Source organism: Nymphaea colorata, chromosome 1, assembly GCF_008831285.2.
Source record: "Nymphaea colorata isolate Beijing-Zhang1983 chromosome 1, ASM883128v2, whole genome shotgun sequence".
Lineage (NCBI taxonomy): Eukaryota > Viridiplantae > Streptophyta > Magnoliopsida > Nymphaeales > Nymphaeaceae > Nymphaea > Nymphaea colorata.
In genome coordinates this window covers 21,584,886-21,656,974 of record NC_045138.2, presented here as the reverse complement: position 1 = coordinate 21,656,974, position 72,089 = coordinate 21,584,886, and the positions used below count along the sequence as shown (strand labels likewise).

Genomic DNA, 72,089 nt, shown 5'->3' with positions numbered 1-72,089 from the left:
ATAAAATATGATTTGAATAAAAGCATACAAAGAATACCACGTTTGGAAATCAAATGTGTCCTTAATTTTAAGGAGACTGGAAATTAAGTTATGAAATCAAAAACCAAACCTGTATTTTCAAGCAACTGAAACACCCATCATGAGATCTCTTACCTTATATATAAAATCTAGATCGGGCCGTCAGTGCCAGATGTTTTTTTGGAAATCTAATCCTACAAATGAAGTTGGTTGAATTATTAAAACCAATATGCATGAAAAAAAAAAAGTAGCTCAATGATAATGTTGGAAGGTGATTTTATGACCTTATTTTTTAAGTACATACGCTATAGATTTTGATTGCTTGAAAATTTTAATATGTACACACCTCTCTTCAAATTTTTTATTTAATTAAAAACTCAACATTTGTGTCTCTGTGTGTATGATGAGGGGAGAGAGAGAAACAGAGAGAGAGAGAGAGATCCTTACCAGCTAAGCAAGTGTTAAAAGGAAATGTGAACATAAAAGAAGGGGAACATGATTCATTGGAATTGGACCCACCTTAGTTGGTCAATCAATCTGTGAAAAGAAAAAGTCTGCCCCTTCCATGGGAACATCCCTTTCCATTGCCTTCTTCCTCAATACACCCTCTCCCTCATCAACTATACAACCCCACTCCCCAATTCTGAATTCTTTCATACTTGTGTTTTATCAAATATTTTATCAATCCTCGACTCGGACCCGGATTCAGACTTGAATTTCTCAATCCGAATCCGCATCATATCGTATGAATTCGGATTCAGATTCGGATTTGGTCACCTAGCAAGTCTGAATCCGACTAGGATCTGGACCCACTTTTCCCTTGCCAGATCCAGTCAAGCGGATCCGGATTTGGGTCGATAGTTGGATGTTACCAACCCGTTGACATTCCTAGTCCATTATTTTGCGTGTATCAATACGTATCATGATGATACATTGTTTTTTAGCTTGACCATGCCACATGAAATCTGACTTTGTCAGGTCCAAGCATTGTATTTAGCCTTAATATCAGTTCATTGGTTTTTAATCTTGTCGTTATTCAAAAGCACAATTCTTCATTTAATAACAATAATCAAACCATGTTCTTAGTCAATGACTCATTTTTGCAAAGTCTACCTTCTTGCGCAGAGATTCGCTTCCAAGAGGAATTTTTAAACTTGTTGTGTCAAATTCGTTTTAAATTTGTAGTTATGTATCTTTCTAGTGTACCAATGTACATGCATTCGTGTCTTCTTGTGTACGTATCCGCGTATAACTACGAACTAATTTGAACTCAATTTCGTCGTGATTCGTAATCATGTGATTAACTGAAACATCTTGATCTAGCGATCCTTCTAATCACTGCGATTAGGCAATATCTGATCTTTGTGGTCTACATTGTCATCATCCTCTAATGCAAGTTGCGAGACCCATCGCAAAGGCACGTAAACAACCTCGAAAGTTGCTTAGGAGCCCGGTTGATAGCAGTAACAATTTGTTACTTTCTCATGAATTTGTCTCAAAGATCAGATAATTTATGATTAACTGCGTACAATGGTCTGTGAATTTACCTCAATCTTTTAACACGAATTCATGGAATAACAATAAATTGTTCTCATTATCAAACGACCCGTTAAGACACGCCACAGACTTAGATTTATGGCTCTTCTTTATTATTTTTTGAGCAAATGATAACATATAAAGTGCAACCTACTTGTTTTTCTCGCAACAATTTGATTAGCTTTCCGGCCAGTGAAGAAACGGCGGCACTCCGTGTTCTACACCCAATTTTTTTTTTTTTTTGGCACTAGAAGATGGATGGCGACGATTCCAAATCACCCAAATTCCGTGATTTGGCAGATCTTCTGATTTTAATGGGGCTCCTTCTCCCACACATCCTTGCCTTTAGGTCTGAAGCCCTAATTCAGAGCATCCAATTGCCTCTTGTGTGTGCATGTGCACATTGAAGGTGGATAGCTGCAGCTGACACCTTCAAGATCACAGATGAATGGCATTGGCTGGTTGGATACCACTTTGCCAGCACCATATCCCCTTAACTCTTGTCAGAGATACATCTCAGTTCCTTTTCAAAATTATGGGTGCACATGGGTTGGATCTTAATCAGATGCCCGGCCGAGCTCCGGACCGTACTCAAACATGATTCATAAACACAAACAAGTTCTAAACTTAGTCCAGTACTAGTTTTACTTATACAAACGAGTGAGAACGAGCAGAAGTTGAAAAATGACATAAGATCACTAGCGGAGCTACAAATTTTGACTGGTGAGAGCACTAATTCAATACTTTTTATGCTTTTAGGGGCACCTATATATATCAAATTGCTGATGTAAAAACAAATAAACTTTGTGAAGCTGGTGTGGGCAGTTGCCCACACGAGTCACCATGTATCTCCGCCACTGCTTAAGATTGAGCCGAGCTAAGTCCCTAGTGATTTGGTTTGACAAAGCAAGAGAAAGAGGATTTGAACTTAGAACCTCTCTTAGTTGGGAAGGGAGAATGTGCTTACTCTCGATTAAGAACCTTACTATTTGAATTCTTACGGTTCCATTCGAGCTCTATCAAATGCAAAGGAAGCTATGTAATGTAAGCTTGGGCTGTTTACATATTTGAGCTTGGGGTAGTTCTCAAGCTGAATTTTAAACCAATATTACGAAAGCTCTACCCAAATCAAAATCAATACAACCAAGAAATAGACGGATCTTCAGCGTGTGTTTGTTTCATCGCGGATTTGAGATCGGTCGACCTTAAATTTAAATCTATGGGTTTTTTTTTTTATTTATGTAGTTTGAATCTAAGATCCCCACTACTAAAACATGAGAAACTTACTATGCACTCGTCTCAAATCCAAGTTATCAAACACCACCGCGAAAGAATTTAATCTTGAAATCCAAGTTATCAAACACCACCTCGGAAGAATTTAACTTCACCTATTCATAGCCTTGATTGTGTCCTAGCTCTGTTCTCGAGAAACATAATGTAAAGGTGCGTGCACATAAATATAATATATAATATAATGTTCGACAATGCATTTATTGGCTCTGGCGTAGGACGGTCAGTGGGCAGAAGGCACAGTTGGAAGATGCCGCTGCCAACCCGAGAAGAGTGGGAGGATGTGCTGTTCCCACCTTCAATCATATCTGCCACTTGTTTCTACTTTTTTCTCCATTTTCTCATTTCACCAATCAATGGTTTAAAAAGTTGTTTTTTCATGTAGATGCTCATCTTTTGCTCATAATTTCAAAAGCAAGCTTTTCAAACTTTGCTCATAAGGGCCAACTTGGAACTAACAATAACTGGGTTTGGATTTGGATTTGAAATGCAATTCTATAATTTGAACTCAAGATCTGATAAAAGATCGATTCCATAAAAAGTTCAAATCCAAATTAGATTAAAGGAGATCACTGCATCCCCCAGTGCCAAACAAGAGGCATCAAGCGAAATCTTATCTCCTCGGAACATGTGCAGATTTATAAAACTTATACCATTCTTTAAAAAGTTGAATCCTTTTTCTTTTTCCTTTTCATTTCCACTGAAAAGAGTTTTGGAGGTGCAAAAAGAACAGCTGCCCTTTTGCGAGAACATGAAGGAAGGCCCGCGTGATGAAAAGAGAAAAAAACGAGGCCTCTTTTCTGGGATTAAGTCTAAACGATGGGAGGCGAGAAGAAATTTTTCGTCAATGTTTCTCATTAATCCTGCTTTTAATTTGGCCGTGTGATTAGACGAAGGGCTCTGGACGGTTGGATTAATTAACGGATGCCTCGATGGTGGGTCATTCATTCCTTCATTCATTCCTCGTCGCCTCTCTTAACATAAAACGCGAACAATCATTGCTGCAACTACCAGATGCGGCCCTTTTATTTTTATCTTTTTTTCATGGAAACCTCCAACGGTAAAATATTAAATGAAATGAATAAATGCGCCAAGCAACATGCAATAATTGAATAAAATACAAAGCGGGTGACGAATGTTTTACGTCGACAGAAACTGGTCGTGAACGGTGAACTTTTGCGAGTGATTTGTCGGATTTGCAAGTGCGTGCAAAGTTAGGGGTAAACAACGAGTAGAGTTATTGATCTCGACACGTTAAAGATAGATTCATGAACAAGTTCTAACTAAGTCGTTTGTTTAATGAGTTGAGCTCGAGCCTTGATTAAGTTGATATATTCAAACGAGTTTACGAGTTTGTCGAACCTTAATCGAGTCGAGCTCGAGCTCAACATGTAACAATGAATATCATTTGTATTCAAACGAGTTTGTCAAGCCTTAATCGAAACGAGCACGAGCTCAACACGTAACGATGAATATCATTTCTATTCAAAAGAGTTTGTCGAGCCTTAATTAAGTCGAGCTCAAGCTCAACGCGTAACTGCCTTGTCGAGATCGAGCTGCTTCTGTCAAGCTATTCTTGAGCATGAGCCGAGTCGAGCTTGAGGTTTCATTACTCAAGCCGAGCTCGAGCTGATTAAACTGGGGCTTAATCGAACTTGTGTTCACCCCTAGCAGCAGTACACCCATTTATTAAATTTTCGAGTTTGTCGAGCCTTAATCGAGTCGAACTCAAGCTCAACACGTGCTTCCATTGAGCTATTCTTGAGCTCGAGCCGAGTCGAGCTTGAGGTTTCATTACTCAAGCCGAGCTCGAGCTTACTAATCTGGCGCTTAACCCGGCTCGTGTTCACCCCTAGCAGCATTACACTCATTTATTAAATTTTCGAGTTTGTCGAGCCTTAATCGAGTCGAACTCGAGCTCAACACGTAACTGTCGGAGCTCGCGCTGCTTCCATTGAGCTATTCTTGAGCTCGAGCCGAGTCGAGCTTGAGGTTTCATTTCTCAAGCCGAGCTCGAGCTGACTAATCTGGCGCTTGACCCGGCTCGTGTTCACCCCTAGCAGCAGTACACTCATTTATTAATTTTTTTTTAAATTACGTTTAAATTACCAAGAAAAAGTTTTTTATGATAACTCCAATTTGAGATCCTTGGGATTTGAAAACGTTGATTTAAAATAAGTCCCTCTCTCCTCCAATCTTACTTTTTCCAATTTTATCGTCAATGCAAAGTAAAATAAGAATCTTAAGTATGGATCTTGGGTCTCTCCAAAGAATATTAGTTTGATAAACCATGGAGTTTATTATAAATCTTTTGTTACGTTAGTGAAAGCATGCCACACCAGATTCATGGATTTAAACTCTCGAGTAATCAAACACCCCCTAAAATTCATAAAAGAATGTGATTAAGCTTTTTTTATAATTAGTAGAGAATAAAGAATTTTACAAGTGACTTCTCTATTTTTTGATATATTTGCAAGTAAATGTGTAATAGTCAAATAGACAACTTAATGGATACATGTTTGTGTTAAAATGGCATGCTTAAGTTTATTTCAATACTTTTCATTCATGAAGCATCTATTTGTGAATTAGTTTACAAATTCAGGTGGTAACTTGTAATTTCATAAATACTAGGCTGCTACTTATAAATACATGGAATGTTAAAAATATAAATGCACCCCCCCTATTGGGTCAATGTCCATACTTATCAAGAAAAAAAAATTGTTTTTAGTACGATTCAGTAGTGACATGGAATAGTTGATGATCAATCTAGTTGTTCTTGAAAAACTACACTTGTGGAAATGAAAAATAAGAATATAAAATTTAAGGATTCTATTTCATTTTCCACTTAAGGAAAGCCGGTTCATTTTTGTTTATTTTTCTTTTATATTTTGTTAATATATATAAGCACACACATGCTTCAAGGGGCATAGCATGTTTTTGTGTCTTAAGGTAGTAGGGCGCAACATCCAAGTTGAAGGTGCACCGTTCTATCGTTAACACTGACGCTACTTAGGACCCCAGATGCAAAGGGAATGAGAGGTCCTTCAGGCCTTGCTTCGGGTCATGGGATGATCCTCTCGCTCACCCAAATATAAGAGCACACAAACAAACGTGCGACAACGTTTCCTGCCTTACGACAAGCTAATGTGATGAACTACATAAATACTTTATTAACAAATAAACCAAAATCAATATGTAACAAGGAAAATAAAGGGCATATATATTCAATGGCTCAAAATGCATCAAAAGTTTTTATGGGTTAGAATGCCTAGATTTTATTTGCCCAAAGTTATGAACTAACAGATGATTCTTAACACAAAGTTTATACTGAACTTACCTATATATACCATCGGATTAGGTAAAACTATGAACCAGTGTATATGCATATAGCCGTTGTTTCTTTGTTTTCATGTCTCGTTTTTCACTTCGCATCATTTCCATGTCTTGTTAAGTACAGCCATTATCATGATATGCATGGAAGCTGGGGACAAAAATGAAGGGAGCCACCACCTTGTTACTTTCTTAACATGAGTATGAGTGACATAGAAAGGATAAACTCAGAAAAAGGTCATAAATTTAACATATATTGGACCAAAAGTAGGAATCTAAATATATCCGATTTGAATTGGATATTCAACTGAACTATTTCAAAAAAAGAAAGGATATGACAAAAAAATTAATATTTGATAAAGAAATCAGAATATCTGATTCGATTTGGATCCATATTTGGATCGGATTTATTTTTAAATAAATATCATAAGATCAATGCTCTTAAATTTTGAAAATTGATCGAATCCAATTCAAAATTTGGATTTAGAAATGCATGTAAAAATCATATTTTGATCGGATTCAAATTGTGAAATTGGATTTCAGATTCAGATATGACTTTTCTTTGTTCTTATTTCAATTTGAATATGTGAATATCCAAAAAAAATAGATACAATTAAGGGTATATCTGTTGACATCCCAAATCAAAAGAGATTGACTTAGTGGGTTGTGCCTTGGATGAAATCTCAGGATATATATATATATATATATATATAAAGAGAGAGAGAGAGAGAGAGAGAAACTGGTAGATCCTAGAATATTAGGTCAAGGACAAAAAGCAGACTCCTCAAAATCGATTGTTGCACCATCTTTTTGAACAATCTAACCATACAATATCATCTTAAGAATGTTTTGATGAGAAACATATATTAAGTTAATCATTTCTTGAGTCCAATAACATTTTTATAATAATAGAAAAACAAACAACTCTTGTAACACCAAAATTTTACTAGTAAAACATCAGTATTGTTTATACAAACAACTTGAATCAAGGTCTTCTTAATGTTAAATTAGTGTGTATAAGCATTTTAGAATGTCCATATTTTGCTCAAATTTTAACAAGAAATTAAGAGGTCTGGTTTTTATCTCTGACCTAAATGGTCTGGATTATACCAAATTTCCTCTACATAAACAGGCGCAGTATGCAATTAGTGAGCTACTTTGGAAAGCATTTATCACTACTTAGAGTATTCAGCGTAAGTTTACCTTCAAACTTAATTAAGCATTTGGCATGAATCATCATTTGCCGCGCACTTGCTTGTCAAAATTAATATCCCGAGCATGTTATTGCTGTTTGGTACATTTTGTATGATTACTGAATATGTCAATTTCAAGGATCTTTCTTTTAAAAATTGAATCTACGAATCAAATGTTGGATCTCTTTATCCGGACAAACAAATGGGATCAGATAAAGAATGAAGGGTCGTCGATTAAAGCTTTTTAAATTATAAATGATGAACATCCAAATAAAATAATTTTAACCAAAGTTTGAGGTTGTTGATGATGATGTTCTTTCATTAGAAAATTATGTGTAACAACACTATTCTGCTTGTTATCATACTCGTTTTCAGGCTCTCTAACAAGTATATATTAGAGTTTTCCTTCTTTCATTTTTTTCCGTTTTCAAAGACGGAGCCAAAAAAATTTTATGAGGAGGGCCAAACTAAAGTTCCTAAATTTTAACATGGGCAGAAATATTAGTTTTAAAATTTTTTATATAAGACAAGTAAATTTACATGTAAGTTTTAATTTTTTTTTTAAGGTAGGGCAAGGGGCCCTACTCTGGCTCCGCCCTTGCACATATATATTCTTCTTCTTCTTTTCAAAATAAATTAACTCTGAAAATCCTATGTTCGAAATGTACAAAAGACCTTAAGAGTAGCGCATAACTTTCATTGTCCAAAACAGTATGATGAGATATAACAAGATTCCATGACTCTGCAGTTCCCCTTACATGATTTTATATGGTAGATAGTCCTTACAAACAATGAAGCTCCTCCGTATCTTTTATACGACCATTTGCTATATATATATATATATATATGAGAAACTTGCAAGGGATTAGATCTGTCCCTCAAATTGAGTATGAAATAACTCATATTTCATCTCGGCATGATTTTTCGAATTTCTCCAAATTGACAACAGGATCGACGATAATCTTGGCTAATGTTCTCCACTCTCAGTGTAGATAAGATGTTTGTCTTTGGTCACAAAACATATTTTCTTTATTTGTATGTCATCCTTGTGGAGAAGCTATGCCGATCTTCTCCCTATTATTCTAATTTTATGGGATGTTGTGCCACATTTATTTGATTATTAAATTAATTTATACACATTTACGTGATCTTGATAAAAAAAATCGGTTCACCTTCTTAACCATTTTCTGATGTACATCCAAGTCCAATATTTAGCGAAGATCGAACCTAACTACCTGTAAATGTGTACAGCAGATGAGTTTATCTTCAACTTTCTCACAAGCTCAACTCAATTTTAATAAAAAACATTAACAATATATAAATTTAAATATATACACACATATTTATTATTTATAATGAAAAATATACATATAGCAAAGTTAGTTTTTATGTATCTTGTTGCGCACAGGCTGAGCCCGACCTGGCCCGAGAAATTATCGAACCGATCCGGCCCGAAAAATTATCGAACCGACCCGAAACCCCTTTTTACCCGGAATCCAGTCGAGTACCCCGACGCCGTCAGCCGTCGAGGGCGAGAATGAACCTAGGGCAATACTTTGGGTCTCGGTGCCAGCCGATATTGCATGCAAAGTCCTTCGCACAACGCTTCTCCCGCCCGCCATTTGTGTCCCGGCACTATTGTATTGGGATATTGTTTTCCTTTTGGGGTACGAACTCCGGCGACGGTTGTCGGAGATCAGCGTGAGGCTGGCAATCGGCAGGGGAGCGTGCAGGTGACCTTCAGGGCCCGCTAGGCGACCGTGCAGCGGCAAGTTGCTGGCTAAGCGATCGGTAATGTGCGACTGGGTTTTGTTCATTCAGGAATCGACCGATTCCTTCCTCATTAATTCGTTTGATTGCTCAAAGGTAATCTTCCGTTGCTGCTTCCATGCCTCTTTTTCTCATCTTCTACTGTGCCTCCACCTCACGATCAACCAATGATTGAAGTCTAATCCAAGGAAAAACTTGCATTCTAATGTGAAAGCCTAGAGCGCAACTTGCAAATTTGAGTTTGCAGTGTTAATTTCTCGTGCTTAGCGGTTGGATATGGAGTCTGTGACTACCTAAGTTTAACATTGTATAGAAAAATCCAAGGCTCACTATAGAAAATACCTTTAAAGTTATTTTTTTGAACATTCTTGGACTCGATGTAATTTCAATTAAGAATCTGTCCTAAACTTATCCAGTTTGATGCAGGGTACACCATACTGCTGAATATGTTAGATTTACAACTAAAACATCCAGAAATTTGTTGCACGTGATTAGACCTGTGTTTATTATTCACGACTTCAATATCATATCATAGCTATAAAAGCTGACAAAAAGTTTTCATGGATATTGAAATCACTTAGGTTTACTGTCCAGCTTCTTGATTATGCTTTGCTTTTTTCCATTTTGGCTGTTTCCCAGCTCTTAAACAATTCTCTGACAATTTTTTCCTGATCAGGAGTTCTAGTTTCCTAGTTCTTGGTGCTAAATATTTGTTCGGGTGGGAATGGAGGAAAAAGATAAGCCATTTAGTTTATCAGAGTTCTTAAAATTCGATATCTATAACTGTTCATTTTTTGTTCTTATATTGAGTGAAACAACCATTGGTATGCAATTATGCACTCTTTGACGAAGCATTACAAAGGAAACTGGCGTAGCAGGAGGCTTGATATATCAAGATCATCTATTACTAGCATCTTCATTTTATTCTTGAATTACTTCTATTATCTCAGATCTCTCTCTCTCTCTCTTTCTCTCACACACACACAGAGACACCCAAAAACACAAGCATACTCATCTTTGTTCCTTGGTACCTTCCATGGACTAGAACAACTATATCTTTCTTGATCATTGAAACACGTAAACTCATCTGGTTTCTGGTTTTTAAGGACGTTGTATGGTGAACTTGAGACTTATGATCACCACCTTCCAACTGAATGTTAAGAGGAGCTCCATCATCATGGTAGGGTGGGGTAAGCATATCTTGACAGAATGCGTGGAGTAACCATATCTGGACGGAATACTCCTTTCAGACAGATGACTATATAATAATGTTCTTGCTAAGAAAAGCCAAGATCTTGTGAAAAAAATGCTTTCCCAACTACAGACTCTTAACATTTCTAAAAAATAGCCCAAAAGGATAAATTTAGCAATTCCATTTCCACTGGCTCTCACGTATGTGCAGATAACACTTTTAACCAAAAGTTTTAATTGCTTTGGTGAATAACTTTTTTGCTTGAGAACCTCAAGGGACTTTGTTCTCAAGGACTCAGTTAAGTTAACAAGATAATAAGTCATGGCAATGGCATCAGACCAGAACTTTTCATGCACATTCATTTGAAAGATCAATGCCGAAGTCATTTTAAAAAAGTGTTTCTTGTTCTTTTTTTACCACCTCATTTTGTTTGGATATGCAAAAACATATTGTTTGGGACCTTTGGATAGCAACATTGTCTTCATCATGTTCTCCTTTATAATCCGACGCCAAAGTTCTTATTTTGGTTTCAAAATGAGATCCGATTATGTTGTAGGGTTCCTTAAAAGCCCCGGAAACTTCATACTTTTTTGCCTAAGAAAATAAATCCAAGTGATCTTTGAACTTCTTCAATGGAAAGCAACTTCGCTATCACCTTTGGCATAAACAAGGCAGCCATTAGCCAACCTATTAGGTCCTTTTCTTCATACTTTATTTCAATAAGCTGGTCTATAAAACCTGTCAATTATCATGGCATCTGATGCCCATGTGTTCATGAATTTGTGAGAAGTAAGAGCATGAGTTATACCTGATTTGTCATCTTCTACCACGCTCACTCATGCTAGTCACTACCTAATTGATCTTTTGAATTTGTGAAACAGCCACTTAAGATCATAAATTGTTATTAGTCTCCTTTCATGGAAGAGGAGTTTCGCCCTCCATATTTAGGTCTGCCAGTTATCTCCAAATGTCTTTCTTTACTGTGTCCAAACTTTTTGCAATTCATGTGGCCAAGGTATACCATGGTTGCGACCTGGCCCTGGGTAGCTTCTGTGCTGGCCATCTTCTATTGAAGATCACTAATGGGTTTGGAATCACCATTCATCATTTTCCTCCTTGTTTGTTGACATTAAGTAATGTCACAAATGCCATCAAGTGAAGGAAGTTTTGGAGCATTATAAATCTAGTTCCTAAGGGACTAAAAAGTCTTGTCCCGAACTAACAAGAATTTTAAAAATTTTGTCATCCTTCATGTGTTGTTTGAATGCAGTTGGATCAATAGACGTAGGACGATGCATATTCAACTTGTTCCAGATACTCAAAGTGAACTTGGGTTTGTATGGAACAATTTGTTATCTTTTTAAAATTGAGCAATCTGTTGATGTAACTGGTATACACAATAAGCATTCCTTTGTTCCCCATACACTTCTTTCCAGGAACCCCAAGTTTCTTTTGTTGTGTCAAAGAATATAGACCCTTCTGCTATGGATGACCCCATTGAATTTAAGAGCCATGACGTAGCCATATGGTTCAAATTTTCTCCACTTTTATAATGAGCTGTATGGTTCAAATGTTCTTCACTTTCTAATGAGATTTGTTAAGCTTAGATTAATTTTACTGTTAATGGTCCTAAGCTTGAACTTTTTGCCAAGGACCAACATAGCTGTCTTTGACCATGATAAGTAATTTGATCCACTAAGTAGCATAATTGTTTAAATTTTTGGAGCAGGTTTGGCTCCTGATTAATGACACTAGTTTGTAGCTACAAGCTTTGGCCTAAATTTAGAGAGGGATCTACTTTAGTCCCCATGAAGGAATCCCCATACAAGGAACATGCAACAGGAGCACCGAAAGGTCAGGTGTGCTCTGGTTCCATGTTAAAATCTTTTCACAAAAGAATATTAAGACAACGTATATTGATTCTTGGCATACTTCATTTGTGTCTATGATGGATGAGCTCCTGATGAATCATACTCAACAGCTTCTGGACTTCTTGTTGATTTTATATATCAGAGAATAAGAAATTGAAATACCTGGAAACGTCAATGCTTTACAATTTTCACAATTTCCTCTCTCATTTACACGATTTCCAAATAGAGCCTCACTGTATGTTTTGTCACTAATCTACCAATAATTTTACAAAGGTCACTTCTTAATGCCACCTCTCCCATCCATAAGAGATTAGCTGATAACATAGATGAACTTAATAGCACAGGAGTTGTCAGATGTATATTTTTCATGGTATCACAATAATGGCAAGGAATGTGAGAAACCTCATTTTATATGTATATGCAAACAGCATAACAAGTGAGTATCATGTTGTACATGACAGATTTATGGTAGGTTTGTATGTCTGTACTAGGTATATAACATGTATATTTGTATATAGTAGAGTAGGTTGGCAGAATTATATATTTGTAAGAGATATATAATATTACAATGTGAGTGTGCAGGTGTGATATGCAAGTACATTTTTCCAAATCTCACAGGTACATAACATTGTATATCACAATTGTGATGGATAACAAGTATATTTGATTTTGATATAGCATATTTATAACATCGCAGGTCAAAAGATCATGTGCAAACTGCGACAGCAGATTTAACCAGCCTCAGTTTTTCTTGCAACTTTGAACTCAAGGCTTGTCTGCTGAATTGTTCTTCAACTCAGATAAAAATTTCAAACAAGTTAAAAGAGATAACGATGATGCTTTTTGTTTTTCCACAAGAGCTCTTTTGTTCTTCCACGAGCAAACCACTGCTTTTCGACATCAAAAACCTGCAGAAGCATACCCAAGGAGTACAAAAATTTATACATTCAAGAAAATCCACACACAATAACATAAGGCCCTTTGTTGGAACCTGTCATTAATAGTATGGCTTATATAAGGAGATTTAAAAGCTTAATTACCATCATAGAATCATTTATCCATAAAGTTTCACAAACGATGAGTATTGTTCTCCCTGTGGGAATTTAACTACCTTTGATCCCACAATAGTACCAAACCGCTGCATTTGGCCCTCTCTGATATTGTTGTCCATGGTTGTCATCCACCATATTTTAGATTGTTGGCTGCTAGTTGACGCTATTAATTAATACTACCATTATTGAACGTGGGTGGCCAACTTGTAAAACCAGCTGACCTTCGTATCCTCTGATTTAATGAAGGTGAATGCAAAGGCATTCTTTTCTGGAAATCCTTGGACAGTTGTATGGAAGTTTTCTTGTTGCCTATGTTTCTGTAATTGAATACCACGTTCAGTCACTAGCTAAGCTGCCTTGTTCAACAAATGAAACCTATTGACCTGCATAATATCCAAAACCTTATCTTCTATACATTTTTGTTGATAGTCAATGATGTTGTAAAGCCGCCTCTCTCTCTCTCTCTCTCTCTCTCTCTCTCTCTCTCTCTCTCTCTCTCTCTTTCTGTGAAAAAACACTTTGCAGATTACCTTAAAAAACTTCACAATCAAGAAATGAAGGAAACTTCTATGTTTGGCAAATTGTATGAGAAGAGATTATCATGTAATATTAATATATAATACGCCTATACTAGATTTCTATGTTTGCAACAGGTATATAACAATTATACCTGTATACATTAGGTGTATTAGCGGAATTGTATATTTGCAATAGGTATGTAACATGAATGTGAGGGTGCAATGTGTAGGAAGTATGTTTAAACTTTAAAGTATGGTTAGCAAATATATAGCATAGCTTGTCTTAAAAGGATGCAGAACCTATAACATAGCATATTTATTAGCAGGCCCACTCTCTTGACAACTTTCAAATAGAGGCCTAAAAATCCCAGACAAGTTGACAAAGATGGCTGCAATGTTCTTTCTTTTTCCACAAGGGTGGACCACCACTTGTCAACTTTAGAAACCTGTGAAAAGAAAGTACAAAAATTTACACATTGAAGAATAGCATACTTTAACATGAATCCCTTTCTTGGCAGCTGTGAGCAAAAGTATGGCTAATTAGTTGAATTGCAGATCTAATGAGTACATTTTGCTTTGCTGGGCGTTTATAGAACAGGATCTAAAGACCCCAAGACAACCGGCAATAAGATGGACCTCTTATTTGTAGAACTTTGTCAGTTCTTCATGAGGTTACATTGTTCCATGGTTGGAAGAACATACTTTTTTGTGACTTATATGTCGTTTGGCAGCAATAAGTAACAGATTGCCATGAATCTGCTCCAAGTTTTGGGTTAGATTTTTGAGACAGTAACAATGTGCTACTGTCGCAGACAACTCCTATGGGTTTGGAACATTTCTGTATCCTTCCACAGAAAGTACTTCGGCACTAACAAAACAATCAAAAGCCTCAGATTTTGACTGTAAACCAGACTAATTGAATCACATCCAACTGGCTCGTTTGACCAATAAAAACCTAATTGTAAAAGAGAGGGTAGGAGGGGGAGAAGGAGATATAAATTAAAGTAAACACAAAATTAAAACTACAAAGAACAGCAGTCTATCGCTAGCAATTGTTATTCAGTAGCAAACTATTCGACATTGTGCAACCAAAAACTGGCTCCCATCAATTATATTAATTTTTAACGAAGTTCCAGAGGAGCCACAAGTCCTCATTAAATTGCCTTGACTATGTCTTTTCGTCTTCACATGTGTGGTGTTAAATGTAGAAAATTTAAATGAGAAATCATGAAAATTGTAATATTCCAAGTATCGGCAGGACTTAAGAATAGTAAACTAATTTGAAAATTCTCAAGAGGCTTATATACTTTGCCGTACGTCTAAACGTCTAAGTATTCTAGTTCGTAATATTTTCGGGTGTGAATCAAAAGTAGCCACCTGCATTGGGCGTTAGTTTTAGCTTGGAATTTGGTCTTCATGTATTCAGCCGGACCAGTAACCGAATACATGAAGATGCATGTTGTTTAGGATGATCCGATTATAATATCTCAGAGACAGAATTAAGAACAATTTTATGTCATAATTCTTAAGAAATTTGAGGGACTAATATGTTGGTGCTTCATATTGTGAGGTATCTTGTTTCATATGTTTAAAGTGCAAAACAAAAGCGGTAATGAGGCAGATTCAAATTCGTTGGGCACCCGAGTTAGACTTGGGCGGCTCATGAAAGAACTTGAAAAAACCTGTTAGCAGTAGGACATCGTGAAAAGATGAAAAATATGATAACAAAATTAACATATCCACAAGAAAATGAAAACGGTGTGTTTTTTTTATCTTTGTACTTAAAAAGGCACATTTGCATTTTAACAAAAAGTCATTTTGGTAATAAAACTGGAAACCAAATAAATGATGAAATATTTAAAAGAGAGTCTTATTTTGACGAGAGAGAGAAAGACACATCTGGTACAACTATGTCTGTGAGATAAACTTTCTAACTAATTTGGAATAAGAGACATCGTAACTTTCCAAGTAATGTTACATTCAAATGATTTACGGGATCACTGCGCACGTAAACACAAGGGCAAATTCATAGCTTCTAAACCAAATGAAAAAAAAAGCTGTTGAATTAAGTGAGGCGTGCCATTTAAGAATTAAGGGAGGGCATACTAGTAACCAATGATCTCAGCCTTCGATTTTTTTTTTTTTTTTTTTCAGATAGGCGGTTGGAAGAAAAAAGAAGAGAAAAAGTTGTGAATTAATAAGAGAACCAAAATGCCCCAATTAAACTAGAATTTAAGGGACTCTTACATGTACTGCTTGATAGTCTTTCTAGATGAAGTATTAATAGAAGTGCAGTTGATAAATTACTCTTTTGAATATGAATCTAGAACTACAAATGGATGGGATGGGATAGTTCAGGATACAGAAACTTAACCAAGACGGAATGTAGTTGGATTTATGATGTAGACTTTTGATATTTGAGACATTCTGAAACTTTTGACAATTATAAAATCTTGTATATATGTATGTGCGAATTAATAAACCAATCCAAAGTCCCAATTCTTTTCCGAAGTTTATGAAAAAAAAAAAAAACTTGAGGTTTAAGCAGGTTAGTAAATCACACCAACGTGGACAAATTAATTTTTATGTAGACAAAGAAAAAATGATCAATTATGCCAACATCGGTATTGGCATCATGTAAATGAAACATGCAGTGTTTGGGCCAAATACAATGATATATATAAAAATCTGTCACTAAAAGCAGTCGGCATAAGAGCGTAAAGAACGTTTTATGGCGTAAAAACAGTTCATAACACTTTTAGTAAAGGTTTATGATAGTTTCACTGATGGATCTCTAATTTTTAACTATCTAGCAACCTCATTTAACAGATTCGGCAGATTTGAACCCTCATCTGTGAAATAAACTATTATAAAAGCTTTTTTGCATACGAAGGAAAGAAAATAAAATGAATCATTAAATATTCATGTTTGTTTAGCTATGTAAAGGAAATGAAAGGATAGGAAAAGTTTTAGTTTTGTTCATAAATAATGACCTTTAACACCCCAAAATTCTTCTTCTTCATATTCTCTTGTTGTCCTAATACCATTGACAAGGCTGTTTAAGGTGCTTGGGTTGTTTTCACTGGGGGCATTTGCTGCTTTGGAATTTTGATTCAAGAATGAAAAAAAAATCATAATCATAAGGACTCTTCAAATTGGAATGGAATCAAAATTTCAGGTTTCAGTTTCCTAATTCTGAAAACAAAATAGGACGTGTGTATAATAATTTTAGTTTCTTAAAAAATGAGCATTTTGATTCTAAAATTCCATGACTCTGGATATATCAAGTGCCCCTTAATGTTTCGTCAATAACGGCATGAAGACAGAGAAAGGTAGTTTTGTCTCTAGCTTCTTCACACCTTGTAGACAAACCCAGGAGCTCGTCACTGTTTCGTGGCTTGCCTGTTCCAACAAATTTTGCTTTCTGAAAAGAAGAACAAAGGGGAAGGAATTATCTTCAGGCTGGCAAAATTCTTCAATCTCTTTCGACAGTCTAGTCTGGAAACTGAATATTCTTGTTGCCATATCCTAGAGTCAACTAGTCCATGACTTTCTTTTGTACAAAGAAATGAGGACCTCAAGATTCCCCCGTCAATCCTTTACGAGACACAGAGGTTCCATTAAAACTGGGTGAGGTCTAGATTTTGATTTTGTACATTTCCTTTAGATTTAGAAGCTATATTTACATCGGTTTCAGAGTTCTTCTCTCTGTTTTGATAAATACAACTGTCTGTCTTGTTGGTATCCTCCTCATTTGGTGATCTACCCACTTCCAATGTTCGATAAATGCGTATGGTAACTCCTGGATCCTTCGTTAATTGGTGGCTTTATCAGGGTTCTCCTCTTTCATAGTCATTGAGATCAGTAGCCAGAAAAGTTACTTCCTATCAAAACTTTACGGCATTTTGATATTGTATAACGAACCATGTGAGCAGTTATGAATGTCCCAAATGATAATTTCAAGTGGTAAATTTGCACTCGATTAACCAACCATGTGAACACTTATGAATGTCCCAAAAAATGGTAACTTTAAACTAGAGATCTTCTTTCTTCTCTTAGGGCTTTATAAGCTTGATACAAAATTACGAAAATACCCTTCATGATAAAGAGTAAGCACCTCTCTGTTATAAGGACAAAAGTGAGTTTAAGAAGGATGAAAGTAACCCTCATCACACAGTCCGGTGTCCAAGGTGGAACGCGGGACTGAGTGTTCGGGCCAACTTGCATTGTTGTTCTATTTTGTGGGGGATCCAGTTGTTTGCACCGGAGTGTACACGCAACAAATGTACACCAATCACAAAAGAAGTGGGCAGGGGTATTTTATGTTTTTTTTTTAAGAAATGTATATTTTAGATTAACTTTTTCCATAACGAATTTTTCTCCGTTTAAAAACCTTCTTTTTTAAATTTTCTTAGAGATATTTTGGTTATTACATACCCATGTGCAAAACTTTATGGTGTGCACGTAACCTGTTTCATATTTTGTAATGTCAGTTGTGTTTGATTTGCTAACAAAATCAAATTTTGTTTAGCTAATAAGCACGAATAAAATGAAGAGAAGAAAACACCGTCCAATGCTGGTGAAGCTCATCTTCATCAGGCCAGCGGATTCTTAACTTTGTTTAATAACCTAGTTTTGACAGGAATATTCTTGCCATCCAGGGTCAACTAGTCACTTACTTTCTTTTGTAAAAAGAAATGAGGAGATGTTGACGAGCGAGCTCTTTATATATCGCTTAGTTTTGCCTTCTTCATCACAAGAAATTAAGATCGATCTTTCTTGCTTAATTCTCCACTTTTCTATGGTAGTTTGGTATACAAGTTTGTATTGCTTGGTTTAGACAAGTATCCTGCCCCTGATAACTGACCCTATGGAGGCCATGACCCAAAGAAATGCCGGAACATCGGAAATAGCGAATGAGGAGGAGATGCGGGTGGCGGAAAACCTCACATGGGTAGTCGACTTAAAGGAAAAACTCGAGTCAAGTGATCCATCTGAATATGCCTCAAAGTGGGGTAATTTTTCCGTCTACAAATGGCCGAACGACCTTGCCGCTGCATCAGGCGTGTCCAGGTACCGCACTCCTTGCATGGCATCCTTTGGTCCCTACCACCATGGGGAGGAGCACCTGCAGCCCATGGAGCATCACAAGGAGAGAGCTCTCCATAGGATCCTCAACAGAAGTGTGCGCCCGCGTCCACTCTCTCGTTTCGTTGCCTCGCTGAAGCGTATACAACAAGAACTCTGGGACAGCTATGACAATCTCTATTCAAACTTGTCAATGGATTCATTTCTAAGAATGATGTTGCTCGATGGCTGTTTCATACTTGAGCTCCTACGCACCAGAGACCCAAATCAAGGCGGTCCGGCGCTTTATGATCCTGTATTCAGCCCAAATGGGAAGCTCTCATATTCTGTCATTCAGCATGACATGTTGCTGATAGAAAACCAAATCCCTCTTCCTGTTCTAATACAGTTGCTCAAGGTCGAGGCAAGCAACATGGAGAGCCCGCCAAACGTGAACCACAATGAATATCTTAATTCCTTGATTTTTAGGCATTATGGGTTCGAAAACTCTCAGCTTGGTGGACCTAGTTTGCATATTCTAGATGTGTACAGGAGGCGCCTAATAACTGGTGGCGCAATGGAAGAAGATAGACCCCATTTAGCAGAAGGATTTATCAGATCTGTTTGGTCGCAATGTCAACTATGTATGCATGTCGTCCACAAGGGACTTTGGCATCTTTGCCTCGCCATTCCCATCTTCATCTTTAGGCTTTTGACCAGACCAATTCCTGAACCTGGATATGTGCGATCTGCAACGAGATTTCATGAAGCAGGAATTGAGTTCAGGAAGAGAACTGATAGTGGGCTAGAAATCACTTTTGATCAAGGAAATGGGGTGCTCACTCTTCCATACATCGACATGGATGACTACACGGCACCGATCTATATGAACCTGATTGCGTTCGAGCGGATGCACCTAAATCCATCAGAACTTCATAAGGTAACGACATATATAGCCTTCATGTACAATTTGATAGACACTGCCGAGGACGTGAGCCTGCTGAGCTCTCAAGGGGTCCTAAGGAACCAACTTGGGAGCGATGAGGATGCTGCCGCAGTCTTCAACAACTTGGCCGATGGCATTACATATTGGCCAGACGACGATCTCCAGGAGCAATTGCGGGCCTATGTTGCCTCCGACTGGAATGCAGCAAGAGCAAATTTGAAGCACCACTACTTCAAGAACCCGTGGTCAATTCTCTCTGTGTTTGCTGCCATAGTCTTGCTAATTTTAACATTTTTTGTGGCGGTGTTTGCTGTGTTGGAGTATGCAAGGCATCGCAAGTGATGTCCCACCTGCCTAATTCATGCCCCTCTAAGGATTGCTACCATGAAAAAAAATACAAGTAAAAAAAAAAAAGGATTGAAGGACTTCTTCAGTGAGTGTATCGTGGCTATTAAGTGAAGATTAATAATGTTTGAGTGATTGGAGTCTGGCTTTTAATTTATTTAAATTATGATTTTTGTGAGTAAAAAGTTGGATTGTTGCACTATATAGTGCAAGTGATTGTCCTTGTAATGCATGAGTGGTTATTGGAAGCTTTATAATATTGTTACTTCATCTCTGTTGACAAAATGAGTCGAGGCCTCTTTCTACCAAATATATACCGCTATGTTAATTATATATAACAAACCGTCACCGACTTTTAATCCCGACACTTCGCCGGAACTTTTAATTCTGATACAATATTGACCGGAGATAGGTCTGTCTTGCTATATAAGAAAGAACAAATCAATATGAAAATAAGGCAGCAAATCATGGGAACAAACAAACACAATACTAAGTGGTTGCTCATTCAGAAGTGGAGCCAGGGGGAAGGGTTGCGTTAGAAGTGCAATCACCTCATGAACAGCAGGACAACAGTCTAACAAGCAAATTTTTCCCCAAGAAGATCTATCACAGAATAATTCTTTAAAGCTAGATGCCGAGAGTATTTCCTCTAGATTTTAGGGGCTCAAATCCAATCAAACATTTCAATTCAAGAAAACGATTAAGAACACCAACTAGCATACCATATATATGCTTCAAGAAATATCCAATTTCAAAATCATTTTGACTAACTTCTATACAGTTGCTTTTGAGTTCTGATAGAGTGATAGCTTTTATGGTGATACTCACTCTCTTGGACACCGACAACTTTTGGAAGACATATACTGTTATACGTCAACCGGCATACCAAACAAATCAATTATCATAACTATTAGATTTGAATCATAACCATTGGTCAAGGAATCATCGATTCGTTTGCAAAGTTTACTATTCCTACAATCTGTATATACTACGTAAAATGATTTTTTGAAAGTTGATAATTGTTGAAGATAATTGCTGCTGATTAAAATCAGGATGAGATGACTTGTAGCTCATTATCTCATTGTCTCAAAATCTCTTCCATAAATGAAGTCTCATGTAAAGTGTGATCTTGAATATCCTTGCAATCTCATTTTTTAAATTATGTAAAGTGTTGTAATGTGTGTACATATTCTCCATTCCAGTATAATGAAAACCCGTAAGAAAATACTACTTTTAAGTGTTCTCCCTTTCCACCGTGTGCACTTCTCCTCATGGTATCGGAGCATTAATGCTATGGCTGAAGAAATGAAAGTGGGGAATCAAAAAATATGGACGAAGTGACTCCAACGTCGATTAAAATCAAGTAACATCGAACACTTTCTCTATTCATCATTCTGACAATCTAGGCAATGTCCTTGTATCTCAGCTCCTTATTGGTTGTAACCATGCAACTTGGAGTAAAGCCATGTCAATGGCTCTTTTAGTAAAAAATAAATTGGAATTTGCTAATGGTTCACTGACTGACCTAAGAAAGATCACCCTGATTGTGGTATATGAGTCCATTTCAATAATATGGTTTTATCTTGCCTCTTGAATTCTATTTCTAAGAATATATCTAATAGTCTAAGAATATATCTAATAGTGTTATCTATGCTACTAAAGCTAGTGAAGTACAGAAAGACTTGTGGTATCGTTTCACTCAAAGTTTGACACCGAGAACTTATCAGATTCAATCTTCCATTGTTTGATTGCAGCAGAATACACTTTTCGTTGATGCCTATTAGTAATTGAATCCTTGTGGGGATGAATTCAGTGGCGGAGCTAGTGTGGACAACACCACTCCATAAAATTTACTTTATAAATATATAAATATACATATATATATAATTAATTTTCAGTTTCTTATTTATCAGTGCTCCTTAAAGTTTGACATTTAAACTTAGAGTGTCCCTTAAATCAGAAAATTCAGGTTCTCCACTGGATGAAATAAGTTCTTATTCTATTGCATGTGTGGTATTATAAAAGCATATTTAGATCACATTCAAAGATCAGAAATGGTTATTCAATTTTTGATGGGGCCTGAATGATACATATATGTTAATACATGGTCAAATTTTGTTGCTTGAATTATTACCGAATATTGCCAAGGTCTATACTCTTAATATTGTAGGAGGAAAAGCAACATGAGACCCGATTTTCAGCCGCATAATGAGATTCAACAAATGTTATGGTAGCCATACACAATGGACAATGGCCATGATCAGTCTAAAGTGCCTCGTAGAGAAAACACAACTGGTATCAGCAGAATTGTTTCCAAAGAAGCAGATCCAGTCACCCAATTTGTAGTTATTGCAAAAGGATGGGCCATATAAAGGAGAAATGCTGCAAATTGATAGGGCATCCACCTGCTCACTTAGCTCTATTATATGAACTTCAAACTATTGATTGTGATTGCAACATCTTATGATATGAAATCCTCTAATCATCTTATTATCCACTGGCAGTCCAAACTCCAAACCCCTCAAGTAGTAGACATCAAGGCTAAGAATGTGGCTCAGGCGGTATCATAAAATCATGTCACTCGTAAAGAACCAGTCGGCCTCTCAGTTAACTCTGCAGTATATACCTTTCGCTTCTATTCCTTCGACCTTATCTTTATTCAAATCAAGATTTAAATCCAAATGGATGTTCTCAACAACAAGGATTAGTTTACAGTCAAACGTTTGCACCAAAATTGTCACAGTTCTAACTCTTATAATAGTTGCAACGACACTTGATTAGATATTGTTCCAAATGGATGTCAATTACACATTTTTGCATGGTGATTTACACAAAGATGTTTGTATGAAAATACCGCAATATTATGATAAACATGAGGAGGAGAACATAACGGGATCTCCCCACTAGGTTTTGAGGAGCATGACTGCACGGCCTGGGCCTCATTACAATTATATATATATAGATATAATATAATTAATAATAACAATAAATTATATATAATATTTAAATAAAATAATATTATAAATAAATTATCGAGCCAAATCTCTAACTCCAATAACTGTTACCGGCCCAGTTATCATAGTGGGGAGTTCCTGGTAAAATAGATAAGATGGAAAGAACAGCTCGTAAAAAAAAAAAAAAAAAAAAAAAGCTTCCCACGAGGTAATGATCGCTCGAAAGAACAGTCAAATAATCAGAAAAATGAGAAAAAAAAATTAACATTGGGAGGGGAAGAATGCGAGTGGAGTTCCTCGTACCAAAAAAAGAAAAAGAAAAAAAGCTCGTAAAAATCACTGTTCATTAGGAGGTGATAATCACTAGAAAGCGCAGTCAAATAATCAGAAAAATGAGAAAAAAATAAGATTGGGCGGGGAAGAGGTTGGACCGCTCCCGCGCGGGTTTTCTTCCATCGGAAGCTAATGTTTCAAAAAGTTCCATCAAAACAAGCCAGAATAAAGACGTCCTGCTTTGCCGCTGTACACCCGTCTCCTCGGTTCCTTTGCTGTCTCCCCTTTTCCCCATTCAACCGCCTGAACAACTTCTAGTTGTTCATCGTTCATCTCGTTGGTGGTACCCAAGCGGCATAAGAAAGCGTTGGTAGTGGCCTTACACTTCCATCGGCGTGGTTGGGAGAGAGACAGAGCGAGATGGATGCTGGATGCTCGGGGACCAAAAGAGATTGGGAGGGAACCGTCTGGGCGAAACTTGGTGTGTAAATCTTTCTATCCTTCTCTTTCTCGTAACCTTTGGTGAAACCTTGTCATCCATTTTTGTTATTTTATCTCTCTCTCTCTCTCTCTCTCTCTGTCTTGTTGTGATCGGTACCATAAAATTTGAATGGCAGGATGTTTTCATAGAGTAACGAAGCTTAATGTCGACGTTCGTTCTTGTGATTTAATGCATACGGAAGAATACATGCGTACCTTACCTCCCCTTTTTCAAGTCACTTCCTTGGACATTTGCTTGTAAACACAAGCTTTGTAACTGAGCCCGTTAGTTGATAAGTCCTTGAGCTTGATTCTATTTGAATTTTAGAGTACTCTTCGTCTGCTTCAAGCGGTGCATATGTTTCTGAAGTATGGTGCTGTATCTGAAAATCCCAAACCAACCAAGAATCGCAGAACACACCGACGTTTAGCTCGTAGTAATGGGATCTTGGATGTTAAAAGACAAAAAGGAAGTGCAAGCGGTGCATTTGTTTCTGAAGTATGGTGCTGTAGTTGAAAATCCCAAACCAACCAAGAATCGCAGAACACAGCGACATTTAGCTGGTAGTAATGGGATCTTGGATGTTAAAAGACAAAAAGGAAGTGCCCAATAACAAGTAGGCATTCTCTAAGACAAGTGGCTACATGGAAAACACTGCAATTAGAGTGGGCTTTATAAAATTTCACGAAGTTTTACAAGATAACATATTTGGGGTCATAGTTTATCAATATATAAAAATAAGGAACGTGCCAAAAATTCATAGCTAATTAACGTTACAGGGTTTGGGGAGTTCAGTTAGCTAATCATAGTATAAAAGATAAATGGAGACACTTTATTATTTGTTTTTTAGCTTTCCCTTGTTTATGCGGAAGGAGTGGTAGATCTGTTTGGGAGGATCTCCCTGGCTAATGAGAATATGGATTAGCTTTAAAATAGTGGAAACGAAACCCTTTTAATTGGATAGCAGTCTTGGATGTTTGCTGTTCAATTGATTGGTAGAATTGGGTACTAGAAATCAGGAAAATGCAAATCTAAAATGGGACTATGGATGAAACCTGGAATCATGTTTCTATGTTTTGTACTAATAAGAAAAAAATAAGATTTTCCATCTTGGCTTCCTGCAGGTAGATGGCTGTCTTCACAAGTGGAATAGATAATAATTATTTGTGTTGCCACTCTGTGGGAATGAGAACATGTGAGGTTCACTAATCTATCCATGCCATTTCATGTGTTCACTGTCCATTGACTGTGTAGTTGGCCATTGAGATTAGGTTATTCAATAATAGATGAAACTAGTGCAGTGTGAGTGGAGGGCTTCGCCGATAATATTGAAGGATATACACACTTCTTGCCAGGTTTGGATGGAGTCCTCAAGGAAAGATGTTGTTTGGCTGTTGAATAGGGTTCTAAATGGTAGAAATCGTGGCATTCAAATCACGTGGAAGTTAATTTTGACTTTCAGATTTAGCTTCTTTCATTTTTAGGAGCAAATACTACTGTTTCATTCATTTTACCTTGCTAGACTTATGTGTCATTTGTTATTAGAGTCTGGAAGGATAAAACAGACATGTTTTCTGTATTACATGGGGAGCCTGTCATGGTGTCATCCTTTTTTTTTCCTTGACGTGGTAGATGTGTGCCTAACCTCATCTGGCCTATAAAAAATATGACAAAAATGAAAAATTGTAATGGAAAATTTTGCATTTTGAAGTAAATAAATACCAAAAGATGCAAAACAGGTATGACACAGGTGCGTCAGATTTAAAGTACCCATGTGACACAGATGGACAGTGTGTATCATTAGTGCGGTAGTTTCATTTCATTAGTTATGGAACCACATATGTAGCATTTTGTAAGTAATAGTGGAAGAGTGGGTTATCAAGAATATGGGGACAACAGCAAAGGTAAAAAATGAATGCAGCACAACAAGTGCAGCTACAAATCACAAATAAAAACTGTTTTAGCATGATTATTTTTTCTATACATCTATGATGCCAATCCTAGTAAATGTTTATCAGAGATGAAGATGTATGAGTCTCTTGTTTGAATGATCAATGAACTGAAATCCCTCGTAAAGCCATTACTAGAATGGCACATTTGATTGTTTAGTATTAGATTTTGCATTTCCATAGTGCCAAATGACTTTTACTTTGGTATTCTGCTAAGATACCAAATGAACTAGCGCTATTTAACCAAGATGTTATCAACCACTGAATCTGCACATACAAATGTTTCTTCTTTTTATTTCCTTCTCTTTATTCCTTATGCAGTTTTCTTTGCAGATTTTTTCATGCAGTATATTTTTTGCCTGCTTGTCCAACGGATAACCACAAACAAAACTCTCTCTCTCTCTCTTGCATTTTGTTCTTATGTTCTTGAGGATCTTAAATCTATTCATTGCAGTGCCGTCTAATTCAAGCCTGCTGGAGATTGATATCAAGTCTAATGAGATGATTATTTGTTCTGCAACATCACTTGCTTCACTTGATAAAGAGTATTGGTGTAAAATAATGACAAGGGACTTCAGTTCTGCCACTGTTCATAACATAAGGTTTAACATTACATTCAGATTTCATTTTTAGTTTTGAAAAGATGTATTGAACAAAACTGTGGTTGTGCTTATAAATTATGACGTGTATATATTCTTTTGGGTCCAATAATACAGGATTTGCATGTGCATCTTACTACATTGCTTCAAACTATAATTGGTGATAAGTTGATGTAGCTTCTTGTAGATGCCAGCAACTTGATCTGATTTTTTAATGACAATGGTTGAACATGCTCAGCTTCTAAACTTTTCACAGTATGCTGATCCAATTTTACATGTTTCTGACTTGCTGTAATGCAGTCACAATATGTTATTTTACTTCTATTTTGCTGATACCTGCGATGTGCTTAAGCACAAACAACAATATTTGATTTTCAAACACTTCCGCAGATGGTCACCAGTCGCTGCCGCTGCCTTTTTTTTTTTCTCCTGTTACATTTAATAATAGAAAAAATTGGAATTTTAATTTAGTAAGTCAGTGGGTGTTATAACACTCCTGACTGACGCCATTTCTCTGGGTTGAAATGCAAGGCCTTTTGTTGTAGAAAAAATTTGTGAGACTTTCTCTTGAGGTATACATGCTTTTGACATAATTCAGCCTTCCTCTCTTGAACTTAAAAATATCTCAATTAGTTCTGGTCTCAACGATATTAAGTATCCAAGAAAGTTCCTTGGCAGTCTTCATGTCTCATTCATTATGCTTGTCTTGTTATTTCTCCAAGACTTGTCTCTCCCATCACTCTCAAGATTCAGTTTTTCCTCCAGTTTTTGGGGACTTGGGTTTAACTTTGGATTTGGATGCACTTGCATAACCCCATAGATATTGCACCTTGAAGACCTAAGCTTCTTGATTTTTGGCTTGCACAAGATAATGTTTTGAACATTCGAGTTTGAATCCAATTGAAAAGGTACTTATCAATGTTCAGATGTATGGATAGCAACCACAACAATTGGAGAATCTTTGACTAGACTAATGAAGAAATACAAGCTCCAATAGCACTGGAAAGACTTCAGCGTCTTCAATTGTTTGGTGCGAGTTTTAAACCACTAAAGAACTTTAGTTCCTAGATAAATAGGATCAACAACTATCATATCTCTAATACCATTAAGTACAACTTTTAAACACATAAAATCATGTTCGGTAAATGAGCGTGATAAACAACTCTTAAGAAACAAAATAACTCATAAGTGCAATAAGGCACAATCTCACTTCAAGGTCACATTAGGTGCAGCTGCAATTATAATCACAATCATAAAACTAAGAGCTTTAATAGAGACCAATGCTTAGAGAAGCATATCCAGAAGTCCCCTTTATATGCAATGCACCAAAGACCAGCTGATCTGATGTGTGGCTAGTTCTGTCTGGTCAAGGTCTATTCTTGGCTAGAAACAGAGCAAAAAAACAAAAAAACAGAAAATAAACAAAATACAAAAAAAAAAAAACAATTTACAAGTCTATAAAAATATACATTTTTCTATACATGTGTGTATGTAATGTAAAATTTCTAACGAGAGAGTGAGAGAGAGAGGCATGGCGGGAGTGGGTTGTGGGGGCATCTTGGTCTTACATTGTAATTATCATTATATGCAAGTGTGTATGTGTGGGCTTACCATGTACACATACATATATATCAAATATATTCTACATCCTATCATGTATTTTTTTCTTTTACTTTTCTTCTTTGCTTTTGAGCCATTTTAGCCACTAATCTAGTTCTCTTTCTCTCCCTCTCTCTCATTTCTATGTAGATGGGTCGACCACCTTTTTTTTTTTGCATGTGAATCTTAAGCATTTTAGACATTAAAAGTTTTATGTTTCCATGGTTGTTTTGTTGCACATTTTTGTGAGTGAGTGCTCCTGTGAGCCACGGCCTTCTGAATTTTATCAGACCTTCTTTGAGTATGTCCTCTTCTTTTCTGGAGCTTGTTCAATGTTTCACTGGCTTCCATTTTGTTCCTACAGTCTGACCAATATTATTGTTGATGGGGTTTCTCTTGGACAAGAGGAGGACTTGATTATCAAGTGCGGTAGTGAAATCATTTCCGGGCCCAAAAATGCAGGTTAGTGAAAGCTATACTCAACTTTTTCTCATCTATAATTTTTTGAAGATTTTTTTCTTGCAATATATTTGCCATATTAGTGGTTAAAAAATGCTTTTCCCTCTTCTGGTTCTTTTTATTGTTATAAGTTGAGCATAATTATGTGATTGATATGCAGATATGATATAGGGAAAGTGAGCAACTGTTACTGTTTATAGATGTAAATTGACTGCCTTCATGTGCACACCACTATAACTGAGAATACAAAGATGTCTTGCAAACTGTGGACTCTTGCATGACCAGTAGGCTATGTTGCATGGACACTTCAGTGTTGGTGTTCGACACTGACATGCGATACTTGTCGACATGCATGGGACACACTATTTTTCGAAGATGAAGTGTCCAAGAAAAAGACACGTGTTTCTCCTCTTTCCTCTCTCTCTCTTTGTTCCCCTTTTCTCTTTCTCTTCTCCCTCTCTTCCTTTTTCTTTTCTTCGCCATTCCTTTTTCCCTCCCATTTCCCCCTTCACTTTCTTCTTTTTCAATCAGATCTGCCTCAGTCAAGCCCGACATCCTGACACCTTTTCTCTTTCATCCTTTCTTTTAAAAAGGACAAGAAGGGCCTTTCCTTTTACAGAACAATCCCTGGTTGTCCTTTGAAAAAGGAAGACCTATTTTTCAAAAAACTTTATTTTATTTAATTAAGTTTCAAATTAGTTAAGCCAAATTTAATATAAAAATTATTTACATGTGTAGAGAAATAAAGCTATTAAACAGTTATTTAATTATATAACAGTTTTAATTAGCATTTTGCTTGTACAATTTGTTGTTTCTCTTTTCCTCTTATATATATATATACCCAAGTCCAAGTATTCAATTTTTTATGCTTGCAGTATCTGACACTCGTACTTGTGTCCGACACTGGCACCCGTATCCATGTGCATGCATCATAGCCGGTCGGTGTATGCTAGTTGCCTTGGAAAATGTACACCTTGATTAGATCATCTTTACTTTGTCGTCCATTTTCAGGACATGTTGTCTACACCTTCAGACTGATGCCAATGGAGCAACAACTGAACAAACGCATCAAGGTGAAGCTTGGATGCTTAAATTGCTTTTACTCCAGTGATCATCTTTGATGAAGAGAAGAGGTCATTTATTCTCCTGTCATCATTAGGTACCGATCGATATTGAGCTTCTCAAATGTAGCATTTGCTTGAATTTATTGCATGATGCTGTAACAGTCGCCCCTTGTCTACACAATTTCTGGTACATTTGTATCCTTTGTTTAAGCTTCTTTCATTGAATTGTATTGCAAGTTCTGTTATGTTTCTTTCTTTGAACAGTAATGGCTGCTTCTCAGAGTGGATGACACGATTACTAGGAAAAGGTCAACCTCTACTTTGTCCATACTGCCGAGCTAAAATATATTGTGGTGGAAGAAATCATTTTTTACGTAACCTTGAAGAGGTTGTCTCTCATGGCTCATGCTTTTGCTCTCAGCAAGTTTGAAGATTAATGCAATTTATTTATGGAACTATGTCGACAAAGACATCCATTATTTTCTAATACGTTATATAGTAACCATGTAATGGTGTAAAGTACTTCAAAATTTCAGCATGCATATGTTGACCACTTTTATATTTGGGGTGCTGGTGCGAATTTCTATCATTTGTAGGCATGTTATATGATATATGCAGGATGGGGTCTATGTTTTGTATACTTTCCATTTCATATTTTACACAAGCTCTTAATATTATCTTTGTGTCTTTTGCTGCTTTGCATATCAAGCCATTGCATGCACATTCCTTTCCAGAATAAAATGTTGTGCTGTCTGTACCTGCATCAACAACATTTGATTATCATTACTAACAGTGGCTTTGGCTTAGAAGCTGCAGAATGCGTGCATGCTATACCTCTGTAAAATTTTTGCAAAAAGATATTGTCAATGGTGAAGACCCACATATTTACGTAAAGTTGGGGTGGTTTTTTGTTTAACTTTTTTATAATATGCATAGTCACATAATGAGTAATTATTTGTGATTTAGCTATGAAAATCATGATTGCAGTGGTATTCAACATGATAATCTTAATAAGGTAATGGAGGGACAAGTGGAAATCGATATTAGGGAAGGAACAACCATCAAACCAAATTGGTTACACTAGAAGGACTGGAAATCATTCTGTCGAAAGTCAAGATCAAAATAGGAATAAAGACAATGAAAGGCACAATCAAAATAGGAATCAACAACAATGAAAGTCACAATCAAAATAGGAAAGAACCACAATTGAAGATCGGAAACGACATCAAGAGTATCGAATAGGTTTGTCACTCATATCTCTTCTCCTATACGTAAAGCTTGTCTACTTGCACATTCTTATTTTGAACCAACCTAGTATAATGAGGCTAAGGTTCATATTGAATGAGAAGAAGATATAATCCTAGAGTTAGAAGTTCTTAAAAGAGCAAATGCTTTGAAATCCAAGACTTACCCCTAAAAAAGAAAACAATTGATTGTAGATGAATTTGTAAGGTAAAACTTAAAGTCACACGGGTGCGCCAACTATGGTGGCGCACCCGCACGTGCACCCGCATCAGTGCGGGTGCTGGTGCGGCCGGACATGGCGTCAAATGTGTCACACCCCGACCTTTTTGACACTCAAACATTTTTTTTTTCTAACATCCAACATCGAGGTGTGACTACACAATAGTTCAAAAAGGAATGAGCCATACAATTCAAAACAATGGGGCAAGCTTTCCATTATATAGCATTTCAATTCAATTGTACATTTGACAAAAATGCCCCAAAATCACAACATCGATGCCTAATCAAAAACAAGGCATCAGTAAAACCAAAAACCCGACGCGCCGGCACTACAAGAACAAAACAAAACCCAAAACCTCCCCAGTAGGACGTGAGTGTAGCCATCTGCTCAGCCTGCTGCCCCGGGTACACCAAAACCTGAAAAAAGGAAACAACTGAAGGCTTAGCCTTCGCAGTATGGCAACAAGCCAGGAAAAGTCCAAGCCCTCTTAGGTCGGGCTCAGTACACAAACAAACATCAGAACAATCTATCATTATGTCGTGTCAAGACACGACATGCAGACGCCACTCAATGGCTACAATAACATAATTTCAATCACATGCAAGGCATCATCAACATGTCACTTGCATTCATAAGCACAACAGTCACATGCACAACAATCCTATATATTTCAATCACATACATTGCAGTTTCATTACTATCAGTGAATTTACAGTTCCTGTGGGTGCAAACACAGGCACGTGCACACCGCGGGCGGCCCACAGCCGAGAGACAACCCCCGTGGTGGCCCAGAACAGTATGGATCCATCTATCCGCTGCAGCGGTAGAGCACTCATCCATGGATGTGTGAATTCCAAGGAGAGATACTCAGCCTTCCCTAGGACACCCAGGTTGGGAAGGCGGGAGCCTACGCTCCAAGCACATCACACAACAGTACCCTGGGGCCTTGCACCGCCTGCGCTCCGAACAGGCGAGACCAGTGGCGAAAGTGGGACAACTCCCATATACATAGTCACATCCCACTGGCCTCTCATCTCTTATTCTTTCATTCTTATACTTATACTTGCACAAACACATTTAACTGGCTAGCTCCTGAGGTTGGTTCACTTCACGAGTGAACCCACACCTCCAATTGCCTCCACACGAGGGTTACACATAACCACAACAGTTTTGGCTAGCCGTCATAACAATATGGGTACAACTACCCACTGTGCAAACATTTGCATCATTGCCCGCGGCAATGAGTATTCAATAAACATAACATTCACATTCATCATTGTAGAAACAAAATGTGCACGAGAGTAGAAGAAAGCACACAGATGTAACGTGGAAAACCCTCGACTCGAGGGAAGAAAAACCACGGGTGAGGAGGTCTGGTGCCCACTAGCCTCCAGACACTCTCTCTCTTCAACACTTCATTAACTCAAAGATTAGGGTTTACAGAAGTATAAGTAGTCCTAATTAGGACAAACCGGATCGGGTACGGATCCGGACCCGAATAACAAAACCCGTCAACACTCCCCCTCAAGTTGGGCATACATATCAAACATGCCCAACTTGGATACATTTCTCTCAAATGGAGTTACACTTAAGGCCTTGGTTAGGACATCAGCAGTTTGGTCTTCAGACTTCATGTAAGGTAGCGTTAATTCCTTAGCATCAATTCTTTCTCTGATGAAGTGACGGTCGATCTCCACATGCTTTGTTCGATCATGAAGAACCGGGTTGTTAGCCAAGTTAATTGCAGACTTATTATCACAATACATCCTCATAGGCCCTTCAATCTCTATTCCAATATCTGTCAGTAAGATCTTCAACCATAACAATTCTGATACCCCAGTAGCCACAGCCCTATATTCAGCCTCTGCACTCGAGCGGGAACACATATCTTGTCTCTTGCTTCTCCAAACAACCAAATTTCCCCCCAAGTAGACGCAGTATCCTGAAGTAGATCTTCTGGTGTCAACACAGCCTGCCCAGTCTGCATCAGAATACCCTTCAACTTCAATAGATCTTTGTTGCACATATAGAAGTCCCTTTCCGGGATTCTTCTTCAAGTAGCACAAAATTCTATCTACAGCCTTCAAGTGCACATCTGTAGGTGCATGCATGAACTGGCTCATCACATTTACAGCAAATGTGATATCAGGTCTAGTCAGAGTGAGATAAATCAGTTTGCCAACTAGACGTTGATATCTCCCTTTAGCTTCTTCACCCAACAGTTCTCCATCTTTGCTACCAAGTTTATGCCCAGCATCTATAGGAGTAGAGGCTGGTTTGCATCCCAGTTTTCCTGTCTCTTTTAGTAGATCCAGGGTATACTTCCTTTGACTAAGTACAAGAGTTGTACCTGATCTAGCAATTTCAATACCCAGAAAATACTTCAGCTTACCAAGATCTTTTAGATCGAATTCAGTAGATAGTAAACCCTTTAATCTTGCTATCTCTTCCTTATCATCACCTGTAACAATCATATCATCAACATAAACCAATAGTAGAGTAACTTTACTCTCTCTTCTCTTTACAAACAGGGTATGATCTCCATTTCCTTGTTTGTAGCCATGTTTCTTCATAACAAGTCTGAGCCGTTCAAACCATGCTCGGGGAGACTGTTTCAGCCCATACAAAGCTTTCTTCAATTTACAGCATTTTCCAGGCTTCTCAAAACCTGGTGGCATGCACATGTACACTTCCTCTTCGAGATCTCCATTGAGAAAGGCATTTTTTACATCAAGTTGGCACATCTCCCAACCCTTCAGCACCGCCAATGAAATAATAACTCTAACAGTCTTCATCTTTGCAACAGGAGCAAACGTCTCTAAGTAGTCGATCCCATATTTCTGACTGAACCCCTTGGCCACCAATCGTGCTTTGTACCTTTCAATGCTACCATCTGGTTTGTACTTAACAGTGTAGACCCACTTCGACCCAACCAAGTGGGCTGCTTCAGGAATATCAACCACCTCCCATGTCTGATTTCTGTCTAAAGCTTCCATCTCTTCTTTCATTGCATGAGACCACTTAGTGTCACCCTGAGCCTCTGTAGCATTCCTGGGAATCACAACCACAGCCAAGGAGGATACAAAACATTTATAGTCAGTGCTCAATCTAGAGTAAGATACGAAGTTACCAATAGGGTGCTGGGTACATGACCTGACCCCCTTTCTCAAGGCAATAGGAAGATCCTCCTTTTCTTTTCCAACATCTTGCTTCTGTACACGACTTGGATCATCCAAGGAAGAAGTAGGATTGGGATTCGGTGTAACCACCTCATCATCAATCACCTTGTCAGTACAAGCTCTTCTCCTGGAATACACCTGTCCAAACATACGATTACCCTCTTGTTCTGTCACCAAAGGATGCTCTCCCTCCTTCTCCTGTTCATGTACATCAGTAGTCGTCCCCTCTTCATCTTTGCCATCTTCATCTTTGCCAAGCACCTTGGCAACAGGATTCTCTTCACGCCTGTAATCCATAAAGTCTGTAAACTGAATTTCCTGTGTGGGAGAATACTCTTCCTTAGACATTAATTTCTCCCCCTGAAGAGAATTCTCACCAAAATAGGAGACATGTTCCAAGAATGTGACATCTTTGGTAATGTGAAGACGACCAGTGGTAGGATCTAGACATTTATAACCTTTTTGAGTGGAAGAATACCCAAGAAAGACGCCCTTAATAGATTTGGGATCAAGTTTTTTTACATTGGGACTGTGGTTATGTATGAAACACACACATCCAAAGACTCGAGGAGGAAGATGAAAAGGTTGACTACTCCCTGGAAGCATAGAGTATGGAGTACGACCCTTTAGCACACGACTGGGCATGCGATTAATCAAGTAGACACTAGTAAGGATTGCATCACCCCAATAGTATTTTGGGAGATGTCTTTGGAACAGTATGGCTCGGGTGACATTGAGCAACTGACGATTTTTCCTCTCAGCAACCCCATTTTGAGGGGGGGTATAACTACAGGATGTCTCATGAACAATCCCCCTCTTTCGAAAGAATTCTTCAACAGTGAGACACAGATATTCACGAGCATTATCAGACCGAAAAGTCTTGACAGAATTTCCATATTGGTTTTCCACTAGGAGGATGAAAGTTTCAATAATGTGAGGCACCTCACTACGATCTTTCAACAAATACACAAAGGTACATCTTGAATAATCATCTATAAAGGTTATAAAGTATTGAAAACCACCACGAGAATGAATGCCCGAAGGCCCCCACACATCAGAATGAACCAAGGAGAAAGCTTTATTAGAACGACTATTTGAAATTGGATAAGAAGCTCTAACATGCTTCGCAAACTGACACACATCACATGATAACATGGAAATGTTTAAACTAGAACATAGTTCAGGGAACAAATGTTTCAAAATCCCAAATGGGAGATGACCAAGGCGTTCATGCCAAAACAAAAATAACTGACGACACTCTTCCTCCTTCTTCTCTGTTCTGCTGACTGCTGACATAAGAGCTGTGACAACGCGTATAGGAAGCCGATACAGCCCATCAGACACCAAACCAATCCCAATCCTCTTCCCTGTCACCAAGTCCTGCAAAACACAACGTTTTTCAGAAAATATAAGCTCACACTTCAGTTCCTTGGTAATCTTACTAACAGATAACAAATTTAAGGAAAGATGAGGAACATGTAAGGCATCATGAACTAAAAAATTATTTAACAAGGAAAGACTCCCTTTCCCTGCCACTGAAGTAAAGGAACCATCGGCAAGGGACACACGTTCCTTTCCTGAGGATAGCTTGTAGTCATGGAAAAGCTTGGGGTTGCCAGTCATGTGATGAGTGGCACCGCTGTCAACAATCCATTCACCCATAGAAGAAGTACCTTCTCCCCCTGAAACAGCCAATGCCTGATTGATCTTCACCTCATCTGGTGTATCTGCCTGACCAACATCAATCTTGCTCAAATATGCTCGTAGCTCACGGATCTGCTCTGCAGAAATAGAACCTTTCCCATCACTCAGACTTGTTGCAGACGATACAGGCTTCTTCCCACTCGAAGACCTCCCCCTACTATCCTTCTTCTCTGGATACAGGTCCCAACAAAAATCCCTAGTATGACCAAGTTTTTTGCAATGAGTACATTTTCGAGAAGAACGAGGAGTTCCCACAGGGGCACGGCTAACATAGGCAGACTGTTCTTCCCCCTTTCGTCCACTAGAGAGCAGCCTTCTCTGTTCTTCAGCTTCAACACGGGAATAGACATCTTCAATACTAAATGATTCGTCAGAGTTAAGAATCTGACTCCTTATATTTTCAAAGTCATCATTCAGTCCGGATAAGAACAGGAATACCCTGTTTTCCCATTTATCAGTCATGTACTGCATCTGGTCGTGAGGACACCTCCATGGAATATCAGAGTGATAGTCAAGGTCCTCCCACTTAGATTTTAATGCTGCATAAAAGTCTGCAACCGAGAGAGCACCTTGTCGCAGGGAATACACATCCTTCATAAGTTGATACACACGAACTTTCCTTTTCTTTTGGCCATACATCTGCTCCAAAATAATCCACATATCCCTTGCAGTCTTCTTACGAAGAATGAGGGGTTGGATATCCGGGGACACTGAATTGACAATCCAGGTTTTGACCTGGTTGTCTTCAAGAAACCATGTATCCCAAGCCAGACTATCTGCAGCAGGTTCAACCTTTCTCCCATTCACATAGGCAATGCGTCCTCGCCCAGCAATCCCCATGGTAATCGCAGCAGACCATCGGGAATAGTTCTCCTTGGTAAGTTGAATGGTGGTAACCTGAACCGGTACATGATCAGTCCGCGCAGACACAACATCAGGCAGAGTAGTGTTGACTGAAGAAGAAGACGAGTCAGCCATGATCACGAGGTAGAAGTGGCTGCCAAAGAACACACACAGCAGCAGTAACCGAGAGAAGAGGTGAGATGACGCAGTCGGGGATCAACGGCGGAAGCGGCGGGAGCTGCGGAAGCAGCAGGACGCGGCGGAAGCAGAGGGCCGCGCTTGGCAGCGCGCGCCGAGAAGAGGCGACGGCGTCGGACGTCGGCGTCGGTGGTCGGACGTCGGCGTCGGCAGAGGCGTTGGCATCGGCAGTCACGACACCAGCGACGCAGCAGCGGTCACAGCCACGGCGGGGCAGCGACGGAGGCAGTCACGCGGCCACGGTGCGGCGACAGCGGCGGTGGTCACGGTCACGGCCAGGGCAGCGGCGGCGCAGCAAGGGCAGCGGCGGCGCAGCAAGGGCAGCGGCGGCGGTGGTGGTAGCGACGGCGACGGTGGTAGCGGCGGCGGCAGTCAGGGTTGGAACTTCACAACCATAGAACAAAAAACAGATTTTGTTTTCTCCAAGTCCGACGGCTCTGATACCATGTAGAAACAAAATGTGCACGAGAGTAGAAGAAAGCACACAGATGTAACGTGGAAAACCCTCGACTCGAGGGAAGAAAAACCACAGGTGAGGAGGTCTGGTGCCCACTAGCCTCCAGACACTCTCTCTCTTCAACACTTCATTAACTCAAAGATTAGGGTTTACAGAAGTATAAGTAGTCCTAATTAGGACAAACCGGATCGGGTACGGATCCGGACCCGAATAACAAAACCCGTCAACAATCATCATAACAATCACATCTTTGAAAACTTAGCCAAACCACAGAGAGTAGTCTCAATCTGTGGTGGGCTCGTAGCTGTCCTATGCAGTTATCATTCTAGAATGCTTTCTAATGCACAATTGGGGTCGAGGAGACACTCGACTCGATACCCCGCCTCATCTGTCCTAAACAGTTATCAATTCTAGCATGCACATACAATGCGTAACATTATCAAAACAATTACTATAAGCCTTTCAAAACAATTCATATCATATACCAATTTATGTACATGTATACACATATTCATTCACGGAACACTCAATCAATTCATATCACAAATCCTAGGATCCCATGATCTTAGGAACACACATTCATTCACTTGCCCAGGCAGGGATTTGCCTGGAATGTCGCCATACCTGTGGCGCGTTCACAAGAATCTTCAAAATGCCTCGAGCTTCGAATCCGGTAACTCAAGGTCGACGGGACGTACCCGGTGAACCTGCAGACACAAACACAAGATAAGATTCCTACTACAAACCTCAACAATTCAAACAAAAACAAAACAAGGTCATTGAGGCACGCGTCATCGCCTCAAGAGGGTGTCGACGGGTAGTGTCGACCCACAAGTTCTCCAATAGGGTCACTTCCCACTCCTAGTCGTGCCAATAGATGCCAAAACTCAAAGCCATCAATCCGTCTATCACTAACGCCTTTCTCAAAATTCCCTTTTTCTTAAATCAAGGCGTCTACCCCAAAGATACTTCCAACTTATGTACGTTATCCCTATTTAACTCCAAGATGCACCCGTTCACAAAAACGCGTGCTACATGCTCACTAAAACGGTCCTAAATCTTCCCCACAACCTCACAAACTCTACCATGTCTCCCCTAATGCTTCGAAAATTAATCTATCATGCTTAAATGATCATCCAAAATATGAATCTTCGCTTCCCAACATAATCGCAAGCTTTTCCCCAAAAACGAAATCACTAACATGTGTTCCAAATAATCAATTCAAAGCTCTAGCATGCTCAACCAATAATTATGAGCGTTCCAAAGAGAAATATATCATAAAATAGGTTCAATTTCGCCTTGCTCACCCCGATTGAAGGTCTAAACTGTTGTAATCCTCCCGGCAGCCACCTCACGCGTCCAAGTGGTCCCCAAACGGCTAAAATCCTCCAATGCCGCCACTACCAAGGCCTTCTCTAATTGCTGTTACGAGGGGGAAGACAAATCCCCAAGCTGAAAACGGATCCAACAGTGATAGCACAGTGAAAATCAGTGAGAGAAAGTACTTGATTGGAGAAAAATAGAAAACGAGCAGAAAATGGGGAGAGGGTTCGGTCAAAAGGGGAAAAGAAGGCAGTGAGGGGAGAGGACGGGAGAGAAGAGAGAGAGACGGTGGAGAGTGAGACGAGTGACAGTGGGAGAGGGAGAGTCGTTCGGTGGAGAGGGGAGACGAGAGACAGTGGGAGAGGGAGAAGGGAAAGAAAACGGGAAGGAGAAGAAAAGAGAAGAGAGGAAGAGGCAGGGGACGACAGGGTTCACCTCAACGCCGCCGTCGTCGCCGCCGCCGCCGTCGCCGTCGCCTTCTTCCCTGAGCTCCGGTCGTGGGTAAGGAAGAGATGGTAAGAGGAAAGCGAAGGAGAAGAGAATGCGAGGGAGGAGGGACAGCGTCGGGCTCCTCTCGCGTGGGGCTAGGGTCCGGGTCTGGACCCTGACCCGCTCCGCCCAAACGCCGCGCGTTACAAAATGAATTTTGGCCGTTCTGAAAAATGTTTTGGCGGAGTTTTCATTGATATATCGATTCAAGTAACCTTGATAAAAAAAAAGTTGAAAAATATAGACAAATAAAATTACTTATATAACAAATAACATATATATGTATATAATATTTGTAGACATATATATATATATATATATATATATATGCTCGCACCTGCACCCAAGTTTTTTGGAACTTGCCGCATCTTGCACCAGCACCTACACCCCACACCCATGTGACATAGGGTAAAACCCAAAACGTATAGGTCATTGGAGTGGTAAAAAGGTAGATTAGTAGCCAAGGAATATACTTAAGAGTGTGCGATTGATTAAGAATAAATTTTTGCTCCCTTGACCATAATGATCACAGTTAGAACCCATATAACCATAGCTTCAATAAAAATATGGAGTGTTTTCAAATGGATGTTAAAAATGCATTTTTGAATAGATATCTTAATGTAGAAGTGTACATGGATGTCCCACCTGATATAAATGTCCCAAATGGAGAGTGTCTGATTTAGGAAAGTATTATATGACCTCAAGCAAGGACTCAATTCTTGGTTTCATAGCATCGATTAGATAACATTGAAATATGAAGTTAGTTCTTGACTCCTTGTTTTGGTAGACAAACTAATGCACAAACTGTGATATTGTTGTTATCTGTGAATGGATGTTGATAAAAGAAAGGTCAAGGAAGTAGACTTCTTTTGAAAAAGAAACATTTGAAATGACAAATCTTGGTTTTTGAGATTATTTTTTAGGTATAACTAGGGAAAACTTTTTATCTGAAACCATATTTGCCTTATATATTATAGTTAAACAACTTAAATTACACATAGTAGATTGCAAGTACAAAAAACTCTAGCTGTTGTTTGGTCTAAGATGAAAACTCAAGATGAAGTTCTTATGGAACATTAAGGCTTATATAGACAACTTGTTGGATGTCTTATGTACTTCCATATATTATCAGTCCTAATATATATTGTTTGTGTGGCTTGTCAATTTGAGCATGCCCTTACATTTGCTTACACACGTTTAATCCTTTGCATCGTTAGATATATTAAATGTACCTTAAACAACGGAGTATTTTATATTCTAGTTCCATTAGGCATTGGGTATGGTGATGCTGACTAGAGATGATCTAAACAGTGGATGCACTACTACTGGCTTTTTTTTGTTGTTTGGAAAATTGTTAATATCTTAAAAGCAGATGAAATGACATAAGGTATCTTTTGTCATCCATGGAGGCCAAATATTGAGCAATGAAATAGTACAAGAGATTGTAGGGTTGAAAAAGCTGATGGAAGAATGAGAATTTTGTTGGACAGACCTACAAAGTTGTGTTGTGACAATAGGTGTGCTATTCATATAATACAGAAGCATATTTTTCAATTTTCATTAACATACCAAACATATTGAGATGAATTGCCAAATTGAGGGAGAAAAATACTTGATGAATGTTGTAGATCTTCCTTGTGTTAAATCTGAAATGCGATTTCTTCATGAAGGCATGTGTTCCCTGCACTTCAATTTTTATCCTAGTAAACTTTCTGTTTTAGCATTGTAAGTTTGAGGGACGACGTTACAGTTTATGACCTTATGTAAATATGTATGTATTTAACTTTGTATTTATGTATAATTGCACATACATATGCATTAGCTAAGTATATGAATATGTATGTTATCCCATGTCATATTTGGTAGATATATTATTATTATATACATAGGATAAAATATGTTGTTTTTTATATATTTTTCTGTCTTTTTTGTATTATTTATTGTTCTTGTTTTAGGTCAGGCTCAAGCTTTGTCTTAACTTGGACTAAGCCCAGCTAACCCAACATCTGTTTTTTGTGTAAATAGGAGGAGTCTGTGCCTTTCCAAGGATTGTGTTTTCACTTTTCAGTGAATTATATTTTTGATCTCTTCTTTTGTGCCTTACTGCTCATTGTGAATCTCATGTCATGTTTGACCTTAAGGGGCCATTTGATGGCCTGGAAATCTGGAATTGGAAATATATTTCCTAGGAAAATAGAATGAGAAAATCTTTCTGATTCCCATTTTGATGTGTGTGTGATGACTGAGAAATAAATTTCCAGAAATTTATTTCTTAGTTTGATGAAAAAGAAATATATTTCCAAGTTTAGGGGAAGAAGGGAGCGAGGGAGGAAGAAGGGAGGTGGAGGAAGAAGGGAGCGAGGGAGGAAGAAGGAGGTGGAGGAAGAAGGGAGGCAGAGAAAGAAGGGAGCGAGGGAGGAAGAAGGGAGGCGGAGGAAGAAGGGAGCGAGGAAGGAAGAAGGGAGGCAGAGAAAGAAGGGAGCAAGGGAGGAAGAAGGGAGGCGGAGGAAGAAAGGATGAAGGGAGCGAGGGAGGAAGAAAGGAGGCAGAGGAAGAAGGGAGGCAGAGGAAGAAGGGAGGCGGAGAGCGAGGGAGGAAGAGGCGGAGGTAACATTAAAAAGAAAAAAAACCGAAAAATTTTTTCCACCTCTCTGGCTAGAAAAATTTTTTCGGAAATATATTTCCGTTTCCAGCTTCAACGGTCAAAAAAAAATTTCCGCGTTTGATAAACCGGAAAAATTTTTTAAATTTGAAAAATATTTCTTGTAGGCGTTTGATAAACTGAAAAAATTTTAAAAATTTGAAAAATATTTCCTGTGCTACAGGAAATATTTTTCAAATTTTTAAAATTTTTCTGGTTTATCAAACGCAGAAATTTTTTTTTGACCATTGAGAGTGGAATCAGAAATTTATTTTCGGAAAAGTATTTACAGCCAGAGAGGTGGAAAAATTTTTTCGGTTTTTTTTTAGACCGTTACCTCCGCTGCCTCCCTCGCTGGTCTTCTTCCTCCATTGCCTTCTTCATGCGCCTTCGTTCTTCCTCCCTTGCGTCTGAACTTGATAGACCAGAACGTTTGAATCCTACGATTCAAACGTTTGACGACGAAGGAGATGGAAGGAAGGCACGATCTGCAAACAAACGGTTTTCCCTTATCACACTCAAAAACTCAGCAAACCGTGACTGCAGATTCTGATCAGGCGCTGGATTCCGGCGACTGGACGGTGATTGATGGACAAGGACTATTCCATTTGCATCGCCCTATGTCACATAGACACGGCAAAAAGGCCCAAGTGTCCGTGTCGACACTCGGACACGCTGGTGCGGCTAGGACACGGCAGAAAATAAAAAATTAAAATTTTAATGTTTTTTTTCATTTTATCAAATTTTTGTGATACATCTAATTATTTCCATCAACAATCCTTTCAAATACTGTGATAAATCAAACTTTTTGTAAGATTGAACTATTAATTTAATGTTTTTTTAATTTTATCATTTTTTAGAATATTTAATTTAGCCGTGTCCGCGTATCCAAAAAATTTGAAAATTGTTGTACCCGCACCCGTATCCACACCCGTATCGCATCCGCACCCGTGTGACATAGGCATCGCCCAATCATAAGGATCATTCGGACAAACTTTGGGTTAATCGGGAGTTGATTTAAGGAGTCTACCGGAGATGGTTGGAATTCAGGCGGCGAACAGGAATATCACCGCCGAATGGCGATTGCGCCCCATTTTCATGTTTGAAATTGGGAAATCCCCACATTCTGGTGACTCATTTCTATAATCCTGATCTTTTTCGATTAATTGATTGTTTCCCATTGATTCAACGCGTATTTGTCTGCATTTTGATCAATTTGTCGAGGGAACCATCACGGCAAGCTGAGAAAGACTCTACCAGAGACTGGCGACTGATAACTCGATTGCTGGGCATTCCACGGCTGTTTTCAGCCGTCGAGCTTGATGAAGATAGGACCGCAGACATCCTGAGATTGTTCCTGCCAAGTTTCAGCTCGATCGGACCAGGGAGGAGTTAACGCCCAATATCTATCGAAGAGAAACTCGCAATCGGCTGCTATCGGGTTCTGTCAGCCACTGGCGGTGCAGGCGAGCTTGATCCTTCACTCGTTTTGACCAAGGAGCTTGTTAGGAGCTGAAGTTTGGAGCGTCTACTCCTCATTCATGTAACAAGTTGCTGCCCAATTTTCAAAACCATCGGTGCAAGGAACGAATTTAGATAACTCGCATAATTCTGCGAGTGACGCCTTCTCCTCAACGTTGTCTGTCTCTGCAAAGTTTCCAGAAGGAGACGGACGCACTACCGGACGTGGCTCCAGCAGGTGAGACCTTGAACACCCTATAGCAGCGGGGTGGGTGTGAGATTGCAGCCGGCCTTGAAGGAGCTGAATTGGCCTACAGCATGTGGCTGGCGTCCGTCGACGTTTTCGACGGCAGTTTCCCCCAATTTCTAACACTGAACTTGGAAATATATTTCTTTTTCATCAAACTAAGAAATATATTCTGGAAATATATTTCTTAATCATCACACACACATCAAAATGGGAATTGGAAAGATTTTGTCCATTCCTTTATTCCAAGAAATATATTTCCAGAAATATTTTTCCAATTCCAAGTTTCCAATCTATCAAATGGCCCCTAAATGTCATTAGTTCTTTCTTCCTTAGGCTCTTTCTGTACCTACATTGTGAGAGTTTTTACAGTATCCTAAGTTGAAGACTTTTAGCTGAATGTAGCAGTTACTTCCAGCATGTACCATCACCATGTTGGCTCTTCCCTTAGTCCCAATACATCTATTAAGATATTTTATGGTACAACTCTGTGCTTACAATGTTGATACACATGATTTTCTTTAAATTGTATATCGAAGTTTCCAACACCTGATTTGATTTAATTATTTGTTTATAAATTTCATTTTTGTTGGAACAAATGGTATCCATCCAATTATAACATTTTCTTTTTTGAGATAATCTAATGGCTATATCTTTAGAACTTTTATCAACCCTTCATACAAAATTACCACCTTTCAGATGTTCATCTTCATCACAGGTTATCCAAGAATCCAATCCTTCACTAAAGAGGTCGAGTGAAGAAGTTATGACTTTGGATTCATGTGCTACTATTAAAAGAGAATTTGTAAGTGCCATTTGGACCAATCATTCTTTGTTTAATATTCTTGTTTTGTTTGATAACATGAGTGATGTAATTGTAAATTAGATGAAGCCACGTGATTTTAGGTTATAGGTATACTGAAATAACTTTTTCTCCTTTCTGCAATTATTATTATGCATCCCACATTGTATTGGGCGATGTGTGAAAGTTCTGCATTCTCCAGCATTAGGTATATATGGGTCTTTCTTCTATTTTAACGTTTCTTTTTTCTTTTACAATCCGAGGCTTATTTTACAATTTATAGAATTTTTTTTTACTTTAAACTTTCACACACATACACACCCATATGTTGCTTCACCCCATGCCCAAGTTCTTTGTGAAGAGTGCTGCACTAGCAGCTGCACCCAGTGCCCATGTGACATAGTAGGTCACCAAAAATGACTTTAGTTATCCCATGCAAAAGTTGAGCATTGTTAGGCAATCCTTATAGATTTGATGTTTTCTCTACTTCTTCGATATTGATGTTGTTTCGATTAGTTTTTTCATCTTTCAAGCATTGTTTAGGTCCTTCAGGATGAACTACTGCTGTTTCTCAAACCTCCATATACACTTGTTAATATCCAGGTTACTAAGTTATGTCGATCTAAAGCTTATGTGGATGCAGCTTCTGTTGCTACAACTAATAGTTCTGCTTATGCCCAGCAGTGCCTTCAATGTGGTATGAGAATACTTTAAAACTTTAGCAGCTTGTCATTGGATATTCAAATTTTTCATTTCGTTTAGACTATAATTTTGTTTTGCTTTTTCTACCAGTTTCATGCGGTCGACTAAGTCACATGGGTTTGGGGAACATGTCCTCATACCTGTGTTGGTGTGCTGGTATGGCGTGACAGGTTTGGGGACACATCCCCGATATACCCTTTTTTTTAAGTTTGGAAAAAAATGGATGGAGAGAGAGAGAGAGAGAGAGAGAGGGAGCATACCTTGTTGCAGCGCCCCTTTCTCTTTTTAACTTTTAAAAATTTTGTATTAAGTCCACTAAGTTTATTCATATTACAAAAAATTATGAATTCATATTATAAAACAAACATAAATATTTAAAATTTACAAATTAATACCACAAAATTATAAGTTTCTCAAAGTTTTCCCTTCAATGTATACACAGGGGCGGAGCCCTGGGTTTTGTGGATTGGATTTAGGTAGGGCCAAACTGAACTTATATTCAAAAAATACATTGAGACAAAAAAAAAATTCAATTTTTACACTAGATTTTTTTAAAAAAAATTGGTTGGGGTGGGGCCATGGCCTAGGCGCCCCCCCCTCCCTCTGCCCCTGTGTATACATATACGTACAAACTCTTCCATACCCGGTATCCATGTTTTCTAAAATTTTTCTGTCTATACTTGCATTGTAGTACATGAATCCATACTGATACCCATGTGACTTTGGTGTCGGCTAGTTTTGTGAGTTATGATCAGATTCTCTTGCTTTAGCTTAGAATTAGAGAAAGTATTAGAAATTGTACAAGACATGGAAATGGGAAAAGTGATTTTTTTTTTCTATTTTCTGGATGAATGCGCCAGTTTCAAGTGAACACTTAGGTGATCTCTTAAGTGATGATAATTCTCCTTCTCCTCCTTTTCCTCCTACTTCTTGGGAGCTGCCGCGAGTGTTAATTTCTCCTCTTTTGGGCCGTGGAATTGCATTTTCGTGCCAATGAAATCTCAGACCACTTCTCCAATGTCACGTAACCATTGGATAGCCAAGATCAAGTCGGCTCCACCCATGGCGAGTGCGTATAGTTGGACAAGGAACTTGTGGCCCTGTTTTTCAAGTATTTCTTGGTGGTATCTACCCCTGCACTTGAGGGTATTGTCGTCCCCAACCACCACATCGAAAGTGGGCTGCGTCTCCACACTGTACCCCAGAGCACGGGCAGATTTCTCACAAATGAAGTTGTGTATTGATCTAGTGTTGATCAAAACACTTACCTTCCTGCCACCTTGTTGCCCTTTAATTCTCATCAGTAGGGGAACCCATCCCCTGCAAGCGCATGCAGGGAGATCTCTAGTGGTGCCTCTTCTACCGGAGCTGTTGTGTCTTCAGCTGTGGGGGTTTCTTCTTCTTCGTCAGGGGATTCCTCCCCTTTTTCAACCAAATACATATGTAACCGTCAGCAATTATGCCCTGGTGCCCATGGGCGATCGCAATGGAAGCAAATGCCCTAACGCCGCTTTTCCTTTATTTGCTCAGGCGTCTGATGCCTCATGACTTGGCGAGGTAGGTTGCTCGCCTTGGCCCCAGTCATTGCATAAGGGAGAGTTTCTGCATTCATCCGGCTTCGCTGAATGATCCTGGCGTTAGACCAGTTCTTGTCGGTGATGTGTTGTTGTCGGTAGTTTTCCTCCACCATGCAAGCAGTTTCGAAGCATTCTAACAAGGTTCAGGGTACTTTGATTCGTAGCTCATCCTTAAGACCTCCGACAAATGCCCCAATAAGGGCCTCTAGGGGCCAGCCACGAATCATGTTCGTAAATGCCTCAAAATTTTCTGGATACTCTACCACCGTGCCTGTCTACCTAATTCTCGAGAGCTTGACATTATAAAGATTGAGGGCCCAAAGTGGGTGGTGATCTCTCTGACGAGGATTTCCCAATCCGGCTTCCCCTGGTGTGATAGTAGCCAGCGATACCAATGTATCACCTCTCCTTCGAAGTAGATGGCTGCTTGATTCACTTTCTGCTCTTCCACGATTCCCTTGCATTCGAAGTATTGTTCCAATTGGAACACCCAGCTAACGGGGCCATCTCCGGTGAACGTTTCCATCTTCGAAGTTTTCCAAGCAGATCCTCTTGCACCATTTGGCGGCTAGCTATTTCCCCTTCGATCATCAATTTGCGTTTGCTCTAAACTAGGAGAGCATTGCGTACCTTGTCAGAGACTTTCACGTAGCAGGGTCGCCATTGTCTGTTGCTCAGCAATTAGGGTCTCCAGGCATGCGTCCATTCCATCCAGGCGTTGGTCCATCCAGTGCATCCTCCCCTCCAAGCCCCCTATCGCCGGTTCCACCTGGTTCAGGTGGTGCTCCACAGCCACCATCGCATCCCTTACCATGATCCTCTTCATCATAGCTACCAAGTAGCTATCGACCTTCCTCTCTGTTTTAGGTTTCTGTCTTAACTCTTAAGCACACAAGTAACACAAAGCCCAGCTTCGGTAGTAATCTCATTCATTCCTTAGGGTTTTAATTCCCCTTAAGGTGTATATATATATATATATATATATATATATATATATATATATATATATATATATATATGTATGTATGTATGTATCTTGTGCTGAGTGGGTGGGTTTATTACATGACCTAACTAGTGACCCGACCCGTGAACTACCTGTGAGTGCTGAAACAGAAACAGAAGTAAAAACGTAAAGACATGAGCAAGACAGTGTTAGGCCTGCGCCTAACAGCTTGTGTGTCCACGAATTGGGCACATGTTCTTGTGGTTGTGCGCATGTGTTTCTGTTCTATGTATAACTTTCATTTATGGAGATCTTTTGAAGTTGATGCTGTACTCAATAAGTGATTTTATCTAGGTAATCCAATGCATGTATTTTATGTTATATGTACTAAGGCTATTTTATGCAGTTGGCACTGGTTTTGGTGGATTTAGATGCAGCCCGAATACTGGCCATAGACAATGCCATGGATGTGGGCACATGATGCCCTTGAGACCTGAGATTGGTGTTCCACAACATTGTAAGTTGTAGATTTACCAACTCAAGTTTTTTTCTGTGATTTGCATCTTAGTTTCCTACCTTTGACTCTTTTCTTTTCTTTTCTTTTTTTCCGTTTGAAAACAGAGTCATGATGGACCTGTGTCCATAGCTTTATATCACACAAAATGTATGTAGAGAACCCCAAATTGTTTAAATAATTTCATTATTTGAATGTTTCTTATTTTCCTAATTTCTGCTTAAGCAATCTCCCAGTTTGCAGTTAATGGTTCTGATATGTATGTTGGCATGTAAAATTTTCCTATAAAAGTTGGATCATTCTGGTGCTCTAAGCATATTTCTTGTTAATTCTGTATAGATGTTTGGAATTGCATCTTGAATACTTACATTGGTATGCTACAGTTAGGGTTAATTTCCATTTTCAAAGAGTTGTTGAAGCCTGTCATCATTTATTACAATGTTAACCTAGAGAAAAGTACACAGTGTTAATTTCCATTTTCAAAGAGTTGTTGAAGCCTGTTGTCATTTATTACAATGTTAACCTAGAGAAAAGTAATTGTTTGACTTTTGAATGATGCTTGCCCTGTGCAAGCCTTCTGTCTGAATTGTTTATTGAGGGCCACACCTTGAGTCTACTTTGTGCTATACCTAAGTAGCAAAAAATGGTAGTCAATGCTCCAAGCCTTTGAAGAAGCCTGGGCCGGATTAATTGGGCTAGCCTACCGTGTGTATACAGTCACAGGTAATAGTTGTGATTATATAAATTTAACACTTGATTGTTTGCATGAAACAAAAAATATCATACCTGGTTGATTTTTTCTAGCACACCCAAAACCCACGTGGCCATGCCTGAGTTGGTTGAAGTGCCACAATCTAAGTGGCATGTCTTTCAAGCAACCCTTTCATAAATCCAAACGATCTTTTCATAGGCTTTTGCCCCCAATTGGGTTGGGAGATCAAATTGATTAAACATGAGTTTAAGTAGTCAATTTATTAGTGACAAGGCAAAAATATTGCCTAGGAGAGTGAATAGATTGACCCTTGAAAGTTGAAACAACAACCATAATTAGTATTTAAGTTGTGACGAAAAGAAAAGCTGTTAAAACAAACTCTCTATTATGAGCTATGTCACATAGGTACGGGTACAGGTGCAGGTACGGGTACCGGTGGGGGTACGGGTACGGACCATTTTCAAAAAATTTGGGTGCAGGGGTACGGCCATACACACACGCAGACATATATATGTCAAAAAATTTCAAAATGAATAACATATTCACAAAACACAGTATGAAAGTGATTAACATACAAATATATCAGCTTTCTTGATTCTCCGTCGCATCATCAAGATTAGAAGGAGCAACAGGTCACGCTTTTAAGATATATTGACATCGCTATGGTTATGTCTCACACTATTATCGAAGAGTCAAGTTATAGAGAAGGAATGAATTTTTGTATGGAAGATTTTAAATGAAAAGTTGTCAGGAACTATGTACAAGAAAGGTTTAGAGTGAAAAAGGAAACAAGAAAAGAGGGGGATTTTTAGTTTTCAACTAAAAAACTGGACAACTTTAGACTTGGTCAAAGTTGACCGAGTCCGAAAATGGACAAAAATGGTCTCGGGTATGTTGACCGTACCTGGTACTGCGTTGACCGCACCAGGGACGTACCCGTACCATACGGGTACTCCTCCTTAAGAGGAGTACCCATGTGACATAGATTCTGAGGTTAGCCTAAAAAGAAAAACTAAATTGGAAAACCACATAAAAAAAAACAATTGGATGAGCCATGTGTATTGTGATTTTTTAAAGCATTACAAACCCAAACAAGAAAACAATACCTTTGGTTTCACTCCCTAACATGTTGCCTAGGCACCTAGGTGGTTGTATGTGCAAAGCCTGTGACTAGGAAGCCTGGAACTTCCAAGTGAACTTTTCACTGCATAATCAACCTGTTTGTTAGAGCTTGTCATGACATATATAAATTGAGGTCACCTTGAATGAGCCAAGCATGTGTTGCGATAGTTTACTTTAAAACAATCTTTTATTATGTGCAAGCAAAAGACATCATGTAGAGTCTTTCCTTACAACAAAACTCATCCCTTTTATCTGATTGCTGCTTTCAACAGCAATGGTCTAGTTGATTTTGAGGTTGTATAAAGCCTTGTGAAGCCATTTATGTTAGAATCTCATACAGAAAACTAGAACTGGGTTGGCCTTATGTATCATTTCTGAAATATTTTGGCATCTAACTCCACAGAAGCTTTTTTTTTTTTAATTGACACCAAACTGTTGGTTGCAAGTTGCAACTAGTCCTTCACTTGTTATTTTGATCTGCTTAATTGTATAATCTATCTTGACAAAAAATTCAAAAACATGAGCATTTTAGTATGTATAGTTTAATTTTGATCTCATAAGTGAAGGGACCTGTTGTTTTCTTAATTTATGACTTAGTCTGTCCTGTTAGATAAGCTTGTCCGAAGTCAAATATTTCAGTCATTTTGGAGACTTTAACTTTCTTATATTCACAAAAGTATTTATTTGAGATCTATTAAAAATTATTATTGCTGTTCAATTCTATTGAAGAACCAATCATTGCAAATATTTAATTAGAATTTCTGAAAGGTATTCCGAGGACAAGAATTAATTACATTCTGTAATCATTGGTTCACAATTTAGTCCTTTCCTATTAGGAACCTGATTTACTGAATTTTATCTGAATCTTTGAAGTCTTAGAATGAGCCTCTAAATTTTCTAAACCAGTACTTGACATTAGTTTATATCAGGATGATATCAAAATAAAAAGTAGTCATTCCTTTTCTGGTTCCTGCAAGGGAAGCAAAAGCAGGAAGATTTTCTAATCTGCAATTTGCCTTTCCAGTTTATTTTTTGTCACAACGTGCTTCTAAGCTAACTAACATTTGCAGGTGTAGGATGTGATAGATCATTTTGTGCAGCTTATTGGCAGGCTCAAGGTGTAAGTGATGACAATGCCAGTGGGCTTTGTAGCCCAGGAACTTTTAGGCCAGTAAGTGCTATTACCTTTCACTCATACATACATGACTGTGTGGCCATATGTTACTTATAAAGCAAATCTATTCTGTAGGCACTAACTGTCATTTTTCTAAACATGTAGGATAATTATAGTCTTCAAAAGTAATTTTACCTTCCCATGTTTCTCTTTAAATAATTATTGTGTAATATAGAACGAATTCTTCTTTATGTATGTCTTTGCATATTTTGTTAATCAATGTTTGAACCTGAATGCTACTTGGAGCCACTTTTTTGCAAAATATGATATCATTTTCAGGATTGTGTCCATATGATTCAATTAGTATGAAAGATTGATAAGAAAAAAAACTTTGGAAATGCTTTTTTTATGAAAACCAGCTTAGAACCACATGTCAATACATTAACCAGCTCATACAGATACACTCATGTAGAGTGGCAAGGTGGTTCAAATCCACAGGGAATGTGATATACCAAAATTGATCTGAAATTTGTGTCGATGATACTAAATGCCACATTATTAAACTTAAACTAATAACTCAGTTTTACTTTTGCAAGAGCGAAAATAAGGCCTAAACTACCTGTGACTTGGAATAAAATAATTACTACTCAACTGCTTAAATTGAATAAAAACAGGAATCTAAGCACCTAAATCTCTAGTGTTGTCAGCCGCTTCTAAGGTCCAGGGTTCAGACCGAACTAACTTCCGATTCTCCACCTCAGCCTACCCTCCTCCGGATATATATATTCCCTGTTCTGCAAAGCCAACAAAAAATTTGATATTAAAGGAAAAGAAATCGCAAGAAAAGAAGTAATACTAGGTTAAACTATATATATCTATTATATTCTTTACTGGAACATTCTAATCGGCTAATAAAAAAATATATTGGTTTATCTAACCTGACCTTAGAAGACTGCTAAATCCTTTGACCAATGGAATGTTGACTAAATGAAATTTGATATAAAGTTACAAACTTATGAAAAGCTGCAGCCTGCAGGTTTAAACTAACCTAAAATCTAGAAGACAACGGCTACTTTAAGATCAATAAAATTATCAAGAAATCATTGATATAGGTAAGGGTATGCAAAAAAAAAGTATATATGCAAAATTCCACGAAAGCAGAAAATTAAAAAAAAAATCACTCAGCATAAAAAAACACGGCAAATATAAATGAAGCTAGCAAAAGAGGTGAATAACTAATTCGGCAGTTCAAATATAAAAGGAACCAGCAAAAAAAGTAATACAAATATAAAAGAAAAACACGGCAAAATGGAGTTCATCACGTTTTCAATGCAGTTACCAAATTAAAATTAAGTAAGAACGACAGAGAAACATCAAACAAGCGTCCAACTGTCTAACATAGAAACACAAGAAAAAAGGGAAACTGATGAAAACGTAAGGAAAAAAAACTTACCTCACCAGTTGGTGTCCATCGGCGGTCGCCACTGGCCGGTGAAGCTCTCCACTGCCATCCATTGGAGGAGATTGATGGCTGAAGGTACGTAAAACGGAGGAAGAAGTGTTGGGCAGAGGCTTTGGCAAACATGTGTGATTTAAATGGTTTGGGTCGGTTTTGACCTGGAACCGAACCAAACGTACCAAAGTGTACCACCGTACCATGTACCGCTGTGACTTAGAGGCAACCTAATTAATTAACTACTCATAAGTCTCCCATACACCTATCCCAGATCTAATCTAAATATAAACGAGAAGTACATGATAGAGTAATTGTCCTAACTACGTAAACAAAACAATATTCAAGAAGTAAAACAGAATGCAAACTTCAAGCAATCAGCTAACATGTCGATTTGAATCTGACAAGTAATGAAATCTAGAAGGCAATAAATATGAACTTTCTACAACTAACAGTAACATAATTAAGCATTAAGAGGCTGCAGTTGGGCTTGATTTCAACAAGACAAGGCTGGCTATGATGAAATCAAACCTGCTGGCCGGAATTAACCTAGAAATAGACTTCTGGCTGGAATAAAACCAACTGAGCAGACCTGGACAGCACTAAACTAAATAACCCTAGACCTGGGTAAAACAAAATCAACTAAACATAATCAAGAACAAATTATAGCGGTTAAAAAACAGTACATAAACCATAGAGCCTGAAAAGAATTTAACCCTAATTGAATGAACAAAGAATAAATTGATCTAACTAATGTAAATACAAAACAGAATTTAACCTAACTATTCCAACCTAAAATAATACGAGAAACACAAAGAACTTACCATAAACTTTAAATAAGCAAGAAGGCAAGGTATTGCCCTATCAAGAAACGATCTAGTAGAATGTTGAAGAACAATCACTAAATAATCCTAAACTAGACTTGATTTTGCCAATAGAACCTAATCAAGCCTAAAGATGAGGATTGGCCCAGTTTAGATGAATAAAATACAAATTCTTGTGAAAGCTTCTAAGTAGCTCCTCAAACACTAAAAGAACAACAGAAATTGGTAAAACCATGTCAAAACTATACTAAATTAATCAAAAGATTCTAATGAGAAAACCCTAATTGGCACTGGATTGAATAAAAAGGAATGACCAAAACCCTAATTCTAACCTCTGCTGATCAGAAAGCTAAACCTTGATCCTAATAAGAAATCAACTAGATACACAAAATTGAAAACATAGTCTACCAGTGAGCTAGATTTAGCAACACAAAGCACTGATCTACCAATTAAATAAGAACAGTAAAAAGCCCTAGTTTTACTGTGATGGAAGTCTTCTTTCTTTTAATACAAGATTACCCTAATCAACCTACAAGACATCAAAAATGAAATTGATGAAGTCAAATTTAAAATGTGTAGATATGTGCTAAATGAAGCAGTCTAACCAATCAAAATCTGCCAGAAAAGCTTGGATGCTGGTTAAATCAGTTTCTTGATTTAAAACAAAACCTCTAAACTAATAACAATTCTCTTAACCTAAAAACTTGTCCTACTTACCTTGCTGGTTGTGTTGGAGAGGAGGCAGAAGGAGGACGCCCAATGTTGGCTTTCACCTGAAAAGCCTTGGAATTGGTGACAGAGGAGAAATTGATGCCACCTTTTTAGTTTGTATTATGGCTTTCAGTTGCTTTCCATGCTGGAAGAGGACATTCTATGAATAAGAGTTGAGAAGAAAGTGCCACCAGTCCAGTTGCCTCTAGGACAGTGGCTGGTTTGTTAAAGAAGACGGGACTTGTCTGTCAAGATGTGGACCTGCCCAGTCTATGGACCTCATTGGCTGGCTGAGATCCGTCCAAATAGTTGAGTTTTAAGTTGTAAATAGGTCAGAAGATTGTAAGGAAGAAGAAGGAAAAGAATGACTAAAAAGAGAACAAAAGGGAGATAAGAAGACTAGGTTGTGGAGAGGAAGATGGGGTAGCACAGTTTTCTCAGTAGGGGCATGGACTGAATTCTCTCCCCTGAAATGAGTTTAACATAGAGTGGCAATGGTTTTGTTAGTTTATACTATCTGGTACTTGGATCTAAAACATGTTATGGATCCAAATACACTTAAAACTTAAAACTACATGTAGTCTTCATTTTAACTTCAATTGTAGTGAGATTGGAACCATGAGATCCTGGATAAAAATTAAAAATAAACATAGGTCCTTAAATATAATTTCCACCCTACAAATAATGTATACTATTTAGATGAAAATATGCATAATTCATGCTATATCAGTTGTGAAGCAAATTCCTTTAGTATCCTTTGCTATTCCATCTTCAAAGTTCATAAAAAGGACGGTTGTGAATAGAATGGAACCTGGGAATATCTTTATTACAAAGAAATAAGAGCTGGATAATTGTTTTGATTGGACTCATGGGCACATGCATTTTGTGTGTTTGACATGTTGCTATGTATTGAACTTATTATGTGGCTAGCCTTTATGAATGTAGGACCATGTATGTGTATCATGTTATCCATGTTGAGGCACTATTATTTTTGAACCGTGGAGACATTATTGTGAGTAGAATTGTGCTGGAGCATCACTCATTCTAGAAGGTGGCATCATTATTTTCTATTACTCTTCATGCTGAATGTATTCTTGTTGTACAGAGCATTTTATGTGTATTAGGAGATGTTTTTATCCTAATTGTGCCTATTAAATGTATGGGTTATCCTATCATTACTAATGCTTGTTAAACCAGCCCCAATAATGTTCGGTGAATCAAATTCATGGTACTGCCATTGGTGCAGAACTAAGTATTGCTTATTTCAAATTTTTGATATCTGAGATTTCAAATTTGTTATGGACTTCGAGAGTATCTTTTTTGCAGGTTCATGTACTTTAGGCCTTCCCAAATGGCTATTTTTTGCATCTGGATAATCATTTTAGCAACAAGGGGGGATTTTTGTTGCGTGCACTATTTGGCAGTCCTAAAAAAATTTTTAGCAGTTGGGCATTTAGAGCTGTGGTGCAGAACAGCTTCTATGCTTCGCGCCTACTGTGTACCCTTTTTGTATCTGATGGATAAGTTTGGGCTCAGTTCATCTTTTTTTTTTTTTTTTAATTGAACAACCTTTGTGCTGGCCACATTTTTGTAATTTTTCCATCTAATACATGACGCTGTGCTTAATTGGATGCCAACTGAAAAAGGATATGAAAGAAAGTCTCTTTTTTTGGTTAATCTCGCTTCATTAAATCCAGTGATTTACAATTAAATTGGTCAAGTCGATAATTAGCAAATCCTTGGTTAATACTAGGATTAAGTAGACATTAGCTTTTGATGTGGATTATGAGATCCACAAATAACTCACCTAGCAAAACCTTTTATCTAAAAATGACTAATTTCAATTTACTTTGAAACAGATTGGTTGGCCTTTTTTTCGAAAATTGTATAACTTGTGACCTCCCATATACACAAAACTAGAAGGCAAAGCAAGAGGTCACCTAAATTCTGTTAGTTAAAATAAGTAATGAATTGTCTTCTTTTATTCTCTTCTGCTTTTCCAAAGGTTGTTTGTTTAGCAGGATTTTTTGAAATGTATTTCTTTTTTCCTGCTACACAGTAACAGTCCTGAATTTTGCTACAGTTTGTTGCTATACTTGATTCCTATGCTTGAATCAATGTTCATGGTACGCCTTTGTTTTTCTAATCATGTGATGTATGTTGTGCACACTATACAGATATCAGATCGTGTTTTTACCAGAATGCCTGAGTCTACACATGAAGGAAACACATATGAGCAAGGCGTATGTAGCTTTTTCTCTTTGTACAGTTTTATGAAATTTTTCATTTGTCGTATTCCTTTCACATTTTGCAATTATGCTTTCGGCAGGTCACTCAAAGATGTATAGCTCAAAGTGGGAAGACATTACAAGATGTTATCATGGCCTGGTGTTTAAAGTTTGACAACAGAGAGATAGGTACCACCTCATTGGCATGTATTTATGAGAACTCAGGTTCATCTTTTAACCTAAGCAGCTGTCAGACAAGCAAGTCCTTGCTCCAAAATACAAATTAAGGCAAAAGACAACCAACACAACACCAAATGGTTTAAGGCTGAGGCATTATTCCTTATTGAACCTTGTGTTGTACAATTCTCCTTCCCATATACCCCCTCAAGGGCCTTCTGGGTAGCTATATAAAGCTTTCAGAGTTACATTGTTCTTAACCATTTACAAGTGTGAAAAACCACATGCAACAACTGCACTACCATGTGGCCCCACCCCAAGGCTGTGTCTTTTGAAAGGACTAGGGTTTTACCATCTCCCTTGCCAAGAATGCCAGCATGCATAAATCTTAATGAGCTGCTTTTATGTCAAGCACAGAGTCATGCTTGATCTCTTATCGCAATTCCTTGGCATGTTCTACAAGCCAATCTGCAAGTGCTGTTGAACAGGCCGATGCATGGACTTGCTTTCAGCTACTTTCTTATTGGCTTAGCACCCCACTGATTCTTATATCGAGATGCTTTTTGCAGGATGGGAATTTTTTCAAGGCCAATGAACCAGAGCTTCTATTGGCTGCCCATCAGCTTGGCCAGTGTTGGCTTGTGTGTGCTAAAATTCAAACACGTGGTCTCATCCAGCAAGCTGTCTTCTCCACAAGCACCTTGCATTCACCCCACTGAAGCCAAGTCATGTCTGCCTCCTAAGACTTGCCTTGCATCCTTTGTTGTATCTCCAAAGAATGCCCATTTGGCCTTAGTCACCGGGCTCCCAAGTGATTGGCAACCCGTGCACTTTGCCCAGGGTAGTGGACCCTTTTATACCCATAATCTAGCTTACAGGAGTTATCAACTGCGAGAAGATTATTACAGTTAGTGTAATGACTAGTTGGTCCACAAGTCAATTGGCTAGTCTATAAAATTGCATTCTTCCAATTTTGTGCCCATGGTCTAGTCGGTTGACCGCCAAGTTTATCAAACTAGCTCGGAAACTAAGGTCTTCACTTTGTGGTAGCCTGGTAGGATTATCGTTTGTAAAATGTGGCCTCTTTCATGCTAGAACTGAACCATCTTGTGAACTCGATATTAATTGTCAAATTGCTGAATAACTCATGATGATTTTTCTTCATGTTGCTATCGCATCTCATTATGCATCTTGTTATGCAATCAAATTTTATTGTTGATTATGTGTTTCCTGCTAACCTTGCAGAGCCCATGGGTATGATGTTAAATAACATCGACTCAATAACTTCAAACACCTATCTCTGCGAGTAAGTTCCTTCTAGACCTTCTACACATTTTTATCCATGTTGATAATACAGTATTTCCTTAGAATATGATATGGCATTTGTGGTAAAATATTATTTTAATTGAGACTTTGGACTTTCTAAGATTAAAAAAGGAAGTCAACTGTGCTAACTTCAAGTAGTATTGGTTCACCACAAAAGCTCCATGGTATCAGTGTGAGGCAACCTTTGTGAAGATTGCCTCCAAATAATATGATCAAGTCACAAAAAGACTTGAGGAGTATCTTAACTCAAAAGTAGTTCACAAAGAGCACATAATACTTCTCATGATTACTCTTGTGCAAGAAGCCACAAAGATAACAACTAAAGAATAACAATTTTATTAAGAAAAGATGGCTGAAGGAAGAATATTTAAATTGAGAAGAAATGAACTATGTATAGAAGTCAGAAGAAGCAGAATGGGCTAAACCAACGTCTGGCTCCAGTTTTGTCAAAGGTCTTCTTTGACCAGAGTGCAGCTAAGTAAAAGATAAAAATTATTTATAATGTCAAAAATAATTCTGTTTTCTCAAAATCAAGGTGGAAAAAATCTCAAATGTCCCTGTTACGAGAGAGAGAGAGAGGCAGCAAAAAGTTGTCTAGCATTACGTGACCCTAATCTCTATTAAGAGATTAGGGTTAGGGAAAATTACAAGAGAAGTCCACTAAAAGTAACAAAACATTTAAAGAGACCTTCCCTAACTTCCTAATATTTCAGAAAACCCCTTTTTTTGTATCTTTAACACTCCCCCTCAAGCTGGAGCATATATGTCAATCATGCTCAGCTTGTTACAACATCTCAGGAAATCGCCTATGGGAAGAGCTTTAGTGAGAATATCTGCTGCCTGATCTTCTGAGGAGACATGAATAGTGCTAACAATTCCTCCTTGAACTAAGTCCCGAATATAGTGGCAATCCACTTCAATGTGTTTAGTCCGCTCATGGAAGACAGGATTGTTAGCGATATATGTAGCTGCCTTGTTGTCACAATACATCTTCATTGGGAGATTCACTGAGACATCCAACTCTACAAGTAGTGATCTAACCCACGACATTTCAGCCATAGTTTGAGCCATAGCTCTATATTTTGACTCAGCACTAGAACGAGCCACAACATTCTGCTTCTTGCTCCTCCAGGAAATAAGATTACCGCCCACAAAGACACAAAACCCGGTAGTAGACTTCCTATCATCTACAGATCCAGCATAATCAGCATCACTATACGCCTCGATGTCAACACATTCTCCTTTCTTGAACCATAGCCCCTTTCCCGGGGCTGATTTCAAGTATCTTACAATCATTAGAGCTGCATCCCAGTGAACTTTTCGGGGTTTTTCCATGAATTGGCTCAACTTATTCACAGCAAAGCTAATGTCGGGACGAGTGACAGTCAAATATAACAGTTTCCCTATCAGAGATCTGTAAGATCTAGAGTCAAACGGCTCTGAGTCATCATCATGTATATGAATGCGAGGATTCATGGGAAGTGTGGCAGGTTTAGCCCCCAATAGTCCTGTTTCCTGTAGAAGATCAAGAGCATATTTCCTTTGAGACACTACAACTCCTTTATTACTACGAGCCACCTCAATACCAAGAAAATAACGAAGTTGTCCAAGGTCTTTCGTAACAAAGTGTTGCTGTAAAAACTCCTTTGTTTGAGCTATCTCTTGATCATTTTCCCCTGTAAGAACAATATCATCCACGTAGACAATCAATATCACAAGTCCTGCTGAGCCTCGCTTGATAAACAATGAGTGATCAAGTTGGGATCGGCTAAATCCACACTTAGATAACACTTCAGTAAGCTTTTGGAACCATGCACGGGGACTCTGTTTGAGTCCATAAATAGCCTTCTTTAACTTGCATACCTTGGAACACTCCCCTTGTCGCTCAAAACCAGGTGGTTGCTGCATATAAACAATTTCAGAAAGGTCTCCATACAGAAAGGCATTTTTGACATCCAATTGAAAAAGAGGCCACTCTCGTTGGACAGCAAGAGAGATAATCAAGCGAATAGTGCCCAACCGGGCCACAGGCGAAAAGGTCTCAAAGAAGTCAACACCATAAGTCTGAGTATAACCTTTTGCGACAAGACGGGCCTTGAACCTTTCAACTGACCCATCAGAATGATACTTGATGGTGAATACCCATCGTGAGCCAACCACATCACAGCGTGTTGGGGGGTCTACCAAATCCCAAGTCTCCCGAGAAAGAAGAGCATCCATTTCCTCCTGCATAGCTTGTCGCCAACGTGGATCTAACAGGGCGTGATGGTGCGAGGACGGGATAACATGACTAGATAAAGCTTGATCAAACTGTACTAAGTGTGTACTCAGATGAGCAGTAGAGACAGAATTAGATATAGGATGTAAGGTACACTGTCGCTTGCCCTTGCGAATAGCAATAGGGAGATCTGCTGCAGAATAGTCATCACTTAAACCTGAGTCAGTCTTATCAGTAGAGCTTACCTCTTGAGACGATGCTGGTGGACGGTTGAGAGAGGGACCTAGACGACGAGTGTAAACCAACGGAGGCTCAAGAAAATGTTCATGTGACCTAGGTTGAGATGATGGAAATGACTCAAGTGACACTGGTGGAATAGGAAGAGGTATAGGTGCATGCATCTCAGATGAAGAGGGACTTGACGGAGGGAAATAAGGACGAGACTCAAAGAAGGTAACATCCGCACTGATAATGTCTTTCTTGGTCACGGGATCAAAGCATTTGTATCCCTTTTGATTAGCTGAATAGCCAATAAAGATACATTTGATAGCTTGGGCAGCCAGTTTGCTTTTGTTCGGGCCTAGGATATGTGCGAAGCAAGTGCATCCAAAAACTTTGGGAGGTAAATGAAATAATGAACGCCCTGGATATAGAATTTGAATTGGAATACGGTCTTGAATGGAGGAAGAGGGTAATCTATTAATGAGGTAACACGCAGTAAGGATAGCATCACCCCAAAAATAGGCAGGCATGTGAGAATGTAACATGAGGGTACGAGCTACGTTTAGGAGTTGCCGATGTTTGCGTTCGGCTACACCATTCTGTTGGGACGTATGTGGACAAGTATATTGAGGTCGAATTCCATGGTCGGCATAAAACTGAAGTAGAATGGAAGACTTGAATTCAAGAGCATTATCAGTGCGAATATTTTTGACAATGAATCCAAACTGAGTTTTTATTTCCTTGATAAATTTTTGAAGAATACATATGACTTCAGATCTTTCCCTTAACAAGAAAACCCAACTGACTCTAGTAAAATCATCAACTAGAACAAGATAATATCGAAAACATGATCGAAAAGGAACCCGACTAGGACCCCATACATCCACATGAATGAGATCAAAAGGACTCTGACTCGATGGACTCTGACTCGAAGGAAAGCTGCTCCGTGTATGCTTGCCCAACTGGCAGGCATCACATAAGAAGGACTCTGATGCAGGAATGTCTGGAAACATGCGACGAAGTTTTGGTACGGACGGATGACCCAATCTGAGATGCCATTGGAAGGGAGAAGGCTTGGAAGGGACTGAAGATGCAGCAACATCAACTGGGATTGACAAAAAATAAAGGCCCTCACGCTCATGGCCGCCACCAATCATCTTCCCAGTTGGTAAGTCCTGAAAAGAACAAGAGTCAGATTCAAAAATGACTTTACATTGTAAGTCGATAGCTAGCTGCTTCACAGATATCAAATTAACAGGAAATTGAGGTGCATATAGCACATGTGTAATAGTGCCTAAATGTGGAAGATAAATATCACTGCTACCCAAAACAGGGGACAACTTGCCATCAGCCAGCTTAACATACTGTGGTGTAGAAAATCTGACAAATGATGAAAAATTTTGTGGTTGATTACAACAATGTCTAGAAGCGCCCGAGTCTATCATCCATGTCATACCTGGATCAGCAGTAGGAGCACCAACAGAGAATGCTGAATCTACAACAGCAGCATTGGTAGATGTAGAGGCAGATGTAGAGCCAGACCTCTGAGCAAGAACACGATCATATTCATCCTTACTTAGGTTAAGAGAATATGACATAGATATAGAAGGATCAGTAGAAGACTCAACCATAGATATTGTTGTCTTTGAATGAGTTGCCTGGGATGAAGAAGGACCTCTGCTTGTGGTGATTCTACCTCCACCACGTCCAGAGGAAACATTAGACCTGAGGTGAGGATGTTTGTCCCAACAACGGTCCTCTAGATGACCAATTTTGCCACAATAAGAGCACTGAAATCTGCCACGTCCAGCACCACGGCCTGTACCACGCCCCCTAGTGCCTCCAAAAGAACTGGGGCCCCGTCCTCCTGATATCACAAGTGCAGAGACTGGTATGTCATGCGTAGTCTGAGAAAGAGTGACTGCAAAGCGACTCAGCCTATTATACGTGTCTGCTAAATCTGGAAGTTCACTGCCTGTTAGAATTTGAGACTTTGCCACAGAGTATTCTGAAGATAGGCCAGATAAGAACTTTGCCACCATACCAGTCTCAACGTGTGATGCATAACAATGCTGGCAAGGTGGGCGAAGAGCCTTTAACCGTTCATATGCAGCAGTCAAAGTAGCAAAATATTGAGATAGGTCCTGATCCCCTTGTCGAATGTTGCATAACTCCTCTTCTAGTTGTAGGATCTTAATTACATTAGTGGCATGCGAGTATGTCTTTCTCAAGAAAGACCACATATCCTTGGCCTTGGTATAATATGCAATAGTTGGGGCTATATGAGACTCCACACTATTCATAATCCAAGACATAACAATATAATTATCTTCATCCCACGCAGCATATATTCCTTTTTTCTCAATAGGTTCATCCTCCTCAAAAATATATTTCTTCCTATGACCAGCCACCGACATTATGAATACCCTAGACCATATTTCATAATTTGAGCCATTAAGTTTCATCGTGGTTCCATAAGAGAATGAATTCCCAGCCATCTTGTAGTTAGTAGACCCTTCAGATTTACTGTTTTCAGCCATAGTAAATAAAGAAGACCAGATTGACGCAAACGTTTAAAGAAGGAGGGCTAGGAAATTACTGTCACTTCAGATCTGATTTAGCCGATGACAAAAACAAGAATGAACTCCCAACGACTGAAGACTGCTGCCACTTATAACAGCAGCTAGTTCTCATAAAACTTCCTGTCCACGTGTCAAAGAAATCCACGAAATCAAACAAAAACTTGTACTAAGGATCAGCAACAGTCCTCACGCAGCCTTTCTTTACTGAATTTGTATCCACGATCTATAGAAAAAATCTGATCATATTCAAAAACCTGAATTTATAAGCAGCACATAGACTCCACAAAGCATCCACAACACCTCACGCAGCTTGACTTTACCGAAACTGTATTTACGATCATCACAAACCACAGCGTCACACGTCACGCTGCATCCACAATAGTCTCTTCATACGACCAATATGAGGATCTGATCACGCCTTCCACATAGGCGTGATCAGGTCCTCCTTCTCACGGCACGCCCAACCCCTATTCCCTCACTGTCTCCTTATTGGGTGATAAGAGGGAATAAGGAGTAGCGGTGACAAGGGAGAGAACGAGAGAAAAAAAAAAAAGGAACGAACTCACTTGGCTGTTCGTCGGAGAAGATGGTGATCGCCGGAGAAGGTCACCGGAAAGTGCACTCTGCCGTCGACGCCCACACCCGCTCTGATACCATGTTACGAGAGAGAGAGAGAGGCAGCAAAAAGTTGTCTAGCATTACGTGACCCTAATCTCTATTAAGAGATTAGGGTTAGGGAAAATTACAAGAGAAGTCCACTAAAAGTAACAAAACATTTAAAGAGACCTTCCCTAACTTCCTAATATTTCAGAAAACCCCTTTTTTTGTATCTTTAACAGTCCCAGTCATGGAATTATGAGAAAGTTTATGTTCTGTTCCATCTTTGCGAGATGTAGAATTGATTGCTTTATAGTCTTTGGACTTATTTGTCTATTTCTTCCACTGAGAGATTCTGTGCTATGCAGCCATTGTTGCAACAAGGTTGTTGCACATCTTCTACATTGCTTCCGTCTTTCAATTCCCAAACAAGTAATCTTTCTCTCCCTTTATATTAGTCTACGCTTCATATTGCTTTTGCACCTTTTTCCTGTTAAGCTGTATTGGTGTTTGACCTGCCTGAAATTGATTGAAGGTCTTTTTTTTTGGTTGATAGTTAGAATTGTCCCATATCCCCAATTTATGAAATTGTCTTCCCCCCCCCAACCCTCCGAAAAAAAAAAGGACATCTGTACCTGTATCTGTGACTTAGGTTACCGTATGTTACATAAGAATTCTAGTGAAAGCGAATTTCTTCACCCAAAGGCTTGGGGGTCCTCAATTTTTTTTCCTCCTAGCAATTTTTTGGTGATTTCAACATAAGTTTGAGGGAGGGTTTTAAGAATTATAACCAATATTGTATTTTCTTTTGTTACTTCCTGTATTTTATTATTTTGTTTTCAGTATTTTGTTTGCTCTGTTGAGAGAGCCTTTATACTCTCCAATGGCTAGATGTTGGAGACACCATCGTCTCTTTCTCAGCTTTATTTAGGGGACGAGTTTGTCCCATATTCTGTAAGCTTCTTTAAAGTTGTTTGTGAGCTCATTTTATATTGTTTGCACCTTGGAGCACAATTTCTCTCTTTCATTTCTATTATGATTTATGAGTGTTGTTTTGTGAAGTTATTGGTGTGAGAAATTAATGAATATAGATTTTTATCTATATTTTACTTGTGCCATTGGGTAACTGTCTTCATTGAAGGAGATTTTCCACTACTTTAATATATATTTAAAACTATATGTTGATCTTTACAGGTAGTTCTTTGAGGTTTAGTTTTGAGAGTAACCGATTTTCCTAAGCCCATACATGAAGGCTGATCTCTCAGCATACCGTTGCACCAAGCAATGGCCCTCTAGGACTTACGCTGTTAATACCTACAAAATGTGTCCCACAGGTTGTCATGCAGATGCTGTTTCAGTTTTTGTCCATTTTCTTGAACTTTTTCTGCTGCAGTACTGCCCACAACTAATGTTTCATATTATATGTTCAAAGTTCGTTTCTTTCTGTTTAGTTTCTTGCTCTAACGTGAGGAACTTTTTTTCTTTTTGCTTCCTGAACTCTGACTCTTCAGATCATGTATTCTGAATATTCACTAGCTTGTGTGTATTTTTAGGCTCTCCCAGTGGATGCATCTATAAGAGAAGATTGCTGGTATGGCTGGGTTTGCCGTACTCAACATCATAATGCAGAACATGCGAGAAAAAGAAACCATATATGCCGTCCTACACGAGGAGTAAATTTACCATAATTATACATCTTTTGTCTGTCTGGTTGCTTTTCTTAATTGTCTATCTTCATAATATTTTAGTTCTGGCCTTGTGTATTTCGTTGTTCCCACATGTAAGGAAAATAGATAAGACGAGGTAAGATACGGAGAATGGAAATTAAATTTTTAATAAATTAATATGGACTCTTTAAGGAGTATGGCACACCCCAGTCACCGGGGTATGGTTCTGTTTCTGCCTCTGTCACCAAATTCTAATGTCGACGATGGCAGTGCAGTCAACTACGTACATGCATATTAAAAAGATGGATTCATTGGTCTGATATATATGTATAATGTGATCTTCAGAACTAAAAACTTGTTAATCTATATAAGCTGGCATTTTTTTAAGTGGGTAAGATTTTATAAAGGTTTAATAATCAATGGTAAACTTTGGTTTCACTTATAAAAATCATTCTGTATGTCAAAAATTTTGATTTTTATGTCTAGGCATGAAGAGCCACATCTAAGTAATTAGGTTTTTTCTTAAAATATCAAAATATGTGATTGGATGGACTAGTCTGACTGATCCTACTCATCCTTCTCAGCCCCGCCTGCACCTGCGTGTTGTTGGTGGTTCTTCTATTCTTCGATTTGAATAGCATCTTTCATTATTTTGTAGGACATTGTTCATGGGGAAAAAATGTCTTGTGAACATCTGCCATGCTTTCATGGGTACATTGCTAAATTTCGGAACTTATCCGGTACATGAGAGTTTCATGGGTTTGTTAGATGGCTTTTCTTTCATAATATCTCATTCATCAAATTCCAATTTCATCCTTCTCTTATGTGATCTTTCCAAGTTTTTTCTTCCCTTCCTCCTGACACAGCAGAATCATCCCTTGGGTACAGACTAATATTATCTCTTTCCCAAGTAAACAAATGGCAAATATATTGTTACTTCAAATTGATTTGAGTATAAATTTGAAAGGCACAGTTTGTTTTAAAAATGACTATTGAAAACATAGTTCGAGCCTGGACTGGTTATTTGATACTTAGGTTGACCCAATTAAAAAAATTGGTTGGGTCGGTATTGAGTGTTTGACTTATATATATATATATAGCAATCAATATATATAGCAATCAACTTAATTAGAAACTTTTGGTGCATTGCCATGACATCCTTAGAAACTCTTCTTGTGCTATTCATGACACCTTATAAATTTTTGACAGTTAAGGGTTTCATGTGTTATTCATGACACCTTATAAATTTTTGGCACATCGTTAAGGATTTTTGAAATATTAAAATATGAAATATTAAGGGTTTTTGGTATGAGTGGATATTAAAAGGGTACCTGATGGGCATAAAGTTAACGGTGGGGTCTTGCTTGGTAACTAAGTAGGTTGGGCTTGGTTAGTCAGTGAGTGCTTCAGATCAACCCAAGCTTGACTTTGTCGAGCCTTGGGCCGGCTTGGCCTGACCCAATGCCCAGCCTTAGTGTTGAAAAAGAGGAGAATTGTGTTATTGGCTTTGGATCAAGGTGGGCATATTATGTACACTGGACATGAAACATATATTGGACATGAAACATATATTGGAATGTGTGCTTCACCTTGCGAGTGCATGCCTTCTGGTACTGGTTCACAATGTTGAGAAGTTCTTTACAAAGTCAGGGCACGAGTCCTCAACTTTTCAAGAACAGGCCATAAATGACCGTTGTACTCAACCGCAAAACTTACCAGAGGAGTCCGAATCTGGAAAATAGTTATTTTGTTTTGGCAATGTTATATGCAATTTTCGTATCGAGGCATAAGTTGTGGCTATAATCTCAAATACATGCGTGAAGTTTCTTATTTTCCTGATATAGGCCTCACTTGTGGTGAAATTGTCAAAAGAAATGTCAACTTAAACTTATTATGTCATAAAACATGAAATTTAAATTTTCCTGAAGAATATTTTATTTTCTATGCAAGAAAAGGGGGCCCCTATTCGATTTAAGTGATATTTTGACCACATTTAACTGGGTAGGTTATATGGCCCATAACAAGCGACTAATGTACCATGGGCCATAAATGATCACAATGCCTCTGCTAGCAAGTGGAAGACCCCATTATAAAGGGCAAAAGTGGTATGAGTTAAAATTTTAGTAATTTTACAGTTTTTTTTTAAAAAAATTTATTCTCACCCTTATAGAGGTAGATACTTTCATTTAACTGTTAAGAGCATTTTGGTTATTTTCAATCCATAAAATAACTTGCTCGGGTTTCAATATGAATCTCGACATTTATCTTCCTTATTTGGAATTATCAATTGTTTTATACCAATTTTTACTTATTTTTAAATGTAAAAAGAAAAGTCATTCAGTGGGGCCGATACGGACTGACTGTTCGTATCGTTTTCCAAAAATAAAGTTTCACCTACCGTACCGGTAGGACAACGTTGCTTTGATTCTTGCACAACCTTCAACTTAGCTCAAATTCAGATAAGCTCCATAGTCAGGATGCCTCCGGGTTAGGTTTATAGTGCCTGAGACCGTTTTGGATCCAACGCAATTGGATTTAGGTTTAGATTCAAATCCAGGTCTGATGTTTGAAACCAAGTCGATAGACCTGAGTGTGTTATCTTTACGTGTGAAATCGGGCAAGCGGGTCACATTATTATCTGGTTTCCAGACTCAAAATCCAGCACGAACAATCGGGTACCATTTTCTTTATATGATATGGACCCAGAATGAAACCCGACCCGGTTGCCAATTTTCTTGATTTTAGGCTGTTAAGAGGGACCCCACGAAGAAAACGCGGTGGGAATCATTGACGTATGAATCCATGACTTTTCGTGCTGCCGCCGTTATTGCTCTCGTTGTTTCTCGGCGCTATCTCCGTTCTGCATCACTAGCGCCGCCCAATGCGGCGGCCGTCTGCTGCCTGCATCCCCGCCGCCGCTTCTTCCTTCTCCTCCTCGTCTACGATCCCTTCATCGGCAGCACGCAGCGCGTCGTTTTCTCTCCCGTTCTTTCGTGCTCGGAGGACAGAGCCCTCTTTCCCAATGAGTGATTCGACATCAATGGAGCGGACATTCCGTCGTTCAGATCGGCCATAGCTACCGTCCGTCTTGCTAAAATCGACTTCAGACCAAATTGGCGGATCAAAAAATGATGGGGTTCGTTCTATTCTTTGCAAATTTTAGGAAAAGGCTCGTCGTACCTTTTCTGCAGATCTCAATTAATGGAAGGACAAGAATTATTTTCAAAATATTCAATGGAATTCTGAAGTTTGTGAAAATTTGGGAGGCCTGTGTCCCCATTCGGTGTCGCCCCTGCTACCATTGTTCTTAAAATCGGCTTTTGAATCTAAATCAGCCAGAAAACGGCTTGTCGACGATCAATTTCTTCCCAAGAGCCTTAAGGAGATGCTGTTTCAGCAGGTCCTCGCTATTGGCAATTTTAAATCGTTCTGACATTTCAGACAAAAACAATTATTATTATCAGATTATTTAAATCTCAGCCAGTGCAATCCTGAATCATCCGGTAGAGCTGATGTGTTTAGGACCTGTTTGTTTACTTCGTCTTAGTTCAGAGGTGATGATCATGGGGGTTTGTTTGGCGGTGTCAACACCTTGTGACTGTTTCATGCGTATGCATCTCTGTCCCAATGAATGATCAAATTCATAAAACACTAATTAAAATTTTTAATGCAGATTGGTAGGAAATTCATAGAGTTCTTTATTGCCAAACGGCCAGACCTCAAATTTGCCCATTGAAAATTTGAAATCCATAGGTAAAAGTCCACTGTCAGACAAAATGTGGATTTCAGATCAGTTTTGGGTCTAAGATTCCTTGCACTGTTGCTGCAAGAGGCGGATAGCGGGGTGCAAGGTTGGAATCAGAAGAGAGTCACATTAAAGTTTTTAAATTTTGACATGAGTGAAAATATTACTTTTCAAATATAAGACAAATAAAATTTTCTAAAATTTACATGTAAATTTAAAAAAAAAAATTGAGGTGCCAAGGCCCTGGCTTCACCTTTGCTTATGTGGGCAGTTGCCCACACAGAATAACATAAATTTATTTATTTAGATATTGGTTCTTCAAGTAATTTTGTTTAGAAAGGGACTTGTATGTTATGAAGAGGCGTGAAAGGAACCTTGTCCTTAGGGACACGTCTGGAGGAGGCAAGAGGGAAGGTTACTTTCATGGCTCTTCATAACACACAACTTGTTCGAACTCTCTAACTTAAGATTTCTGAGTGCCCTTCAGCTATTAATGGGCCAGAAGATTTAAGATTCTTAGCTGAACTGAAATAGGATCTCAAAGGTTCGTGGTTCAAGAACAAGATTAGAATGATATTTTTATGGAAAATAAAATTTATTAAAACTATGTAAATCAGTGATAAAATTTTTGAAAAAAAAAATGCCATCTATGTCCTTTTAATTAGAAAGGGTCTGCTCATTAATCGAATCTAGTAAAGAGTAAATCCGATCCAAATCCGATCTTTGATCTGAAGATTATCCCACTAAGGGGGCTGCCGTCGCTTGCACCACTCGTCTGCATTTTATATACAATAAAACGTTGTCCTTACATTTTTTTTTTTTTTTTGTAAAGCAGAGGGTGAAAGTGACGCTATTTAATAAGAACAAAAATCAAACTTAATGTGGTATCAATTTCATTCCATTTGATTGGATAGCCTTTTTTTAACTTTTCTTACAGTATCCTGACTTCAAGATCATGTTCTCATGCTCAAAAAATATTTTTCCATTATAATCGCCAATTTTGGATATTTGGAGATCATACCAGTCAGTGTTTTAGTTCTACAGATGGAGACGGATCCATGTTTGGATTCATAAATTAAAGTTAAGGAGCTATCGAGATGGTAAGTAAGATTGCCTTAACAAGTTTATATGAGTCTCTTTTTGTAAAAACTAATTGGATGAATGTAATTTCCATGTTGGGAGACCTAACAAGAAGCAATCAATCTGAAGACCATGTTTCTTAAATGTATCACTTGTAAATTTTTTACTATAGAAATCGGATCCATGTGTCAGTTTCATAAAGAACCGATAATTTTATTTATTGAAAAGTATGTAATGGTGAAAGTGTCTTTTTGCCAATTATTCAGCTTTAGTCTAAGCTGGAGTGGAAGGTGATGTGGACTGCAATTAAGAGGACGATAGATGCATCGAACTGTTCAAGAAACGATTGGTTTTGGTTTAGAAAAATAGTCAATAATGTAATTGCTGGTTTGATTTAGGATGTATTTTAAACTGACTTATAACAAAATGAACATTAATTTATCAAGTGCACCTGACCCAAGATTCGAATCATCAGAATAAACTATGAACAATATTCGAATCATGGGGAGAATATCTTCTCAATATACTTGAAACTGGTTCGGGTCATCTCTTGAAATCAGGTCTAGGTCGGTTCGCATCCAAAATTTGATGTGAAGTTTTTCAGCATTAGCTTAAGGGGGCGGACTGAGGCATGTTGGAGGCGTGTCTCCAGTTCGAGACTCAGGATGGTTATGCTTTTGCATAGGAGTGGAATTAGGAGTGGAATCACTTAAATATATAGTTAACAAATTTTCAATTGATTTTGGAGCAGTGACACGGATCTTGTAGAGCTGCCTATATTACAGGACTCAGGTTTCACTCAAATCCAACAGTAAATTTAAGGTTTCACATTCTTGGGGCATACGCCCCCTGAAAACCCTACGTATATCTGCCCTTGCTTCTGCACCATGAGAGGGTGGGCATACGAGTAAGTTGAAATCATAGTCACAAAAAACACATCGTTTAAAACTAAAAAAATGCATTTTTTTGAAAAAAAATAAAATTGAAAAAAATGTGTTTTTAATGCATTTTTTCTCGTTTTTTTAGTTTTTTAATGTCAAACATTTTTTTTTTCATTTTTTATTTTTAGTTGTTGTAAATCTACTTATCTTTTGATGTTTGTATTATTAGTTTTTTAGTTTTTTTTATTTTTAGTTTTCAAAATTTTAAAAAAAAATTCCGTATTTTTCTCATTTTTTTCAAGTTCACTGTATTATAACATAAAAAAATTCGCAATTTAAAACTCCAAGACTTTATTTGTGACTAGGGTTGAAATACATAAAGGTCTCACTACTTGGTACCAACGAAATTCTAGACTTTCAAGGGCAAGAAGAAAATAAGCTTTGACTCTTGCCCAGCAGTGGATAATCCTCTCATTCACCCGAAAAAGCTGGAAAAATAAAGTTTTTCATCTTTTCTCATAATATCAGGTTTTTAGATTCGGATTTGGTTTGAGTTTACTTGATGTTTTGATACTCAAATTTGAAATTGAGACTTAGTAATTGGTGCCCTGGATTTGGATTTGAATAAGGCAGAATCGAACCACATCGCGATTCTTTTACCTCCCTAGGCAAAATTTGACTAAATTCAGACAGGATTTCTCACCTTGTCCAGACCAAATCCGAGTCCGGACCACACAATATCGACGATGGTCCGACCCGTCAAGGCGTCGGCACCCCCTCGGGTCGGTGGATGGCAAAAAAGTGAAAACTTTCACCGCTGGATTGAGGAACGTGGAGGAAGAAAAGAACCGAAGTCCCGGCTCCCTATTCTTTTACATATTTCAAGGACCTGCCTTACATAGTCATATTTCTAATCTTCCTGTGACACTTTTACTTTTACTGAAAAAAGCTCAAACTATATTTTAAAAAGTTAATAAAAGGTGCTCAGCATTTGACACATTTGTAAAATTGCTTCATTATTTGAAAATTTGTTTTGGTATTTTTTAAAATGCCAGTTTTTTTCATCGCTTATTATATTAATAACCTCAAATTTGATTTAAAATATGCAAGTTTATGAGACACACACAGTGGATTTACAAATCCATGTTAAGGAGCAAAAACTTCACATCTAAGTTTTTTTAAAAAAAAAAAATAAAAGATTTACAATTTATCTCGTGATTCAGGTGCCTCATATGATTCCTCACTCAAACATACCACAAGATTGATCATAATTAGTGCAGGTTAATAATAAAAATGACAAAAAAATGATCTCTTGTTATTCAAAATTAAGATTAAGGTTAGCCACAGAGCTACATAGGGGTTGGTGTACGCCGTTGATT

At 38.3% G+C, this 72,089-nt stretch overlaps 2 protein-coding genes across 2 annotated transcripts; both read left to right on the top strand.

Moving 5' to 3' along the window:
• The first annotated feature begins 18,649 nt into the window (after positions 1–18,649).
• On the top strand, positions 18,650–20,139 carry LOC116264657 (putative UPF0481 protein At3g02645). Its single transcript, XM_031645031.1, has one exon. The coding sequence runs from the start codon at positions 18,650–18,652 to the stop codon at positions 20,123–20,125; it is 1,476 nt and encodes a 491-aa protein (XP_031500891.1). The 3' UTR covers positions 20,126–20,139.
• A 3,349-nt stretch (positions 20,140–23,488) lies between these two features.
• Positions 23,489–65,201, top strand: LOC116245746 (uncharacterized). The gene is made up of 15 exons (XM_031617270.2): positions 23,489–23,836; positions 26,240–26,387; positions 28,348–28,445; positions 29,454–29,515; positions 29,602–29,693; positions 29,771–29,894; positions 44,232–44,318; positions 44,919–45,012; positions 47,944–48,054; positions 50,956–51,056; positions 56,165–56,230; positions 56,317–56,404; positions 57,638–57,698; positions 63,706–63,769; positions 64,891–65,201. The coding sequence occupies exons 1-15, from the start codon at positions 23,776–23,778 to the stop codon at positions 65,023–65,025; spliced, it is 1,392 nt and encodes a 463-aa protein (XP_031473130.1). The 5' UTR covers positions 23,489–23,775; the 3' UTR covers positions 65,026–65,201.
• Positions 65,202–72,089: the final 6,888 nt, after the last annotated feature.

Bases quoted from the DNA above. Each gene is read 5' to 3' on its own strand.
- LOC116264657 (XM_031645031.1), top strand. From the start codon at position 18,650: ATGACCCAAAGAAATGCCGGAACATCGGAAATAGCGAATGAGGAGGAG.
- LOC116245746 (XM_031617270.2), top strand. From the start codon at position 23,776: ATGGATGCTGGATGCTCGGGGACCAAAAGAGATTGGGAGGGAACCGTC. The intron at 44,319-44,918 runs GTAAGTGCCATT...GTTAATATCCAG, and splicing joins CTACTATTAAAAGAGAATTT to GTTACTAAGTTATGTCGATC. The intron at 48,055-50,955 runs GTAAGTTGTAGA...TAACATTTGCAG, and splicing joins GATTGGTGTTCCACAACATT to GTGTAGGATGTGATAGATCA.